At 38.2% G+C, this 63,447-nt stretch overlaps 1 protein-coding gene across 1 annotated transcript; it reads left to right on the top strand.

Annotated features, from left to right (window-relative positions):
- The first annotated feature begins 11,189 nt into the window (after positions 1 to 11,189).
- On the top strand, positions 11,190 to 58,753 carry LOC119815292 (sperm motility kinase X-like). The gene is made up of 2 exons (XM_038331434.2): positions 11,190 to 11,382; positions 56,940 to 58,753. The coding sequence occupies exons 1-2, from the start codon at positions 11,190 to 11,192 to the stop codon at positions 58,751 to 58,753; spliced, it is 2,007 nt and encodes a 668-aa protein (XP_038187362.2).
- The last annotated feature ends 4,694 nt before the right edge of the window (positions 58,754 to 63,447 follow it).

Genomic DNA, 63,447 nt, shown 5'->3' on the forward strand with positions numbered 1-63,447 from the left:
CTCCTTCAGCTCCTCATTTGGACCTTGGTAGCTCAGTCCAGTGCTTCATTGTGGGTCTCTGTCTCTATCTCCATCCAACACTAGATGATGGTTCTATGGTGATATGCAAGATAATCATCAGTGTGACTATAGTAAAGGGTCATCTCAGGCCCCCTATCCTCAGCTGCTCAAGGAGCAAGCTGGGGACATCTTGGACACCTGGGAACCCCTCTAGAGTCCAATCTCTTGCCTATCTTCAAATGGCTCCCTTAATTAAAGTATATACTTCCCTGATTCCATATCCACTCTTCCTCCATCCCAATTGTCCCATTCCCCCAAGCTCTCCCCATCCTCTCCTTCTCACTTTTCCCTCCTCATCTCCCCTTACTCCCATCCTATCCCCACCCCCAAGCTCTCAATTTTTTTTTTTTACAGATTTATGTATTTTAAGTATACAGTATTCTCAGTATTCTCTCTGCATGTATCCCTGCAGGCTAGAAGAGGGCACCAGATCTCATTACAGATGGTTGTGAGCCACCATGTGCTTGCTGGGAATTGAACTCTGGACCTTTGGAAAAGCAGGCAGTGCTCTTAACCACTGAGCCATCTCTCCAGCCCCCAAGCTCTCAATTTTTGCCTGGAAATCTTGTCTATTTCCAATATCCAGGAGGATAACTATATGTTTTTCTTTGTGTTCACCTTCCTATCTAGCTTCTCTAGGATCATGAAATATAGGCTCAATTCTATGGCTAGAATCCACTAATGAGTGAGTACATACCATATTCATCTTTTGAGGTCTGGGTTACCTCACTTAGGATGGTGTTTTCTATTTCTAAAAATATGCATAATGCATTTTAATGGTTCTGTTGAATTTTGAAGAAGATGATTTTATCATAAGTTGAGAATTTAACTCTTGATTTCCAAAATTAAGCACATAGAGGAGATAATTTTTTCTTCTTAATTCTCACACTCCCAAAGCAGTATTATTTGATGTGGGATGTTCCATGAAATATTTGTCTTAAATTTAGGTTTTAGTAGCCAATAGTAATTATATATATATTTGTAGAGCAGAATGAAATGTGTTTCTTGGAGTAAAAATGAAGTTAATTAACAAATTCATCACTAAACACACCAACCTGTTTTTTATTCAAGTTATCAAAAGATAGATGATCGATAAATACATAGAGATAGATAGATAGATGATAGATAGATAGATAGATAGATGATAGATAGATAGATGATAGATAGATAGATGATAGACAGACAGACAGGTAGATAGATGGAGATGTAGCTCTATTAATAGAGTGTTTGTCTAACAAGACAAAGCATCTGGTTTAATCCCTTATAACACAAAAATATTACATAAAGACAGTGTACAATGGATTTATTTATCAAAGACTCAACTCTGAAATGGATCAGAACAGCTAAATTAGAAAACGGAAATGTTGGGTGAAACAACACTATCTCCATTAGACCAGAGAATCAGCTCTACTGATCTATTGTTTGCACTGTACTGCTGTCACATACAAGTGATAAGATCAACTAATTGACCTTCACATATTGTTCTTAACTTTTATGAAGCCAGCAGTTATTTTATGTTAGGAAAAAAATAATGGCATCATGGTGAAAACTGACAGTAAAATTACCTCTGCTACTTCGCTTGAATCTACCCCCTACATTAATATAAAAAAATTATCAGTATCAAGTAAAGATAAAGAATCACTACACATTAAGCAAGGAGTATAATTTTATTTATTCTTTTCTAATACAATATATCCTCTTCTACCCCTCTTATCTTAGGTTTGGTCTTTTCTTGGTGTCCTAGATTTCCTGGATGCTTTATGTTAAGAATTTTTTAGATTTAATGTTTTCTTTGACTAATGTGTCTATTTCCTCTATAGTATCTTCAGCACCTGAGATTCTTTCTTTTGTGTCTTGTGTTCTGTTGTATTTATCTCTGTAGTTCCTGTTCATTTACCCAGATTTTCCATATCCAGAATTCCCTTGTTTTGTGTTTTCTTTATAACTCTATTTCAGTCTTATTTCAGTCTTCATGTCTTCCTTCACCTATTTGTTTTATTTTCTTTGGTTTCTTTGAGGTATTTATTAATTTCTTCCAATTTTTTTGTTTGTCTTCTCCTCCATTTCTTTTAGGGAGTTTTCATTTCCTCTTTAAGTGTCTCCATCATTTTCATAAGGTCTCGTTTAAAGTAGTTTTCTCTCACTTCTGGTTTAGGATGATCAAGTCTTCCTGTTGTGTGACCGCTGGGTTCTGGGGTTACCATATTACTTTTTAAGTTGTTGGAGAAATTCTTGCATTGGTGCCTACCTGTTTCTTCTTTCAAATGAGGCCAACAGTGTCTTTGCATCTTGGTCCAATCCTTGCAGTGGCTGTCTGAGTGTTTTGGAGTTTTTCTTGATATGTTTTGTCAATGTCTGTCTCAGAAAGCCTCTAAGGTCTTTAAAAGCCTGATTTTTTGGTTTCCTCTCCTGGTTTGCTCTCTTGGTGCACTCTCTTAACCCCTCAATGTATTAGCAAGCTCTTTTTCGATCCCCTCGGTATTATAGCAAGCTCTCAGCTCTTAGTTGGGGCTTGGCTAGTACTTTGGGTGGCAGCTGGATGTATTTGGGTTTTGGGGGAGCCTACCTGCAGGAAACTCCCTGCTGGCTTGCTAAAAGCCAAGGGAATTGGGGGAGGGGCTCAGGAGTTTTGTTCCGCTGTGGAGGTCCTAGAGAGTGGAGCATCCCTCTGTGTGACTGCTTGCTCACCTCTTAAGTACCCTAAGTATTGGAGCAAGCTCTGTTTCCGATGTCACTAATTTTTACAGCTGAATGATATGTCATTGTGTAAATGTACCACATTTTCCTTATCCATTCTTCAGCTGAGGGCTACCTAGTTTGTTTCCAGATTTTGGCTATTACAATAAGGCTGCTACAACATTGTTGAGAAAGTGTCCTTGTGGTATGATTTATTAACATTTTGGGTACACCCAAGAGTCATATCTCTGGGTCTTAAGGTAGATTGATTCTCAGCTTTCTGAGAAACTGCCTTACTGATTTTCAAAGTGGCTGTATAAGTTTGCAATCCAACCAGCAGTTAAGGATTGCTCCCCTGACTCCTCATCCTCTCCAACTTAACCTGTACTCATATTTTTGATCTTAGCCATTCTCAAAGGTGTAAGATGCTAACTTAAAGGTGTTTTGATCCCATTTCCCTGATGATTAAAGATGTTGAGCAGTTCCCTAAATGACTTCCTTTCTCAAGTTGCTGTTTCCAGGTATCAGGTGTTTTGTTTCAGCAATGAGAATAGCAATTACTATAAAACTAATATAATTAGTAATGCTTTAACTCTGCTGAATTAAGGCATTATTTTCTGAGTACTTACATAAATTATTGATATAAAATTTATAATTAGTTCTATTTAGTGTTTAGCAAGGGTTATTTTAATAAACATAATGCATTTTGAAATTTGAAAAAGCATTAAACTCATACAGATTTAAAGAAAATAGTTCTGTGGGGAGGGAGATTGCAGTAGTGAAAGTGCTGGAATTTTCTCAATTCTCTTTTCTGAACAAATGAACACAAACCTAGACACAGGTTAGTGACATTAAAACAATCAACAATCATTCTGTAATTAGTGCAATGAGAACAACACCTTATACTCTACTGTGCAAAGAGTATAATAGAACATATCAAACCCAGAAACATTAGCTACTACCCTTAGAAAAACTTGGCAATACTTGGTGTAAAATCATCTACATACTAACTAACCTGGGGATGTGGGCTAGACCATTCTAACGATATTTATTTAACTAAGCAAATCATAGGCATGTTGTGGAATAAAAACATTTAGAAATGATAAGTTGTTATGATTAATTATGTCAGCAATTCAGTTTGTTTACTAAAATTAATTCATGTTTTTCAATGCAAACGAAAAATAAAACCATTTTAATTTTATAATATAAGAGGCAAAGGTTTAAATATGAGACAAAATTAAGAAATGATGCAATTGATAGAGCTGAACATGTAGAGGTAATATAGAGTAATGGTAACAAATTAGTTTTGTTTCAATTGTAAATTTTATGGCCTGGGTGGTACATTTAAATTAAGTTTATTTTGGCAATGTGCACTAAATGGAATGGACCAAATTAGACTAATATATAAGATCTAAATGTGGTATTTAACATTTAACATGGTTTTATGTAAAGTTCATAACAGACAATTTGTAAACATCCATATTAAATCTATGTTCTGTGGACATACTGCCATATAACCCCAAATTTAGAGAAATAAACAAAAAGCAACCACATAACTAGGTATACTTGGCCTTTTGTAGATTTTCTTTCCCCCTTATAATACTGAAAGTTTCTTTTATGGATAAAAGTGCAGTTATATTGTGGAGGGAATGTTCAAAGTAACAAGACTAATCTGAGAATACATTACCCCAAGAAAATATAAGTCACCTTTTAGTATTATCTTTATCTTCAATAAAAGTAATATTAAAGATATACATCAAAATGTACTTTCTTTATACTGACTAAAGGGCTATACAGGTGCACTACAATTTACACGTGCTATCCACCCAGTGCTTAACATTTTCCTACAGATATTCATACTTATGTGATCATATTTCATCTGATCATAAGAACATTATACTTTGTTTAATGTATATTGCCAAGTTAAATTGATGTTGTATTACATTAAAATGTCTTTAAAATTGATTAGAATACAACCATTATTTTTTTTTCTCATTTTGTTTATTAAAGATTTCCATCTCCTCCCCCTTCCCTCCCCTCCCTTCCACCCATACCCCCACTCCACCCCTCTCCAAGACAAAGAGCCATCAGGGTTCCCTTCACTATGTTAAGTCCAAGGTCCTCCCAGCTCCCCCTAAGTCCAGGAAGGTGAGCAACCAAACTGACAAGGCTCACAGTGAGTCTGTCCATGCTGTAGAGTTCATGTTCATTGCCATTGTCCTTGGTTTCTCAGTCCTCCTCCACCGTCAGCCACATTCAGAGAGTCCGGTTTGGTCCCCTGTTCCATCAGTCCCATTCCAACTGGACTTGGTGGTCTCCCGTTAGATCTGTCCCACCGTCTCAATGGGTAAACGCACTCCTTACGGTCCTGTCTTCCTTGCTCATGATCTCCCTCCTTTTGTTCCTCATCGGGACCTTGGGATCTCAGTCCGGTGCTCCTATGTGGGGCTCATTTTTAAAGTGAGTATTCAAAAGACAAAAATGCTTATTTTATTACAAATAAGAAATTAAAAAGAGTGAATCTTATTCCTTTCTAAATGTATTTTCCAAGCACGTTGTCTCATATTTAACAAATTTGCATTCTTTCTCTTAATACAAGTTAAATTTTAAAGCCTCAGTGCCTAACTCTTTGATTAATATTTTACATTAAATTATTATTAATATCAGTGGCTGTTGACTGAATTTTTTGATGGTTCTCAAGTTATTCATCGGTGTTAGTAACTATAATAGAGATTTCCAAAGCACCAGTTTTCCAAATAATTATATACTTATAAAAAAATAAAAATCAAACAAAATAGCTATGGAGTTTTTTCTAAATTCTCTTCCATGTTTTCTGCATCTCTTACACTTTACAGAAGAATATAAAAGTTAAAACTGAGAACTTCCCATAATTTTATAACATTGGTCAAATATGCTCTATTTTATTATAAAATGATAATATATCTTCATATTCTAAATAACTTTTATAAAATTATTTTAAGAGAATTGAGAATTATTTCACATTTGTAATTAAAATAAAGAAAATAATAAACATAAAATGTAAAGAAACACAATGATATAAAAATAGCAAGCACAAATGTAGAGCTGATAGCATTAATGACCTGTTCCTTTAGGTTGTATAAGCAGTTATAAAAACAGAGAATCTCTGTGAAGTATACTGGGAATTTTCAATTTTATTTCAGATAAGACAGGCTTCTACTTCGAATTCTTGAATGATATAAAAACTATTCTTAAGGGAGAAGTGATTATTATTTCACAAATAGTAATAGCAGAAGTCAGAAGTTATCAAACAGGAATTGTGATGGATATTCTGAGTCAATCCACTAATAACTGGACATAAACTACACAGGCTCTTGGGTTAAATTTAAATTGGGGTTCAATGAAGCCTTTGCCAAGCCAGCACAATAAAGAAGCAATAATGGAGCAATGCACAGGAATAAGGCTGTGTCTCCATGTGAAATGTCACTTGCACAGTGTGCTAAACAATATAACACTGAAGACAAGAATCCCAAGGAAAAACCAGAAATGGTGGTGCATGGCTTCAACCCCAGCTTTTGAGAGGGAGACATAGGCCGGTCAGATCTCTGTGCTTTAGACCAGACAGGGGTATACAGAGAAACCCTGTCTCAAAAAAAAAAAAAAAAAAAAAAAAAAAAAAAAAAAAAAAAACAAAAAAAACCCAAACAATAAACAAAAAGAAACAGGAATGAGTTAGACTAAATTTCCTGGGGTTGAATTATACTAAATTTAAAAAAGCACACAATTTTAATGAAAGGCTAAGAGAATGTGTGTAATAGTGTATTATCGTGTATCGACTATGTTCTTGCTTAATAACTATTTACTTTGAGATCTATGGTTTCAACTATATTACACATTCAAAGGAAAACACATGCATAAGTTATTGAACATAACATCTCTATTTTACTGTTCATATTTAATATTATTCACCTGTGTGTATGTCATTGTAATTATTACCAATTTCTGTTACGTATCAATCTCTATCAATTTCATTTATCAATTATTTATCAATTTCATTTATTTAATTATCATTGCACACTTACTAAATTGGATATGGTTATAAGATTGAATATAAAAATGTCTACTCAAGAGTGTGTATTTATTTGAAAACTGGTTCCTATACTCTGATGGTGTACCAAAGTGTAATATACTAACTGTGTGAATAAACCATGTCCATTTATTTCTCATTATTCTAAGAAGTCAGAGAGGAAGGGACCAGGAGAATTTGTGCCCAGTGGGAATATAATGTCACAAGGCAGTAAGTCATTTTCTCCCTCTCTCTGCACATGAGGGCACTATGAGTTTTTGTCAGGAAAGATATTGGCCACACTCAATGCTATGATATCATTACCCAAGGTCAATAGCCAACCTCATTCATGATTAGGCCTATGTTTGCAAATTCTAGGAAAAGATAAAAAGATTTGAGTTTAAAATAACAAGAAAGAGACTGTAGTGGTTAACACCACTTACTGGTCTACAGAGGACCAGAGTTCAGTTCCAAGTACCCATTACATGGGGCTCACAAACAGATATGACTCCATGTCTAAGGAAATTGATGCTATGTTCTAGATTCCATAGACTCCTGCACACATGTGTACACCACACACACACACACACACACACACACGCACACACACACTTAAAATTTTGTAAAATAACACAAAAATGTCAAAAAGTCCTGAGGACTATTTATTGGTTCAGTGTGTGAACTGATGTATAACTTGAATTCACATCTCCTGAAATATTTAACAAGTGTGGGAAACATAAAACTTCAGGGCTCTATTTTATATAGGTATTGAGGCCTATTTGGAGCATGTTAATGTTTTATTGTAGAAGCACAAAGGAGGTTGATATAGTCTGAGCCCTGGAAGACCATGTCAGAAGAGCCAAAGTAAAACTTAGAGTGTATCAGTAATTATGTGTCTTCATTAGATTAAAATTATTTTCTATAAAGTAGCTAAAATTTCCATCCACAAGCAATGATTATTTTGCCACCGATTCAATTATTCTTGAAATTTTGAAATTGTCTTATCAATATACCATTTTGCTATTAAAATATTGCTAAGATTACACTCAAGTCATCTGCTTTACTTCCTGGGATGAACTGTTGGATTGATCTTGTGGTTTCTGCTATTTGGACTCTTTCTAAGGACAAGGCCATATTTGTATTTAGAAATATGCCTTTTATTTCCTTATATCACACTCAGGAAACATTTGAACAAATGTAACTTGTAGGCATGCATATAAAGCTTGAAAGTTTAGGAAACTTCTCATGTATTTGTTTTCAACCTTTGGTTATATAATCATTCATGTATATCCAAATAATGACACACTACCAAGGTCCTGATGAGGAGCAGAAGGAGCGAGAACATGAGGGAGAAAGTCAGGAACGAGAGGGGTGCGTTCACTCATGGAGACGGTGGGACAGAACTATTGGGAGATCACCAACTCCAGTTGGAATGGGACTGATAGATCATGCGACCAAACCCGTCTCTCTGAATGTGGCCAACAGCGGGGGCTGACTGAGAAGCAAAGGACAATGGCTCTGGGCTCTGATTCTTCTGCATGGACGGGCTCTGTGGGAGCCTTCTCAGCTTGGTCGATCACCTTCCTGGACCAGGGGGGAGTTGGGAGGACCCTGGTCTCAGCATAGAGTGGGGAACCCTGATGGCTCCTTGGCCTTGAGAGGGAGGGAGGGGAGGTATGGGTGGAGGGGAGAGGAGGGAAGGGGGAGAAGGAGGGGAGGGAAGAAAAAAAATGACACACTATCATTCATTTTGAGAAGTTGATCTTATTTCTTTGAACATAATTTATGCTATTATTTAAAATCCGAACTCATAATTATAAGTCAGATTTATTTTCTTCTAATTATACTAAGAACTACTATTTTACTCTGACAAAGTTAGAAAAAGCCCTATAGAATGCTCCTAATGCTTTGACGAAATCTCTCATTTCATGATGTCTGTTTGTGTAATCATCAGATCTCCAGAACTCATGTAGCATTTTCTTGCTCTCCATTCTGAGGGCTTTAGTGAAGGGTAGGAATGACTTCAATTACCATTATCAACCTTCCAGACCATTTTGTTTTCTGCTGATGACCTCTTAAACATCATATTCACCAAGAAATAATACTTGAGAATAAAAAGCAAATTGTCTTTTGGGCAGTGCTATTTTAGTTTGATGTTGACATTTCAAGCTAAATCTCTTTTACTGAAAATTGATGTTTTTTTCCTAGAAAAAAAGTGTTTTTAATAAACACTTTTCCAGATGCAATGTCCCAGACCCAAATAAGCCTCTTTACTGTTTGTGGACTTTGTTGCTTGGAAGTTAGTCATTTTCCCTGTTGCAAGTCCTCAGCATCAAGATTCTGGTATTAGGCGTGATACATGATTAGTTAACCCTCTTTGTTTTCCTGTGCAGGTTCCACATGCATTTCCCTGCAACAGGCACTACTCTGGTTAGTTTGTTTTGTCTTGTTTCATTATTATACTTTAGGTGCCTTTTGTTTTTTTGAGAGACAGAATGGAATCTCACTTTCTGTTCATTGTTTATTTTTGACTATCTGTGCTAAATAACATCTATTCCAAAATACTTCTCTGATACAGGTTGAGTGAGAAACTACCCTATGTATATAGCCATCGGTATCACCTAGGTCCCATGACTTGAACCTCTCAGGCTCTCGTTCACTTTGCAGTATCAGATATGGGGTTCATCTCATAGAGAAGTCCTTAAATCCAATACAAAAGTGTTGGTTACTCCCATACCCAACCTATTTTTGCCACTATGGTACAAATAAATCTTACAAATGGATAACTGCTGCAGGTTGTAGAGTTTGTGATTTGGTGTTGCTAAGATTAAATTTTTGTTCTGGTTGTATGTCTTGGAGCACAATGAATAACATTTAATATGGGTGAAACTTCCAGTTGGATAAAGGTTTGATTTTTCCATGTTTGATAACATAAGTGGTGTTTTTGTAACAGGCCTTCGTGTAAGGTTGTGAAGAGTAGTATCCAGTATCCTTGACAAAAATATCCTGTACGTTTTGTTGCAGTCTATGGAACCCTTTGTATAATGTATCCAGAAGAATATGCATAGTTACTTCACTGGAGGTTTTTCTTTCTGGGATAATATGATAAAATGTAATCTGAAATAGTGTCTGTGACTTTTCTTTCCAGTCCAATTTATTTGGTATTTGGTATGCTTCATGTACCTCTATAGGCATGTCCTTCTTGGGTTAGGGTGATTTTCTTCAGTGTTTTTGTTGAATAATTTTTGGACCTTTGAGTTGGGATTCTTCTCTTTCATCTTTTTCTATTATTTGTAGGTTTGGTCATTTTATGGATGTCTCACATTTTCTGGATGGTTTGTATCAGAAACTTTTAGATGTAACATTTTCTTTGACCAATATATTCATTTCTTCTTTCCTACCTTCAATGTCTGAAAGTCTCTCTTCCATTTCTTTCTTTTGGTGAAGCTTGCCTATGGAGTTCCTCTTCAAATTCCCGTTTTTCACCCCAAAAGTTCTCTCAGTTTGTGTTTTCTTTATTGATTCTATTTCCATTTTCGTGAGTTGTACATTTTCATTCCCATTTCCTCTGATCGTTTGGGCTTTCTGCATTTCTTTAAGGAAATTATAACTTTCCTCTTTAATGACCTTTGTCAGGGACATACAGGGAGGGTTGAAGGTAATTTTCTTGTGCTTCAGCTATGGTGGCATAGTCTAGGCCTGCTGTGGTAGGATAGCCAGGTTTGCATGGAAACATATTGTACTGTCTGTTATTTTTTTTTTTTTCATGCTGGCATCTAGGCATCAGGGTATGGGATGATTCTGAATTTGTGTTTGTTTGGTGTGTGCTTTGATTTGTGGGTTCTGTTTCCTCTCTGGATTTTTGGATTGAGTGATGATTGTGTGTTGCTTGTTTTACTGGACAGCTCACCTGATGTGTTCACAGGTTATGGAGGAGGGTCATATGTCTATGTGTTATTTTCATTGGTTAATAAAGAAACTGCCTTGGACCTTTGATAGGACAGAAAATTAGGTAGGTGGAGTAGACAGAACCGAATTGTGGGAGAAAGAAAGCAGAGTCAGGCAGATGCCTCAGGCAGACACCGTGACTCTCCTCTCCGAGATGGATGCAGGCTAAGATCCTTCCCAGTAAGCCACCACTTCATGGTGGTACATAGATTACTAAATATGGGTTTGTCAAGATGTGAGAGTTAGCCAATAAAAGGCTGAAACTAATGGGCCAAGCAGTGTTTAAATAAATACAATTTGTGTGTTGTTATTTTGGGTGTAAAGCTAACCATGAAGGATCCAGGTGGCCGGATGCAGCCCGCCACTCCTTCAACACACAGGGAATGTCTGTTGGCATTGCAAACTAAGATACAAGTGGGAGGACATTAACAGAAGATGGTCTGTGGTTTCCACAAGTAATATGGACAATGGTGAAGGGGGACTGCAGTTTGCTCTCTGTTGCAGTGATAGAGACTTAGGGATGAGGCTGAAGATTTGGGTCTGGGGAAGCAGAGAAAGAGGAGAAGGAGTGCAGGTCATTGACCTGGAATTCTGGCAGACCTGGACTGAGGGTGAGCAGGGATGCCAGCTTGAGTTGGTGGTTATGATTCTGGGTATGTTTAAAGCGCCTTTCTTTGAATTAGTTTTTGCTACCAAATTGATTACAACTTTAACTAACACATTAAATAATATGATTTATGTCTGTATCCATTTATAATTTATAATTATATAAAAGTTAGGGATTTACTTCATTAAAATGTTTGTAAGATGTGTGAATGAAAAGGGAAAGAAGGGGACCTTTTTGAAATAATACATACAACAAGAAAAAATTAAATAACATGTGATAATAACACATTTCTCTAATTGGATATCCTATGAATATTTATATTTGTTTATATTTTTAAGTGAAAGATATTTAGATAAACTTTCATAGATCTAAATACTTTTAACAGTTTTATAATATATCATTGATTTGTAGAATTAAAAATGAAATGATTGGTGTTGTGCTCATAAATGGAATTTCATATTCACATTGCAAAAATGTACTAAACTAAGATTTCAGATGTGTGCAATGCCTCTATCTAGAATATGTAATGCTATGAAATTGAGCACATTGGATTAAAGATATTAAAATTAGGATTGGATGGCTAGAGTTGAAATGTACTAAAGTTCAGTGATTTACAACAATGTCAGAAATATTATTTCTCTTGATCTTTGTTGCATTAAATATGCATTATGAATCCAACAGAATATTTAAAAGTGTATAATCTTTCTTACATTAGGGATGAACCTACTCGAAAGCATTCTATAATGAATCTAAACCAAATGGAATGAAACAGATTATACATGAATTAATTCAAACATAACATGATGAGTATGAAAGGTCAAAGATCATTAGAAATTGTTTTTAAATGGTCTCTGAAAATTGCCACTGCAGAATAAAAGCATAAAAGACCTTCATTCTGATTTCCAGCATGAAAGGGGTACAAATAATCAGACTCTTACTTGGAGAATATCAGCAGTGGAAATGATTCTCTTATTTCATGCAAACTCCTTTTTCCTCTATGCTAATAAGGCCCATTGCTACACAATTACGATATTTTAAATGTATATGTGTTTCCAGTAACAATTAAATTGTTTATAAGTAGTTCACACTTAGCTTGTGACCACTTCAACATTCTCAGCCCTGTACTCACAAGACTGAGAATTAATGCATCTCAGCTCTAAAAATTCTTCCTCAAGATGAGAGCATGATGAGCAGCATAATGTCATACTTCAGCATTGCAAAGTGAAAGTTACATTTCTGTCTTTGAATATCGGCTCTATTATCTAATAGATGCGTATCTTTTGAATGTGATTTAAAAATCTATGAGCAATAATATCTCCCACATAAAGTGATGTTAATATGGTTGATGTTAATATCTTAAAGAACTTAGAGAAATATGTAAATGTAGTATTTTACAATAAGTAGTTCCCATGAATATACATACATACTATGCTTTACATTTTACTTATGAGGCAGGCATGATATACAAAGAATTGTTAAATTCCTCATGTTTTCTAGCTCTAATATAATATGGAATATATTATATTGGACTCAATTTTCATTCTATAATCTTACCTATTTAATTCATGCCATATTAATAACTGTGTTTTGAAGCTTTCAACTGAACAAAATGTATATGACCAACATAACAAATAATTTCTCAGAACTTGATGTCAAGATTAATGAATCATGAGATCAATATAAAATACATTTTTGATCATAAACAAAATAGCACTGTATCCATTCTCTAAACAGAAGTAAAATCAAACAGATAGAAAAAAATAACTTATTTTCCTTTATTTTCAATGTTTTCAGTGTCATCAAAAGGGTTAATTTGAAAGTTCTATCTGTTGCAAACAAATGTGTGTACATCTACACTTCTCCCACATCATATCATATGCAACACTAAGAGATTATCAAAGAAACAGATTTCATAGTAGAATGCAGCAATTTTAATATTTTGAACTTTGCAATAAAGTGACATACAGTCTATAGAAAACATATTTGATATTACAGAGGAGTTATGTCTTAAGTGTAAGTCAGTTTTTGATAATGAAGAAGTCATACCCTTTATGTTGTGCATAAAGAGATGGATTTCACCCAGCATCATGAGGTTCACAAATACAGTGTAGGTAAGGGCAAATAAAAATGCTTTATCGTCTTTTGTTTGGTTGCAGCTGTAATAGTTTCCTTTGTCAAATATAGAAATAGGCCTGTGAAAAATTTAACACAGTGCTTTCAGCAAGCCATTGAAAATTTCATAAAATATTAGAACAAAATTCACTGTGCTATGATTTTTATTCAGCCTAAGCTAGAAAAATATAAATAATTGAATGACATTCTTACTGTTGTCAGATCGAGAGCCATTTAATATTTCTCTTTAGTTTTCTTAAAGCTGTTGGTTTTGAAGTGTAAACAGAGTTTATGTGCAAACCTAAAGCACAGCTTCATCTTGCAATCACTTTCTTTAATGCTGCAGGCTTCCATTTAGACTTATTCATTACAGCCCTAAAGCTTCTGCCTTCTAAATGTGTAGGTTAGAGAAAGTACCTTGGAGCTCACCTGCTCAAGATTAATAATATCACTACAGGAAGATTAGGGCTATTACTCTTCCTGCCCTGATCCAAATGGTACAAATGGGATTTTAAGGATGATGTCTGTTCCGAGATCCAATGGACTGATGAGGTGCAGGGATGGTTACCCCGAGGAATCAGGAAAGATAGACTGCAGGGTTGAACAGATGATACACCATTAGCTTTAGCTATTATCCAAAGAAAAGATTATGGCTATAAATAAATTCATCCAGACCTCTAATACAATGGACAGGCAGACCAAAGGATGAACAGACAGGGAACATAACCATTATTTAAAAGGAAAGTCTGAGCATGAAATCCTTTTTTAGTAACAGAATCACAGGGAATACCAAATTGAATAAAAATATCAACTAGTATTAGAAAATATAATTTGCAAGAAATTATATTCTCTTGTCCTTCTTTTAAACTCCCCTTGTTCACGTAAAGACTCTAATTAACACTCCTTTGTGACTAACTTAAAGGAACATCCCAGAAACTGAAAATACATGAGTCTATTTACTTTGCAGAATGACAAAAATTAATTTTATTAACAAAGTACACACAGATTATATTTATTTTATTTTTGAATTATGGTTTTCATGTATTTTAAGTGAATAAAATGATATTGTATTTGTTCAAAGAATTGTAGAATAGTATCATCCTTTGTCTAAAATACCCAAGAGAACATACTGAAAGCTTTTTCATGATAGACAGCAAGTCAATAAATGTATTTGATTATGCTCAGCTATAATTCTTCTTGTCCTAATTTTACTTCATCCTTCCCTCCATGAGGTAGTATTGTACACATTAGGGAAAGATTTGGTCTCCTTTAATAATATTCCCTTCTGTGTTTATGGGTTTATCTAGATGTGTATTTCACCAGTCTCTAAGGCGTCAACTTTAAAGTTAAGATTAATAGTCATTACAAATCCACACCCTTTTCAATTTAACACCAAAAATACTAAAACATATTACATTAATAATCATCCCTAGCCTCCCAAAATGGTTTATTTTCTTCTTATAATGAAAAAAATCTTAAATCTATTTCCATGAATCTCAAGAGACTTAACTGTTAACCAATTTCAAAGTTCCCTTCAAGGTTCAAACAAACCTTATATGTGAGCGCCTATAAAATGAAGGCCAAGTTACATATTTCTAACACATAATGGATCAAGGTAAACATTTCCATTCTAAGAGGAAGTAATGGGAGAATTGCAACAAATTCCTGACACAAATAAAGAATTAAGCAGAACAGGGGAAACACTTGTTCCAAAGCTGCATATCTTACTTTCTAGCCATGTTGTAAGCTTCAAGAATTTTGGCCATCTCTGTCTCTATAGCTTTGCCATTTGCTTCACAGGTGACCCCTATTCTGGATAGTACCAGGGGTTGGATATTGTTTTTATTGGGCAGATATTTCAGGACTTAGCATCCCAATATCATGATGTTTTCTGTACATCCCAAGGCTGTATCCTCACAGCTCCATGTATCACTGCATCTGGGGGGGGTCACTAAAAGAACTTCACTGTTATGCATAACTTGTCTTCTCTCTAGGAAGTATCAGCCACAGACTTCATGAAAATGGATCTACTGTGTTTTTAGGTTTGCTAAACTAGCTTTGTTAATAAGGATGACGCCAAAATATGCTGCCACTTTGGCCAGACTAATATGAGAGTCAACTGCATGATTCTATGTGATAAGGTTATCCTTTCCCCAGTAAGTTCTATTTAACAGAACTTCCCAGAAGTTCTGTCTATTCAAGGAAAAGGCATTGAATTGGGACAAAAGTTCTGTATCTTGGGGTTTATAGTAGTCAATGTTGTGCTGATCATTGAAATACTCTCCAAGCCTCTTTTCTACTTTCTTGGTGCAGAATGCATGAATGTATTTTTTTTTTTTTTGGTGCCAATTTTGACAATCATACCACCACACTCACAACTTTCAGTATGTTCCTTTTCTAGCCAAACTGCATGCTTCTCAAATTATTTTACTCTGTCTTTCTCTGAAGATTCTTACTAAGCCTTTACAAAACAATAGAAATGTTTATGTTACAGACAGAATGCAATGATCTCAGGATATTTTTCTGCCTATGTGAGTAGTCTTATTGCTTTAAAACTCAGCATCATTGAAAGCTTCAAAACAAAACAATTACAGACACATTTGTCATACTGGAAAGGGCTGCTACCTTGCTCATTCTCTGTGCATCTTTGCATTTTAACGTGAAACATCACCCCAGTACCATATTCGTGCAAGACACTATTCTAATCATATGATTTCCACAAGAATGACCTGCTAATTCCTACTTCAAGCATTCTAGAATTTCTCTAGGCCAGTTTCGGCAACTTTTGCAAATACTTCTGACATACCATCTCGAAATGTTTAAGAAGCACATAAGCAGATTTAATCAGAGGGATATCCCATATTAGGGCCATTTTCCTTCATGGTAGATTTTATCAGTAATGGGACCCAAATACTTTACAGAAACTACAAAATGGATGAATAATTTGCTTTTTCCCTGTTTCAGAGTGATAAATTGCATGTCTAAGAGAAGTTGGTGAGCATAAAACATCACAACGAAGGAGCCCTGATAACCCATATACAATTAACTAACATTATATGACTGAGCAGGTTATATTTAAGAATATATATGTACATGCACATACATATATATGTACAATAACACTTATTTTTTTTCATTCTCATGGTTTGTTTTTTTTATATTTAAAAATTTCCATCTCCTTCCCTCCTCCTCCCCCTCCCTCTGCTCCTCCTCCCACTTCCCGCCCCTCCTTCACCCCTTCCCTCCCCTTCCCTCCACCCATACCTCCCCTCCCTCCCTCTCAAGTCCAAGGAGCCATCAGGATTCCCCACTCTATGCTAAGTAGAAGGTCCTCCCAACTACCCCCAGGTCCAGGAAGGTGATCGACCAAGCTGAGAAGGCTCCCACAGAGCCCGTCCATGCAGAAGAATCAGAGCCCAGCGCCAATGTCCTTTGCTTCTCAGTCAGCCCCCGCTGTTGGCCACATTCAGAGAGACGGGTTTGGTCGCATGATCCATCAGTCCCATTCCAACTGGAGTTGGTGATCTCCCTTTAGTTCTGTCCCACCGTCTCCATGAGTGAACGCACCCCTCACGTTCCTGACTTTCTCCCTCATGTTCTCGCTCCTTCTGCTCCTCATCAGGACCTTGGGAGCTCAGTCCGGTGCTCCAATGTGGGGCTCTGTCATTTTCTTCATCTATCGTCAGGTGGAGGTTCTATGGTGATATGCAAGAAATTCATCAGTATGGCTATAGGAACTGGCCTTTTCAGGCTCCCTCTCCTCAGCTGCCCAAGGAACTAACTGGGGGTGTCTCCCTGGAAACCTGGGAACCCCTCTAGGGTCAAGTCTCTTGACAACCCTCAGGTAGCTCCTTAAATTAAGATATATGCTTCCCTGCTCCCATATCCACCCTTCCTATATCCCAAGCATTCCATTCCTCCGAGCTCCCCCCATTCTCCCCTTCACACTTTTCTCTCCCCATCTTCCCTTGGCCCAGTCTTGCCCAACCCTCAAGTTCCCAATTTTGCCTGGCGATCGTGTCTACTTCCAATATCCAGGAGGATAACTATTTCTTTTTTTGGGAGTTCACCTTCTTATTATCTTTTCAAGGATCCCAAATTTATAGGCTCGATGTCCTTTAATTATGGCTAGAAACCTATTATGAGTGAGTACATCCCATGTTCATCTTTTTGGGTCTGGGTTACCTCACTCAGAATAGTGTTTTCTATTTTCATCCATTTGCCTGCAAAATTCAAGATGTCATTGTTTTTTACCGCTGAGTAGTATTCTAGCATGTATATATTCCACAGTTTCTTCATCCATTCTTCCACTGAAGGGCATCTAGGTTGTTTCCAGGATCTGGCTATTACAAATAATGCTGCTATGAACATAGATGAGCATATGCTTTTGTTGTATGATTGGGCATCTCTTGGGTAGATTCCCAATAGTGGAATTGCTGGGTCCTGGGGTAGGTTGATTCCGAATTTCCTGAGAAACCGCCACACTGCTTTCCAAAGTGGTTGCACAAGTTTGCATTCCCACCAGCAATGGATGAGTGTACCCCTTACCCCACAACCTCTCCAGCAAAGGTTATTATTGGTGTTTTGGATTTTAGCCAATCTGACAGGTGTAAGATGATATCTCAAAGTTGTTTTGATTTGCATTTCCCTGATAGCTAGGGAGGTTGAGCATGACCTTAAGTGTCTTTTGGCCATTCGAACTTCTTCTGTTGAGAATTCTCTTTTCAGTTCCGCGCCCCAATTTTTAATTGGGTTAATAGGCATTTTACCGTCTAGTCTCTTGAGTTCCTTATATATTTTAGAGATCAGACCTTTGTCAGTTGCAAGGTTGGTGAAGATCTTTTCCCAGTCAGTAGGCTGCCTTTGTGTCTTTGTGACAATGTCCTTTGCTTTACAGAAGCTGCTCAACTTCAGGAGGTCCCATTTATTCAATGTTGCCCTTAATGTCTGTGCCCTTAATGTTATGCGCAGGAAACGGTTCCCTGTGCCCATTTGTTGTAGAGTACTTCCCACTTTCTCCTCTATCAAGCTCAATGTGTTCAGATTAATATTGAGGTCTTTAATCCATTTGGACTTGAGTTTTGTGCATGGTGATAGATATGAATCTACTTTCATTCTTCTACAGGTTGACATCCAGTTATGCCAGCACCATTTGTTGAAGATGCCCTCTTTCTTCCATTGTGTGCTTTTAGCTCCTTTATCAAAAATCAGGTGTTCATTGGTTTGTGGTTTAAGATCCGGGTCTTCTATACGATTCCATTGGTCAACTTCTCTATTTTTATGCCAATACCAAGCTGTTTTCAATACTGTAGCTTTGTAATAGAGTTTGAAGTCAGGGATGGTAATGCCTCCAGAAGTACCTTTATTGTATAAGATTTTTTTGGCTATCCTGGGTTTCTTGTTTTTCCATATAAAGTTGATTATTGTCCTCTCAATCTCTGTGAAGAATTTTAATGGGACCTTGATTGGGATTGCATTGAATCTATAGATTGCTTTTGGTAGAATTGCCATTTTTACTATGTTGATCCTCCCAATCCACGAGCAGGGGAGATCCTTCCATTTTCTGGTATCCTCTTCAATTTCTTTCTTCAAAGACTTAAAGTTCTTGTCAAATAAATCCTTCACTTCCTTGGTTAGAGATACTCCCAGATATCTTATGCTATTTGTGGCTATTGTGAAAGGTGATACTTCTCTGATTTCCCTCTCTGCTTCCTTATCCTTTGTGTATAGGAGGGCGACTGATTTTTTGGAGTTGATCTTGTAACCTGCCACGTTACTGAAGGAGTTTATCAGCTGTAGGAGTTCTTTGGTGGAGTTTTTGGGGTCGCTTATGTATACTATCATATCATCTGCAAATAATGAAAGTTTAACTTCTTCCTTTCCAAATTGAATCCCCTTGATTCCCTTATGTTGTCTTATTGCTATTGCTAGAACTTCAAGCACTATATTGAAGAGATAAGGAGAGAGTGGACAGCCTTGTCGTGTTCCTGAATTTAGTGGGATAGCCTTGAGTTTCTCTCCGTTTAATTTGATGTTAGCTGTCGGTTTGCTGTAAATAGCTTTTATTATATTTAGGAATGACCCTTGTATCCCTAATCTCTCCAAAACTTTTATCATAAAAGGGTGCTGAATTTTGTCAAATGCTTTTTCAGCATCTAATGAGATGACCATATGGTTTTTTTCATTCAGTTTATTTATATGATGGATTACATTGATAGATTTTCGTATGTTGAACCAGCCCTGCATCTCTGGGATGAAGCCTACCTGATCGTAATGGATAATTTTTCTAATGTGTTCTTGGATTCGGTTTGCCAGTATTTTATTGAGAATTTTTGCGTCAATGTTCATGAGTGAGATTGGCCTGTAATTCTCTTTCTTGGTTGAGTCTTTGTGTGGTTTAGGTATCAGGGTAACTGTAGCTTCATAGAAGGAATTTGGCAGTGACTCTTGTGTTTCTATATTATGAAATACCTTAAGGAGTATAGGTATTAGGTCTTCTTGGAAATTCTGTTAGAATTCCGTATTGAAACAATCTGGTCCTGGGCTCTTTTTGGTAGGGAGGTTTCTGATAACAGTTTCTAATTCTTCGCAACTTACAGGACGATTTAGAGCATTTACCTGGTCCTGGTTTAACTTTGGTATATGGTATTTATCTAAAAAACTGTCCATTTCTTTTACATTTTCCAATTTTGTGGCATACAGGCTTTTGTAGTAAGATCTAATGATTCTCTGAATTTCCTCTGTGTCTGTGGTTATGTCCCCCTTTTCATTTCTGATCTTGTTAATTTGCGTGTTCTCCCTCTGCCGTTTGATTAGTTTGGCTAAGGGTTTGTCAATCTTGTTGATTTTCTCCAAGAACCAGCTTCTTGTTTCATTGATTCTTTGGATTGTTTTCTGTGTTTCTATTTTGTTGATTTCTGCCCTCAGTTTGATTATTTCCAGTCTTCTACTTCTCCTAGGTGAGTCTGCTTCTTTTTTTTCCAGAGCTTTCAGGTGTGCTGTTAAGTCACCAATGAGTGCTTTCTCCGTTTTCTTTAAGTGGGCACTTAGTGCTATGAACTTTCCTCTTAGCACTGCTTTCATTGTGTCCCATAGGTTTGAGTATGTTGTGTGTTTGTTTTCATTAAATTCAAGAAAGACTTTAATTTCTTTATTTCTTCCTTGACCCAGGTGTGGGTCAGTAGTTGACTGTTCAGTTTCCATGAGTTTGTGGGCTTTCTGGGGGTAGCATTGTTGTTGAATTCTAATTTTAATCCATGGTGATCCGATAAGACACAGGTGGTTACTAATATTTTTTTGTAACTGTGGAAGTTTGCTTTGTTACCAAGTATATGGTCAATTTTCGAAAAGGTTCCATGAGCCGCAGGGAAGAAGGTATATTCTTTCCTATTTGGGTGGAATGTTCTATAGATGTCTGTTAAGTCCATTTGGTTCATTACCTCCATTAAGTCTTTCAATTCTCTGTTAGGTTTCTGTCTGATTGTCCTGTCCATTGGTGAGAGAGGAGTGTTGAAGTCTCCAACTATTAGTGTGTGTGGTCTGATGGCTGCCTTGAGTTCTAGAAGTGTTTCTTTTACATAAGTGGGAGCTTTTATATTAGGGGCATAGATATTCAGGATTGAGACTTCATTCTGATGGATTTTTCCTGTTATGAGTATAAAGTGTCCCTTTCCATCTCTTCTGATTGATTTTAGTTTGAAGTCAACTTTGTTGGAAATTAGTATGGCCACACCCGCTTGTTTCTTAGGGCCATTTGCTTGATAAACCTTTTCCCAACCCTTTACTCTGAGTAGGTGTCTGTCTTTGTGGTTGAGGTGTATTTCTTGTAAACAGCAAGATGTTGGATTCTGTTTTCGTATCCAGTCTCTTAGCCTGTGCCTTTTTATAGGTGAATTGATTCCATTGATATTAAGTGATATTAATGACCAGTGGTTGTTAACTTCAGTCATTTTTAGTAGTAGAGTTTGTGTGTTTCCCTTCTTCTAGTTGTGTTGGTGAAGGGTCGCTAGATGCCTGAGTTATTGTGGGCGTTGTTGGACTCCTTGGTTTGTGATTTTCCTTCTATTACTTTCTGCAAGGCTGGATTTGTGGCTGCGTATTGTTTAAATCTGTTTTTGTCCTGGAATATCTTGTTTTCTCCATCAATGGTGAATGCAAGCTTTGCTGGGTATAGTAGTCTAGGCTTGCATCCATGTTCCCTTAGTGTCTGTAGCGCATCTATCCAAGCTCTTCTGGCTTTCATGGTTTCCATTGAGAAATCAGGTGTAATTCTGATAGGTTTCCCTTTATATGTTACTTGACCTTTTTCCTTTGCAGCTCTTAATATCTGTTCTTTATTCTGTATGTTTTGTGTTTTGATTATTATATGGCGTGGGGATGCTTTCTTTTGATCCAGTCTATTTGGTGTTCTGTAGGCTTCTTGTACCTTCATAGGAACATCCTTCTTTAGGTTGGGGAAGTTTTCTTCTATAATTTTGTTGAATATGTTTTCTGGGCCTTTGAGTTGTAATTCTTCTCCTTCTTCTACCCCAATTATTCTTAGGTTTGGTCTTTTCATGGTGTCCCAGATTTCCTGAATGTTTTGTGTTAAGAATTTGTTAGATTTGTTTAGTTCTTTAATCTGTGAGTTTATTTCCTCTATAGTATCTTCAGAGTCCGAGATTCTTTCTTCCATCTCTTGTATTCGGTTGGAAATACTTGTCTCTGAAGTTTCTTTTCTTTTACTCAGAGTTTCCATTTCCAGTCGTCCCTCAGATTGTGTTTTCTTCAATACCTCCATTTCATTTATCAGGTCTTGTACTGTTTCCCTTACCTGTTTGATTGCTTTTTCTTGTTTTTCTTGTTTTTCTTGGGTATCTTTGAGAGATTTATTTATTTCGTCTACCTTTTTGTTTGTCAACTCCATTTCTTTATGGCAGCTTTTTACCTCCTGTTTAAGGCCCTCTATTATTTTCATAAAGTACTGTTTAAGGTCGGATTCTTCTATATCTTCTGGGGTAGGGTGTTCAATTCTTGTTGTTTCGGGATGTCTGGATTGTGGTGATGTCATGTTGCCTTTCATGTTGTTGGAAGAGCTCCTGCATTGGCGCCTGCCCATCTCTTCCTTCAAAAGGAGCCCGGAGGTGTTTGGTGTCCTAGAGGCCAGAGTCTGATTCCTCTGGGTGGATGGCCTTAGAACAGGATCAGGACACCAGTTCAGTTGGAACTGAACTGGTGGAATACCACACAGCGAACCTGGCAGCACAATCTGAAGGAGCCCGCACCCCTCCGCAGGAATCCTCAGACCTGCCTGGAGGCCAGAGTCTGACCCCTTTGGGTGGATGGCCTTAGAACAGGAGCAGGACACCTGAGAACACTAGGGAAAGCTTGGAAGACACAGGGACGGGAGAAACCGACACAAGCCTGCAGAGGGAAGTGGGGGTACGGGGTCTGTGCTCTCTTCCAGGGCAGGTTGCCCCAGGGTCCGCATTCACTCACCAGTTCAGATGGAATGTCAGTGCACAGGATCAGGGATTCCAGGCAGCCCAGGGTCGCAGCCCAGGAAAAAGGGCCAAGGTGGGGGCAGGGCGGGATGGAATACCACACAGCGAACCTGGCAGCACAATCTGAAGGAGCCCGCACCCCTCCGCAGGAATACTCAGACCTGCCTGGAGGCCAGAGTCTGACCCCTTTGGGTGGATGGCCTTAGAACTAGAGCAGGACACCTGAGAACAACTAAGAAAATATCACTGGTGCTACTGTGTTGAGAGGTCAGCGAGGTATGAAAGTGCATCTCCAGAAGTCGTCATCAGGACTGCAGTGTCCCAAAGAATGATGGATCCTCTGGCAGACTGTCAGGTCCCCTTGCAGGCCAAGCAGCTCTCAGACAAAGGCCTACCTTGCCCTGGGCAGTCAAATGAAGGAGGGGACCTCCCACCGGCCTGGGTGCACTCAATTCCAGGTCCCCAGAGCCCAAACAGGAATAACACTTATTTTAAAAAAATAAATAAATCTAAAGGAAAAATAGGAAGGACAGAAGTATAGGGGTTGAAAGGATTAAAGGCAATGGAGAATTGCTGCAATTACTTTATAATATAAAAAAATCAAAAAGAAAAAAAAAAGAAAAGCAGAAGGAAGGGATTTTTTCCATTTGGTTGAATTTCTCTTTATCTTCTTTCATTCTTTAGCACCATCACTCCATAGAATTGTATTATTTGTATTCAGGGTAGGTTTTCCCACCTTTCTGTTCTAGACATACATTTGCAGGTACAGTAGAGGTGTGCACCATGCGAGTACTTTTACTCAGCAATTCTAAATCTACTGAGTTTAATAACAAAAGTGAAATACCACAAACATTGATGACAAGTTAATATTCATACATATGACATAGTTTCTAATCAACTAATAGAAATTAATCATTTTATCCCTTCAACAATACTGTATTTATATCATCAGTTTTACAATGAAACACCTAGGTTGCAAAAATATATTATGATGATTCTGTTTATGTAAACAGATGTTTCATGTCCCAACTACCCAATCCAAAAATAATTGGCTCAGAGGCTGAATATGAATTATAAATGCATGGCTGATAACTCAGACTTGTAACTATTTAACTCTTACACTTAAATTGACCTGTATTTCTATTTATGCTACGCCACATGGCTTGGTACCTTTTCTCAGTACAATGTCTCCATCTTCCTCTCCCTGTATTTACTGGCAATTCCTAACTCTGCCCTTCTCATTCCCATCATTCTAAGTTTGATTTCCTTGCCTATACTTACTGCCTGGCAACTGGACCATCAAAATCATTACAGTGTGCAATAGGATTATTCCACAGTTTATTTACTTAAAAGTTTAGCTTGAACTCATCAACAACATGTTTAAATTTTTTGGATCATTTTTGAACCTTTTCTTTTCTTTAAGACAATTATTATCATCAATAAAAAGACAAATTCATCTTCACTATACCTTGCCCTTTATAAAACCATTACAGCTGATGTTCCCAACTAGGAATTGATAAAATTCTTAAGAATAATCTGTGAAAAAGAACTGGTGATATTTTATGGTCTTTAGCTATATCAATTATTTATTGCATTGTCTTATATGTTATACTCTAAAACAGAAGTTAATTATGCTATAACTCTACCACTTAGAACAGTATGGAAATTTATTATGTCATTGTTACATACATATTAGAATAATTAATGAGTGGAATAAATGAATATGAAATCAGTATCATGAAAAATGTTAAAAATACCTCACCATGGATATAATAAAGAATTATAGTTCAATGAATATTTCTGTTTTTAGGATCAATCAAATGGTTGAATGATGATACTATTAAAAACAGAACAAAGAGAGAAAAGGTCAATGTTAGAAAAGGAGAGTTTTAATGAGAATCTTTTACAATATACTGGCTTTAAGACACCTAAGAAATGTTTTATTGAGTGATTTCCACAGACTTTCAGAAAGTAATAGTTGAAACTATGTTATAAGTATCTGGGAAGAAGGATGAAACTTATAGGCTTTTAAAATGCAGTATTTGAAATTTAAGATGTGGTATAGTTTTAAGGGAAAAAGTTTATTTGTTAGCTACCTGTAGAAACTGAAAAGGCTATGTGAACACAAGCAAGGTGAATGAATAGTGAAATAGATGAAAGCCATAGATAGAATTCTGCAGATTCTCAGCACTGTAGAAGTTGCAAAATTGTAGGAAGGAGTCATATGCCAAGATACTATGATTCTGAATATGCAATCCCATATGTGTTTCTTTTGTTGAACTTATTTTTTCAACACCATTGTTTATTCTAGCTATAATAATGCTCATAAATACAACAGACATCCATTCTTTCTATCTACATGACTTAAAGAGTAGAGAAAGCCCATTGTGAGATCATCAATATTTCACTGACTAATTAATTGCTCTCAATATTTTAATTTTTTCCTGGGATTCAGGTTTTGCCTTAAACTTGATAGCCTCCAAATTTGAAAACGAAACAGCTTATACTACCTCTACATTGTTTAGCACCTAACAGACTAGATAGAGGAGCATGTAGATTCTAATGGATCAGAGATACTGTCTGGGATAGGTGACACAGGGCACAAGAAAAAGAAAAATTTAAACTGTGACCCAACCTGATAAAAGTGACATAAGGAGAAGAGTGAAGAATATTATGAAGTAACATCAATTCATTTACACAGTGGTGTATAAGTGTGGAGCAGGCATTATGGTAGATACTATATCAGTCAGGGTTCGCTAGAGGCATAGTACTAATCCATGTATATATATGCACTAAAATAGAATGTATTTGAGTTGTTTAAAAATTTTGGTCATGTTAGTAAAAAAAATGACTCTCTCCCAATAAAAAAGCCAAGAATCCCATAGTTGTTCAACACTGTGCATATCAAATGTTCTTCAGCATATTTTGGAATCCTGAATATGTACCTTTTAATACTAGCAAAGAGATTTTTTTTTGTCAGCAGAGTACATGGACTAGCGAGGGTGAATGAGAAAAACCAGGCAAAAATCAAGAGCTTCCTTCTTCCGTGCCAATTTATATAAACTGGCACCAGAAATTATGGCCCAGATTGACTGGAGGTCTTCCCAATGCAAATGATCCAATGGAGAAGAATCCCTCACAATTGTGCCCAAGTGCTTGGGTTTTATTGCATTAAAGATCCAATGAAGTTGATGACCATCATTAGCCAATACTGATACCAGGGAAAAACCTTGCGTTCACTCATGGAGATGGTGGGACAGAACTAATGGGAGATCACCAACTCCAGTTGGAATGGGACTGATGGACCATGCGACCAAACCCGTCTCTTTGAATGGGGCCAACAGTGGGGGCTGACTGAGAAGCAAAGGACAATGGCGCTGGGCTCTGATTCTTCTGCATGGACGCGCTCAGTGGGAGCCTTCTCAGCTTGGTCGATCACCTTCCTGGACCTGGGGGGAGTTGGGAGGACGTTGGTCTTAACATAGAGTAGGGAATCCTGATGGCTCCTTGGCCTTGAGAGGGAGGGAGGAGAGGTATGGGTGGACGGGAGGGGAGGGAAGGGAGAGAAGGAGGGGAGGGAAGTGGAGGAGGAGGGGAAGGAAGGGGGAGGAGGAGGGGAGGAGATGGAAATTTTAAATATAAAAAAAAACCATGAAAAAAAAATTTGTGTAGTGATATGCATGTAAGACAAAGAAGTTTATTCTGCAAGGTCACTCTCAGCAGGAAAGCAGGGCCAAACTACTCTATGATGCAGATTAGGCACATGGTACATATTGAAAAATATTACACATACTGTGGAAGTTTGTAATGTACTTTTTTCCCTTTTTTAAAATTTTTCTCTTGTGAGGAAAAGTGATATAACAGGTCAAATATAAGTAGGTAGTTCACTTAGAAATATATTGACTTAGTCTATTACAGCAGCTGCGGCTACATGTTATTGAATTGGTAGCTGTGGGAGGTATATTGTGTTATGCTTGCAGTTTAACAAGTTAGACTTCAGTTTCATATATATGTATATACTGGCAAAAGCTGCCATGAGCCTTCCTGGCATCTGAAGTTTATTACTTTCAGCAAATGCAGAAGCCACAGCAATATCATAGAGCTGATTCCTTGAGCGCAGTGCTTATAAGGTAGTACAATGAAAACTAGAGATTACCCAGCCAGTGCAGTGAGTTTCACCCCAGGTGATAATCCAAGAAGTTAGGAGGCTCGGGAGGTTATGAATAAGAGTTAGCATTTCTGCCCATTCTCAACTCTACAAAAAGACATTAATTACTAAATTCAACTCCAAAGAGCATGAAGAAGATGACACCTATTTATTTTCCCCAAATGCAAATTAGTGCTTCTCAGAGGAATGAAGGATTTTTTTTTTCATGGTTTGAGGTAGTCTTAAGAGTCACTCTGTCTTTGGGAAATATGCTAACTTTACCTTCAAAATTATTCTATTGCAGAGCCATGCAGAATTACAAAGAATTCTCTCCCTATAGCTTGTCACTAAAGATTATCTTCTACCAGAATGATACTTCTACCCTTAGCAAATCAGCTTCAGTGACTCCAAATAATTTAGTCCACAAAGAAACTTTCAAATACAAGCCAAAGTGTTTCATGTTGTATGATAATTTATCACAAATCATGATCATGGCTCAGATTACATTGTGTGTCTTCAAAAGGAAAAACTTTTTAGTTATTTTTTATAATACAGTTATCAAATGTTATCAAAACTATTGTCATGATACTTTTCTTGAATTTTTCTCTTATGGGTTTGGAAGGACTCATTGCTGGTTCCTGACCAATCTCCTTCAAGTAAATAAAGATTATGTAGTCACTGCTAAGATAGCTCTGCATTTGATGTGATGAACTCCTAGAGAAGCCTTGACTTCAATTCTTCTATGTTGTCTACTCCAACATGTTCATATGATTTTTTCATTATACAGTGTGGTTCTCTCAGTATAGGATGGCTCGACTCATCACTACACTCCTCTACTGGAGTCTTTTCACCAGTAAAAGTATTCTGTTGAGAATTCCTTAATGGTACTATCAGATTAAATGTGTGGCAACATTTAATTAGCTGCTAAAATGGATAATTATTTGAAATAATGCAAGAATGCTTGTTTTCATTGTAATATCATTATTTAAACTGACTGTACCTATATATTTTGGTTTAAGTTTCAAAGGTGTAGGAAGCACTTTTCAAATCTGTCCATCCTTTTGAAACAGATCATTCAATTATTTAAACTATTTTTTTATTTTATTTTATTTTTTTTTATTAAAAATTGCCATCTCCTCCCCTCCTCCTCCCCCTTCCCTCCCCTCCCCTCCACCCACACCCCCACTCCCTCCCTCTTGAGGCCAAACAGCCATCAGGGTACTCTACACTATGTTGAGACCAAGGTCCTCCCAACTCCCTCCAGGTCCAGGAAGGTGAGCAACCGAACTGACAAGGCTCACACAGAGCCCGTCCATGTCGTAGAGACCAAGCCCATCGCCATTGTCCTTGGCTCCTCGGTCAGCCTCCACCATCAGCCACCCTCAGAGAGTCCGATTTGGTCGCATGTTCCATCAGTCCCATTCCAAGTGGACTTGGTGGTCTCCCATTAGTTCTGTCCTGCCGTCTCAGTGGGTGAACGCGTCCCTCATGGTTCTGACTTTCTCATGATCTCTCTCCATCCGCTCCTCATCAGAACTTTGGGAGCTCAGTCCAGTGCTCCAAAAGCATCTGTTCAACTATGTTTATAGCAGCATTATTTGTAATAGCCAGAACCTGGAAACAACCTAGATGCCCTTCAGTGGAAGAATGGTTGAAGAAAGTGTGGAATATATACATGCTAGAATACTACTCAGCGGTAAAAAACAATGACATCTTGAATTTTGCATGCAAATGGAGGGAAATAGAAAACACCATCCTGAGTGAGGTAACCCAGGCCCAAAAAGATGAACATGGGATGTACTCACTCATAATTGGGTTCTAGCCATAAATAAAGGTCATCGAGCCTATAATTCGTAAAAATCCTAGAGAAGCTATATAAGAAGGTGAACCCAAAGAAAAACATATAGTTATCCTCCTGGATACTGGAAGTAGACAAGATTGCCGGACAAAAAATGGGAACATAGGGGTGGGGTGGGCTGGGGGGAGGGGGGAGGGGGCGAGAAAAGTGTGAAGTGGAGGATGGGAAGAGCTTGGGGGAATAGGATGGTTGGGATATTTAAACTATTTTTAAGTGTAATTATTCCTCCAGTTATTACTCTGTAACTTACCATTTTACCATCATCTGTAAGCACTACCTTAGGGAATTCATATAACTGCTTTAGGCAGGCCAGAAAGTTCAAATTGCTTTATTTTAAGTAAAATGATTAGTTATGTTTTGGGGTGTTATAGTGTTCCTAAAACATGTGTTTCCACCAAGGCTTCATCTTAAGACCATTTTTATAAATAGTTGTTATCAGGGATAGAATTTTGTGTCTTCTCTTAATATCAATATACCAAGTTGATAATATTCACAGAGGAATTCTGCCTATGTTTAGTTTTACACGTTGTCATCAGAATGAGTTAACCTAATACAATTAGGAAACTTTTTATGGAATAAAGAGATTTATAGATGTGTCTCTTTCCTTTATTTGAGATACTTAGGAGGCAATAGTCTGCAAGCTGTGGTATAGGGCATTTCTATATATAAATTTTTGTTTTAGGATGTTTCATCTTCTAGAATATAAAATAAATGTGGGTTATTTCAGGCAAATTCTCTCACTTTGTTATAGAAACCTTAAAATATTAAGACAGGATTCTTGAAATCAAATTAGCAGTTCAGAGGATGTCACAATGGATGTAAAGAACTCGAAACCCAATAGACAGATAAACAATATACAGTAAATACATGTAGAAACAAACCTAGAAATAAGGAGGTTCCAAGGAGCACATCAGGGTTTGAAGACAGGCAATTGTAAGCCAAAACACATTAAAAATTTTGAGAAGACAATGCAGTGTACAAATGTCCACTAGGACATTTATTCCCATGTATTATAGAGAAGCTACCTAACAAAGTATCATTGCACCTATGATTGTCCTGAGCATCATCATGTGAAATCCTAAGGGACAGAGGGCCAAATTCTGCCCAAATTCTTTGTCCTTGACCAATGATCTACAGAAACTCACATAAAATATTATTATTCCTAATATCTCAAAAATCATTTCAAAACATTAACAGCGATGCTGAAAAACACACCCTATTTCCATCTACCCAAAGTGCTACAGTCTTACTAACTTCTCATCAGTTCAGAAATCCTGTAGCTCATCACCTATGAGATACAAATCAATGAGGGGAGCTGCATTCAACCCTTCATGACTCCCCATTGTGTGTAGAACGATTTAACTAGTTGAATAGGTTGTCTGTTATAAAGTATCCATACATACAATGACAGAGAAGGTGTAAGGTCAAATGTATGGCCTCCTTACTCAAAGAAGGGACAAGAAAAGTCACAAACAAAACATTGGTCCAATGACATTTTGGAATGTTGCCAGAAAATCTCTGAACTCTCCAGCCTCCCACCCACCAGGAAGGACTCCATCTCTGTCCCTGAGCCCACTCCTCTGTTCTTTTGTCTTGCTTCTTCTTTCATAACTTTGGTACTGGTTATATAGTAAGCATAGTTTGATTAGTTTGCTTTCTATCTGTAGAAACTTAATAATCCACAAGTGTTTTCTTCACCTTCTTACATAAAATATTTCTTATTTTAAACACTTTTATCTATCATGCTGATACTAAGTTCTCAGGAAATGAGTGAGGTTTGCATGTATTCAACAGGGAAACTTCATTTTAAAAAAATGCTTAACCATAGATGTTCTGGACATAATTTTCCCCAACAATTTTTATGTTGGGTGGAAGTTTTGTTTTGTTGAGATGAGTAAATGGTACAGCCTTTCTATTCTAAGTACCTCTGACCCTCTGACTTGATTGCAGGAAGTGGGTAGGAGATGCATTTATGATTTAAAGCAGACTTATATGTGATTTGTACACTGAAAATTCATGTTTATGACATGCTGGCAAAGAATTTCTAAGCTAAATGCTCAGTTGGTCTATGTCAATCTCTAATTATTAGTCTTATTTTAACCATTAACTACACTGACTGAATCTTATGAAGAGGGAGACAAAGAATTGTAGGAGCTGGAGTGCTCAGAGACACCACAACTAGCCTGCCTGGGCAATTAGGAGCTCACAAAGACTTAGCAAACAGCGAGGGAGCCTGAATAGGACCAACTTAGCCTCTCTAAATGCATGTTACAGTTGTGTAGCTTGGCCCTCCTCTGGGACTCCTAACAGTGTGAACAGGGGCTGTCTCTGACTTTTTATGGACTTTTGTGACCCTACCCCTTATACTGTGTTACCTTGCCCAGTGTTAATATGTGGGATGATGCTTAGTCTTACTGCAACTTGATATGCCATGTTTTATTGATACTCAGGGAAACCTATCCTTTCCTACACACAAACAGAGGAGGAGTGTATTGGGGTGATGCAGACAGAAGTGTGGGTGTGGAGTGGAACTGGGAGGAAAAGAGGGATGAGTATCTGCAGTCAGGTTGTGAAATAAAAAAATATGAAAAAAGTAAAGACATTCTTCTCCCATACAATAAAATCTGACTACAACTTTCCTAATCTCCCTACTCCCCTGAATCCATTCCCTTTCTGTCACCCACAAGAAAATAGCAGATATTCAAGCCAAAACAAGCAAACACAACAACACAAAGTACAGTAAAATGGAGAAAACCCTTACACCAAGAAGGCAATCCAACAGCGAGAAAAGAGTCCACGATATACCTTCCCCTACAATTAGGAGTGCCACAAAACACCAAGCTAACAGCCACAAAGTATATGCAGAGGACCTAATGTATAACCATGTTTGCTACTTCAGTCTCTATGAGCTCATATGAGTCCTATTTAGTTGACTCAGTGGACCTTGTTCTTCTGGTATCCTCTATCCACTCTGTCCTTTACAAGGCTTGTTACCCTTTGCCAAGGGAATCATTCCCTGAGCTCCAGGGATAGATAACTAATGGAGACCTCAAAATGTAGTCTCCCAGCATATCAGACTATAGGTCTATGTATCCACTCCCATCTGTTGCTGGAGGAAGCTTCTCTGATGATGACTGGACATGGTACTGATCTATGATTATAGCAGAATACTGAGACCCACTCCATTGACTTTATTTATTTGTTGTGTTTTATTAAGGCCAGTTGTGTTTGGTTGTTCCCTATATACCCTATGTCTCTGGGCTATCTTGTTTCTGGTTCTGAGCCATCCTAGCAGGATGAGGTATGTGCTCCCACTCCTGGAGTGGGCCTCAAGTTAAATCATACCTGGTTGACTACTCCCCCAAGTTCTATTGCCTCAGCATATCTTTCTAGCAGAATAGATTGTAGGCCAAAGGTTTTTGTGCCTGCGTTTGTGCCCACATATCTATTTCTGTAGCCACATACTACCTTCCTGCACCAAAGCAACTAGAACATGGGGAAAGGGTTTCATGCAGGCATCACCTGATTTATATATGTTCAATGAGCTATGTGGATGTTGCCCATGGCAATGAGTCCCTGTTGTCAACTTGAGGTGAGCAATTCTAACATCAGTGTCTTGTTGTTTGGGAATCTCCAAAGGGCCACACCAACCAATAATTCAACAGAATAAAACCCAGTCCCACCAGTGGGAGCCTTGATGGGTTATAAGAGATGACTAGTTCAGACTCCATAACCCCATTACTTGGAGTCTTCACTAGGATAACCTTCAGAGATTCCAGTATATTTCCACAGCACTAGGATTCCATGTGGCCACCAAATACATCCCAATTCCAGCCACCGTCTCTTATCTTACTCTCTTCCTCCATCTCACTTCCTTCCCACCTGATTCCTCCTGCATGCATCCCCACCCACCCCCAGTCCACCTGCAAATTCTATCATATTTCCTCTTAGCTGATAAATAGATGCTTCCCAGCTAGAGCCTTTCTCTTTGCCTAAATTCATTGATTCTAAGTAATTAAGTTTATATCTTCATTATCATTTACTTAATGGCTATTATCCACTTTTAAGTAATTATGAACCACATATTCTTCTTTGATCTTGGTTACCTCACTCAGGATATTTTTTTCTAGTTCCAGGCATTGGCTCGCAAATTTCACAATGTCATTTTTTTTAACAGTTGTGTAATATTGCATTGCATAAATGTACCACATTTTGCTTATTCATTCTCCTTCCTTATGAGGGACATTTAGGTTTTTCCAAACTCTGGGTATTAAGAATAGTCACAGTAATTAAAGTGAAGAAAGTATCTTTGTGGCAGGATGGCATGTTTTTTGAGGATATACCCAAGAGAGGTAGAGCTGGGTAGGTAGATTGATTACAGGTTTTCTAAGGAAACACCATATTGAGTTTCACAATAGCTGTAGACGTTTGCACTCCTAACAGCAAAGAAAAGACCATTCCCCTTGATTTTTCTTGTCCGCAGGAGCTGTCATTTGTGTGATTGATCATAGCCTTTCTGACAGGTATAAGATGGAATCTCAAAGTAGTTTTGATTTAAATTTCCCTAATGGCTAAAGATGTTGAGAATTTCTTTGAGTGTTTCTCAGACATATAAGATTCCTCCACTGAGAATTCTGTTTAAATATGTACTCTATTTTTAAAATTTAATTATTTGGTTTTAATATCTAGTTTCTTGAGTTCTTTATATATTTTGGTTTTTAGACCTCTATCAGATCTAGAATTAGTAAAAATGTTTTCAATTCTGTAGGTTGCTGCTTTGTCTAACTAATTCTGTCCTTTGCCTTTTATGAGTTTTTCAGCTTCTTGAAATGACATTTATTAAATTTTGACCTTAGTGCCTATACTATTGATGTTCTGTCCAGAAAATATTTTTTATTAGTCAAAGCATTCAAGATTGTTTCCCAAATACTCTTCTGTCTGTTTCAGTGTGTCTGTTTTCTTTATTGATATCTTTTATTAATCTTGATTTGATTTTTGTATATGGTGATAAATATGCATCTATTTGTATTCTTCTGCATGCAGACATCTAGTTTGAACAGAACAATTTGTTGAACATGCTTATTCTCTTCCAGTGTGTATTTATGGCTTTTTTTAAATTGAAGATCAGGTGTCTATGGGTATGTGGAATTATGTCTAGGACCTAAATTTGAATCTATTGATCAGTATGTCTGTTTTTATGCCAATATCATGATGATTCTTATTACTATAGCTCTGTAGAACTGTCTGGAATCAGAAATGATGATAACACTAGCAGTTCAATATTGTTTTAGTTATGCTAGGATTTTTGTTTCTTCTTATGAAATTAAAAATAGCCCTTTCAAGGTTTGTGAAGAATTGTATTGGAATGTTAAAGGGATTGTTTTGAATCTGTAGAATGTTTTTGGTAGGATGGCCATTTTCATTGTTAATACTACTGATTAATGAACATGAGAGGTCCTTCCATTTTCAGGTAACTTCTTCACTTTCTTTCTTCGGAGACCTGAAGTTTCTGCCATACAAGTCTTTCATTTACTTGGTCAGACTTACCATAAGATATTTTATAGTATTTGAGACTATTGTGAATGGTGTTATTTTTCTGACTTCTTTATCAATAGGCTTGTCATTTGCATATACTAAGACTGTATTTTTGTTTTTCAGTTTATCTTCTATTTAGCCACTTGCCTGAATGTGTTTATAGGTTTGTAGGAGTACCAGGTGAACTTTTTAAAGGTAATTGTGTATATTATCATATCTACTGCAAATATAGATATTTTGAATTCTTCCTTTCCAGTTTATATCCCCTTGATCTCCCTTAGTTGTGTTACTGCTCTTCCTAAGGATTTAAGTACCAAAGTGAACAGATAGAGAGAGAGTGGACAACCATGACTTGTTCCCGATTTTAAAGGAATTGCTTTGCATATCTCACCATTTAAATTGATGTTGGTTGTAGGCTTTTTATAATTTGCCTTTATCATGTTGAGGTACATACCTTTTGTCCCTAATATCCCCAGGACATACATCATGAAGGAGTGGTATTGAATTTTCCCCAAATGTCTTCTGTATCTAATAAGTTGATCATATGATTTCATTAATACAGCGGATAACATTTGTGCATCTCTGGAAAGAAACATATAATATGTTTTAATAACATAGGTTTGTTTTTGACAGTAAGACACGTCTGCTCCTGACAGTTCTAATCTTTTTCAGAGAAAATGATGGGAATCAAAAATATTTCACTTTCTTTATGACAAAAGTTAATCACTGGATTAGAAAGCTGTTGCCTCAACAGCTGAAAGTATGCTGTAAAACGGAACACACAGGACACAAAAGAAAGTACTGCTGAACTCTGCCCAGACAAGGTAGGACAGCTCTTAGAATATTCTGCTTCACAGAAAAAGTTTATTAGATATGCTAGGCCTACAGGCCAAAGATGTGTGCACCAACACTGAAGAATCTTTGGTGACTGTCCAGGCAGCCAGATGTATCTGTCATTTCTCACGGTTTTTGGAAGTTGCCTGTTTGCAGTTCCAGCTTACTCATGTAATATTATTTCCTTCTTGGGTCTCTGATGGAGTTGAAAACTTTATCGTTATAGTTTTCCTTGTTACAGATTCAGAAAAAAATTCACTAAAAAATGTAAAGTGTACATAATGTTGAGAGAAATTAAAGGATAGTTTTGGTAATGTAAGTTAGATTAGAAAGTGAATTAGGTAAAACTTTTCACTCACCAAGATAGGACAGATATGGAGTACTTTCTCTGAATTTGTCAATTGTTAAGTGACTAGACATCGGTGATGTCCTTATTGACCTCAGGGCTGTGTTTGTGAATAGATGTCATTTAAATTTGACTTTGTTATAAAAAAAATCTACTCTCTCCATCTATGGTGATTCAAAGTTTGCTGGTGTAGTCTGGGCTGGCATCTGTGGATTTCTTTTTTTAGAGTTTGCAGCACATCTGTGAGGACCTTCTGGATTTTAAAGTCTCTGTTGAAAAGTCAGGTGTAAATCTGATAGTTCTGCCTTCGTATGTTACCTGACCTTTTTCCCACGCAGCCTTTTTTTTTTTCTGGTTATAAAATGGTTATTTACTTTTTTTAAAAAAAATATTGCTTTATAAATAATACCATTCAAAATTTCCACTTCCTCCCCTCCTCCCATTTCCCCCCCGTTCCCCCACTCCCCCTCCAGTCCTAAGAGAGGGCAGGGTACCCTGCCCTGTTGGAAGTCCAAGGTCCTCCCCCCTCCTTCCAGGCCTAGAAAAGTGTGCATCCAAACAGACTAGGATCCCAAAAAGCCAGTAAATGCAGTAGAAACAAATCCCAGTGCCATTATCATTGGCTTCTCAGTCAGCCCCCTTTGTCAGCCACATTCAGAGAGTCCGGTTTGATCACATGCTCCATCAGTCCCAGTCCAGCTGGCTTTGGTCAGCTCTCATTAGATCAGGCACACTGTGTCAGTGGGTGGACCAACACCTCACGGTCCTGACTTCCTTGCTCATCTTCTCCCTCCTTCTGCTCTTCAACTGGACCTTGGGAGCTCAGTCTAGTCCTCCGATGTGGGTCTCTGTCTCTATCTCCATCCGCCGCCACACGAAGGTTCTATGGTGATATTCAAGATACTCATCAGTGTGACTATGGGACAAGGCCAATTCAGGCACCTTCTCTTCTACTGCCCAAGGACCTAGCTGGGCACATCCCCGTGGACACCTGGGAACCCCTCTAGAGCCAAGGCTTTTGCCAACCATAAAATGGCTCCCTTAAGATATCTTCTTTCCTGTGCCAATATTTGCCCTTCCTCCATCTCAAGCCTCCCACTCCCCCAAGCTCTCCCCAATCCTCCCTTTTCCTTCACTCTCACCCTCTCCCTCCCCCACTTCACCCTCACCCACATCTCCATGCTCCCAACTTTTGCCCCGCGATCTTGTCTGCTTCCAATTTTCAGGAGGATTTATATGTCCTTTGTTTATGGCTAGAATCCACTAATGAGTGAGTACATACCATGCAGCCTTTAATATTCTTTCTTTATTCTGTATACTTATTGTGTTGATTATTATGCATCTTGGGGACTTTCTTTTTTAGCCAGTCTATTTGGTGTTCTGTAAACTTCTTGTACTTTTATAGGCATGTCTGTCTTTAGGTTGGGGAAATTATTTTCTATGATTTTCTTGACTATATTTTCTGGGTCTTTGAGCTAGGATTCTTCTCCTTTTTTTATTTTTTATTTTTTTTTTCTGAGACAGGGTTTCTCTGTAACTTTTGGTGCCTGTCCTGGAACTAGCTCTTGTAGACCAGGCTGGCCTCGAACTCACATTTCATCCCGCCTTATTCTTTCTCTTCTATCTTAAAACCAGTTTGCTATGGCTTCTTACTAATATCCTGACCTCTATGGGTATTCTAAATGGATCACACGTATCAGGAGATTTGAAGCTAACATGCTCAAAGAAGGAAAACATGTAGTTTTTGTGTTTCTATATCTGTGTTACTTTATTCAGAATGTTTGTTTCCAGATCTGTCCATTAACCTGTGAAGGCAGAAATGATCGGACGCTTAACAGAAAAGGAATCTCACACTAGCTCAGAACTAAGAAAACAGATACGTGTTTATTAAGGGGTAGACCTACAAGGTCAGGATGTTCTGCTTGAACAATGGACAAAGATCTGATCCAAAGCAAGCCGAACAGCCAAAATGGGGCCCAGAGGCAAGCAGAGAGTGGAAGGAAGGGGCCTGACAAGCTTCCACAACCAGGTAAATGAGACCCATGAGACCACGCCCCAGTAGGCGGGTGGGTATTAGCTTCCTGCCTCTTACCTGTAAAATCCAAAGGCTTTTCTTTTGTCTAAAAAAACTAAATACAATTCCATTGTGTAAATATAAAACCTCTTCCATAATAAGGGTTTTCTTTCCCTATATGCATGCCAGCATTTGACATCATTTGTTTGTGCATCATACCTACTATAAACAAGTTAAGATAAAATATCAAAGAAGTCTTAATTTTCAGTTTTCAGATAGGGAAGGTAGATAATTATAAATGTTTCTCAAAAATTGTATTTTAACTTTTAATAACTCTCTGGCTCCAAGACAAATTTTTAGTTGCTTTCATTGTTCATTATTATTCTTTTATTTCTTTTTAATTGGGATGCACATTTTTGATCCATTATAATTCTAAGAATATATACATTTTATAATTGTGATTAGTCAATTTTAATTAATAATTTCAGTGACAAATTTTTTACCTGGATGTTTTTATTGTTGCTGTTGTTTTTATACTTTTTTTAGAATTAGTTAATGGTCTATATGACCATTAATATCATGTTAAAAACTTTAATATTATATATATATCACATAAACTTTTAGATAATATTTATGCCTCAAGAAAAGCTTCTAACAGTCAAAATAGAACCAAAGGATGATGAACTTAGTGGCAAGAAAATAGTCCTTATATATTTGTTTTTTCTTCTGCCCCACATCAAGTGGCTCTTCTGACATGAGACAGAGATCTTGGATTTAGTTTAACAGATTTCCTCGGGTTTAGAGGAGAGAGCCACACTCTTACTCCAAAGCCAGCTTTAATTTTTAACTGGGCTGGGACTACAAAAAGACCATTTGCATTATATATCTTAGAGAATAGCAGAAACAAACATTATGGAACATTTATGAAATTTTATCATGTTGGAAATGTGATATAGCAGTAGGCCAATTTATTATTTTTCTTGGTGAATTTTTTTCTGATGATTTATCCTTTCTCTTCAGATATATCATTTGTCCAACAGTCTTCAGATTCATTATCTGGATGCCTTTATTCTACAGAAAAGACAAAAATAAATTCATTCCTCAACCATAATTTTGGGGAGATTCCCTCATGGCAAGTTCTATCTGATCAAATGAAAACCATTTGTTAGTTTTAAAGTTAATCTAGACTAGACGACCATAATATTTAATTGAATACTACCTCTTTTAATCAAGGAGTGTCTCTTGTTCAAATCAAATCTTTATCAATTCAATTTTGATGGTACCCATAATTTTTCTTCTCCTGTGGAAAAAAAGCAAAACCTTTTTCACAATGTAACGCATGTCCTGCTGTCTATTCAGAGCTCAGTACATCTTTAAAGATTATCGTCTGATTTAATTCCATAGATTTTTTTCTACTACCCAATGTCTCTCCTCAGCTGTTGTTCCTTTCTCATTAATATTTAGAAAATTCAAAGATAATAAAGCATTATGTACTCTATTTCTGGAAGTCTTATTATCCCTTCTTTTTAATTTAATGTATCAATTAGAGTTCAATTTGATCCTTCTAAAACTTCCTGACCTAAAAGATTGTGTGGTATACCTTTAATATTCTTGGAGCATTGCATGCCTTCTTTTGTTCAGGTATACCCATGATAGTCATAACTTCTAGCAAATGTGTGATTACCCAATCAGATTTTTCTAAACTCAAAGCAGTTTCCTATTGAAAATCAAATTAGTTATCAATGGTTTGGTGTACATATTTTAGTATTCCAAATTCTACAAAATGGAGCACATCTTTCTACCAGATTTCATTCTTTTGAGTGCTCTTTCAGTTGCTTCAGTAGGCCGTTTCCTTATAAATTCATTGACTTGTTGCCAAGTGATGAAAGAGTCTTTTTAAAGTTTAATCGGAAGAAGTAAGATTCATTTCCTTTTTATTGTTTTTTTTTTTGAGCTATACATTTTCTCTGCTGTGCAAGATATTTTCTTCATAAAAGACACTTTTCACCTACAGCAGTACACTAGATACACAAACACATAAACACAGACACTCACACACACATACAGATACACACATTAGATATCCCCTCCCTTATAGCTGAAGCAGCACTGTGAGGTCCATTTCAGGTCCTGCTGGCATCCCCTCCTTTAAACAGACCGCACTCGCTGGATTAGGTCTCAAGTCATGATAGGTCCCTACTTCCATTATCTAACGGTTCAAAAATGGGTACTTGTTCAATACTGTTGGTACCCCAAAATCAGTGACAAAATTCTATACACACACACACACACACACACACACACACACACATGTCTAGGCCTTACAGCCAAAGCATCACAAATATTTGCATGTCTATGGGTCTGACTCTTAATGCCATTTCCTCCTTATAGGCAAACATCCCCCAAATTAGGTTACTTGTGTGATCTACTAGGTGCAAACTGACCCACAACTCCTGCCTAACCCCACAGCTTGAAGTGAATTTCTGTTAGTTGATGTGGGATTCCCCTCTGTATGCTGTGAATATCACTGGTTAATACAGGAACTGCTTTGGGCCTATAGCAGAGCTATAGGGGAACAGAGCTACATGGGAAAAACTAAAGGGAATGCTGGGAGAAAGGAGGCAAATTCAGAGAGAAGTTGTGGAGCCCTGCCAGAAACAGACACCAAGAACTTTGCCTGGTAAATCACAATCACATGGCAATACACAGATTAATAGAAATGGGTTAAATTAAGATATAAGAGTTTGCCAATAAGAAGCTAGAGCAAATGGAGCAAGCAGTGTTTTAAATAATGTAGTTTCTGTTTGATTATTTTGGTGCTAAGTAGCCGGGAACAACCAAGTGGACCTCCCTCTACAGCTAGCTATCCTCCATTCTAACCCGAGTCCCACACAGGAATTCAGATACAGGTCCTTCTAAGTGTCTCCTCTCCTATAGCCAAAACCTCATATATAAACATGACTGCATCAGGATCTATCTCATATGTCCTCCCACACATAAAAAGCCCCACAAATACATTCAGAGTTAAGTTTCAGCTTCTGCTACATACCACCTACCCTACATAAAAACCTCACTTACACATACAGATCAATGTATCCAGCCATCCAAGGTAGCTTCTGCCCTATCTGTTCTTCTTGTTTTATACTCACACCCGAAGAATAGAAGTTAAGAACAAAATAGTCAAAGAACTTTCAGCATTTGTTTTTCTGGATCTGGGATCACTCACACGTATAATCTATTATTTATCTATCCATTTTCCTAGGAAGATGGTTCATTATCAAAAAGAATTAATGTACTGAGCATCTGAAATTAGGTTTGCATCTTTGCAGTTGGTGACCAGTTACAGGACACATTTTCCTGTTCAATCAATCATGTAGAAAATACCAACCCATTGTGGGTGACTTCACCCCTTCAAGTTAGTCCTGAGGTGTATAATAACATTGAAGCAAACCATAAAGAGCAAACCAGTTGCCAACTTTTTCCATATTTTCTGCCTCAGCTCCTGCTTGCGGTCCTGTTCTGACTTTCCTTAACAACCCAAGACTGTCCTCAAACTTAGGATCTAACTGCCTCCACCTCCTGAGTGCTGGGATAAAGGTATGTACTACAACACTAAGTAGATGAATAGAACTTTAAGGATGAGATAAATGTGTTGTAGAAAATAAATTAGTGTATAGGCAAATAAAATTCTAGTGTCAGAATATTATTAAGGAAGCTGATCAGAGAAAGTATCTTCAAGAAAAGGGACTTGGGAGATTTTGTAGATAACAAGGGTAGAAAACAAAGAAATATGACACCTGTAGAACACAGGTCTGGCGGAGTAATTTGACTTTATTTTTAGTATGTTGAGAATCAAGTTTTCTACTTGCCCAAAAGACTAGGTTTCAATAGCTGCTGAGAGAGGGAGAATCAGTCTCCTTCAGGGACAATCTCCCACATAAGTTTTCAGTCCCCAGTGGTCTGTGCTAGACACATGAAAAATTAACATAGCTAAATGGACTCTTTAGGTTGGAAGTAAATGTGTCTATGTAAGTGGGAGGGTCACATGGGATAAACTGAGACACAAAGGGGAAGGGAGGTAGCAGGAGAGATCTAGATGCAGTCTTTCTGTGTGAAGTTCTCAAAACGTACATGGCATCCAAAAGATCTTAAAAGAACTAGTTGGTCAGGAATACTGAGAAAATATAAAAATTGAATCCAGGTTTGAAGACTAGTTCTCCAAGTGATTTAACAGTGTTTTTCCAAAGTACAAGAAAACACAGGAATGGAATAAATTTTGGAAATTGCTACTGCTGTGATAAAGAGGTTTTTTTGTTTTTTGTTTTTTTGTTTTTTTTAGAATAAAATGATCGACCACAAAAGCAGTGCAGGGAATGGGGAAAGTCGGTGAGGAAAGCAGTGGTTTGGTTTGATTATGTTTTGTACTGTTTTACTTTTAGGCTATCGATGACCAGTGTAGGTATAAGAAGCCATGAATTCTTGATGATATAACATTCAAGTTCACAAAATAAATGTTTTTACATAGACTTAAGCAGTGTTATTAAGGTAGAGGGGGGCTCTCAGGGTAAGGTCAGCACACATTTAAGGCAAGGATGCTGGAGTTATTAAGAAAGTGTCACTTTTCATTTCAGAGTATTAGTTCTTCCAAGACACAAATTGCTGGAGGTCTGTTCATGGTCCATTTATGGGCGATCAAAGTCAACAGTGCACAGATATTGCCTGATGACCCTTTCACTCAGAACAGACTAGAAACAGACCAAACACAAATCTGATTTTTAGAAACCAAGTCACGACTTCAATCTGACCAATGAGGGCTTCCTGATTGGCTATCAAATCTGATTGGCTCATTTCTGTATATGTCACCAATCAGGCAACAGATCAGGATGCAGAGTGGAAGTTGGTGTGCTGAGAGACAGTTGGTGCCAGTACTGGGAGGTTGAAGGCAGAGCTTTCACTTCAAGGACACCACTGACAGACACAGTGTTCATAGACAGTACCCGAAGCCTGGAATTTGGAGGAGTTTCTGATCTACTCAGACAACACCAGGTACACACTGAGTGGCTACTGTCTTCCAAGACTGTTTTCCTTTCATGGGACCCAAAATATTCTCTCTGTTTGTAAAAACCACTTTTGAGTAGGGATTAGGATACAGGGCTCATGTTCCTACTGGCTGAGCAATCAGGAGACCAAGCCTGGATTATGAGCTACCTAGGATGTGTGTATCAATCTCTCATCTAGAGTCTGTGCTGGCATAGACACTGTGGACAGTTCCAGGGAGACTGCTGTCCTCCTCTGCCATATCCTTAGTGTCCTGTCTTATATTCCCTCAGAATTTACATTTTGAGACTGTCACATCATACATGACAAAGTCATCTTTTTTTTTGCAACTGTTTTCTGGAAAATGATTATATTTCTTTATTGGGCTTTTTACCTTGTATCATCTTTATATGTTATATTTGTCAAATTTATATTAGAATTATCTTTCTGTTCCTCAGTAATGAACTCAGCTTAACCATGGACATGACCTTCTCTTTATGTTGTTCAACTTGATGGAAAATTTGGATTACTTTCAAAATGATTGTCAAATCTTGGTACATAAAGTAATGGTTTATAATATCTGTTTATATTACATTTAAGGTTATTTTGTCCTATTTATCTATTCTGCTGTTTGATTTATCTGTCTCAACCACAAAACCCATATGGAAGTCAGAAGAAACTTGTGGGTGCAAGTCAGTGCTGTTTTTCTAACATGTAGGGTCAAGAGGGAAAATTCATGTCACCATGTCTGATAGTATGTGCCTGTAGGCTATGTAGAACATGTTAGAAAGTGTTTTTTTCTTCTCCCTTATTGAATATTGGATATTAGTTTTAATTTTTTAAATATCATGTAGAACCATACATGAATTTATTCATACTAGTATTTCATTTTTTGACATTTCATAATTAAAAGTCTCTTATACAATGTATTTCAATCATTTTCACCATTTCTCAATTTCTCCCAGAACCTTCTAATCTAACTTCCTGTATATCATTATGGCCTCCCTCTCTTTCTATAAAAAAGAAAAATCAAAATATGCAATTAATACCTATAAAATACCCACCAAAAATTAGCCCAAAAGTTAGCCACATTTCTTTTTTTTCCTCATTTTTTTATTAAAGATTTCATCTCCTTCCCTCCTCCTCCCCCTTCCCTCCCCTCCCTTCCACCCATACCCCTACTCCACCCCCCTCCAAGACAAAGAAGATTGCCAATGATTTCAGGGCATGGATCCCACCAATAGGAGTGGTTAAGATATCCAGTGAGAATCTATTGGAGGATATTGATTCTTCCTATGCCATCAGGAAACAATTATAGATGTGGCCTTGGTTAGGGATGGAATCAAGTTTCCACTTCCTCTTTCAAATGACAACCAAATTCCACTTGACCCTTTGTATGCTTCTGTGTACTTCTACAGTCTCTGCAAGCTCATGGGTTCATCGGCCCTGTTGTACCTGGAATACACTACTTCTTATAGCCCCTCAGACACACATGCTAGACTCTGATGTCAGGTTCTGCTACATTTTCCATTTCCCTAAACCAAAGCTTTACACACAGGACTAGGTGTTCTGTCCTGAAAATTCTCCCACCCTTACAGACACAGCCACCTATTGTTTGGTTGGGTGTCAAGTACTTCTCAGAATCTCCTTCTATAGCCACTGACACAAATACACACATGGGTGGTGATAAATCCCATGGTATGTTTTCTCCCTAATAATTAAAACACATAAAGACACACACACACTAGAGTGCATGCATACATGCCTCACACACACATGCATGAATGCCATAGTATGTATCAGGTTCTGTATGTTATCGCCTCACAGACAAAGCTTACATAAACATAAATTGTAATTATGTAAATTATGTAAGCCTTCATGTGATTCTGCCTATGTAGGAGAAAAAGTTAGGAACTGACAACATGTGCCCATATATCACTGTAGCTACACATACTATGAAATGTATTAAGACTCTCTTATGCTCAACATTCAGTGTTAGATAAAAGAACATTCTACACATATATAGATACACACTTTGAGACACTCATATATTCACACATAATTACACAGTCACACAGGCATGCAATCATGAACACACAAGAGTAGGTGCCAGGTCCTGCTAAGTATCTATTTCTTTACATCAAAAGCTCCACACACAAGGCTAGGACTCTTGTCTGGCTCAGTACTATGATTTCTATAGTAACAGCTGCACATACACACTCACTCACACACAAGCACACATATACACACACACACATATATGACTAGGCAACATTTCCAAAGGACCCATACTACTCCAACAAACTGTCAGAATTGTAAGAAATGAATTCCTATTGTCAAAGGCGCCAACATGTCTATGTGTCAGTTCATCCATAGTAACACCTCCTGCTAAAGCAAAGGTACACAAACAAATGCATAACTAGGGGTTACATTATACTGGGTAGACCCTTTGCTACAGAAAAATGCTACACTTACAGCCGGGGATGGTGTTAGGTCATCTTAGGTGTCCACAGTCTGTCAACCAACACTGATGAAGACACACACACACACACACACACACACACACACACACACTAGTATATGCTATATCAGTTCCTGACTTTTCCTATCCAGAGCATACAAAACATCCATACACATGTTGCAAAGGACAAATCGTTTGTTCCCAGATGCTTAGCTGCAAAATAACCACACAGTAACTGTATTGATTAAAACACTGCTTGGCCCGGCCCATTAGCTCTAGCTTCTTATTGGCTAACACATCTTAATTTAATCCATCTCCATTAATCTGTGCATCATCATGAAGTCATGGCCTACCCAGCAAAGTTTTAGCACTCTGTCTCTGGTGGTGGCTCCATGACTTCTCCCTGACTCTGAATTCTTGCTCCCAGAATTCAGTCCAGTTTTCTCCACCAACCAAAGTTCTGCCCTATCAACAGTCCAAGGCAATTTCATTATTCATTAATGGTAATCACAACATACAGACACACAGACACACACACACACACACACACACACACACACACTAGTATATGCTATATCAGTTCCTGACATTTTCCTATTCAGAGGCAAAACCTCACAAAATACATGGAAAGAAATCAGATTCAGATAGTTATAGCCTACCTTACAGCCAAATAAAAACACACAGACAAACAGACACACACACACACACACACACACACACAAATAGATGTCAGAGATTTCTGAGTTTCCAATCTGAATTTGAATCATCATATCATCATATTATATGCACACAAACACACCTAGGAAAGAGAGAGAGAGAGAGAAGGAAAGAGAGAAGGAAAGAGAGAGAGAGAGAGAGAGAGAGAGAGAGAGAGAGAGAGAGAGAGAGAGTAGGATAGAAACAAAAGAACATGAGACGACCATGAAATAGGAAGATAGGTATCAAGTTCAATATGAATCCCTCCCCCATAGTCACACTATATCCTGGTGCCAGATTCTGATACATTTCCCATTTCCTTACAACCAAAGCCTTACAAAGTCTAGGTGTCATTTTTATACAATGTCTCCCCAACCTTACAGCCACAACACACTATGCATGGTTTGGTGTGATATACAGCACAGAACCCACTATTCTATAGCCACACATGGGTAGTGAGTGATAGGTCATTTGAGGGGTACCCTGCCTAACAGGTAAATCACCCATAAATACACACTCTCTCTCTCTCTCTCTCACACACACACACACACACACACACATACACACACACCCCACAAGTCTAGGCCTTACTACCAAAACATCACAAATATCTGCATGTCTGTGTGTCTGGCTCTTCATGTCAATTTCTCTCTGTAGGTAAAAATTCAAAAAATGTGGCTACTATTTGAGTGGCCAGCTAAGCACAATCTCACCCACAACTCACATCCCTACCACACAACTTGGTGTGAAATATTACTAGCTGTCCCCTCTCCTGTAGCCAAAGCCTTGTACACAAACATGGATGTGTCATGATCACCACATATTTCCTTTCACATATTCAAAGCTCCCAAACCACATCCAGTTAGGTTTCCCCTACTTCTAAATACCCCTCCACTAGAGCAAAAGTCCCACTTACACATACAGATCAAATTATCCAGACTTGCGAGGTAGCTCCTCACCTCCATGTTTATACTCGCATCTGAAGAATGGAAGCTAAGAGCATTCTATGTAAAGAACTTTCAGCATTTCCCTTTCTTGATCTGGACTCACTCACCCAACATAAACTGCTCCTAATCCATGCATTTTCCTAGGAAGATGGTTCACTAACAAAGAGGGTTAATGTGCTGAGCATCTGAAAGTAGGTTTGTGACTTTGCAGTTGATGACCAGTTAAAGGACACATTTTCTTTTCTGCTGTGGGAGATCCCAGCCCACTGTGAGAGACTACACTCCTTCAAGATAGTCCTTAGTTGTATAAGAAAGCTGAGCAAGCTCTAAAGAGCAAGGCAGTAGCCAAATTTGCTGTTTGCAGCCTCAGCTCCTGTTTGAGTTCTGCCCAAACTTCCCTGAGTGACAGACGTTGACCAGAACATGTAAGCCAAATAAACTCTTCTTCCCCACATTGTTTTGTCATGATGTCTATCAACAACAGAACACATAGTAGGTCAGTATCCCAAGAGAATCCTCAATGGTAGGATCTTACTGCTACCTCCTCCTAAGTGTTGGGATGAAGGTATGCACTACAGCACTAACTACATGAATAGAACTTTAAAGATGAGGTAGATATCATGGAGACAATAAATCAGTCTCTAGGCAAATAGAATTCTAGTATCAGGATATTATAAGGAAATTGATCATAGAAAGTATCTACAAGAAGATGAACTTGTAGAAAACAAGAAATATGGCACTTGAAGAATACGGACCTGGTGGCGGGAGATTGGACTTTATTATTAATATATCGAGAAGTCAAGTTTTGTCTTTGCCAACAAGGCTAGGTTTCAATGCCTGCTTAGACAAGGAGAACCAGTCTTCTCCAGAAACAAGTGCCCACATAAGTCATTTAATACCTAGTTTTCATGCTAGATACATGGACAATTTTTAAAAAAGCTAAATCGACTCAATAGTTTATAAATAAATATGTCTATATATGAACACAAAACCATACATATACATGCATGCAACTCATAAAAGAATTCATATTAGAGGGAGGGTTACATGGGATAAGTTGAGGCAAAAAAGGAAGGGATTTGGAAGGAGAGAATTAGATACAGACTTTTTGTGTGGTATTCTAAAAATAAACCCAACAGATCTTAAAAGAACTAGTTGCAGGTTGCACAGGAATACTGAGGAAATGTACAAAATGCATCCATGTTGAGGACTAGTTCACTCCGTGTATGAGGCTGTGAATTTTAGGAGGCATATTCGATCTACTCAGACAATCCAGGTACAGCCTGATTGACTGTTCTCTTTCAGGACCATTGTGCTTTTATGGGACCCAAAACATTCTCTCTGTTTGTCAAAACCTTTTTTCAAGTGGGAAATAGGCCACGTGACTTTTTTTCTACTACCAGGCTAATCAGGAGCCCAAGTCTGGTTTCTGAGCCACCTAGTACTCTGTTCATCACTCTTTTGTCTAGAGTCTGTGCTTTCTGTGACATGCAGGCCTCTTCCCAGAACACTGTGGACCATTCTAGGTTGACCAAACTCCTCTTCCATGTCCTCAGTGGCCTGTCTTATGTTCCCTCAAAATTTACATTTTGAGAGTCGCATGTCACACATAATAAAGTCATCTTTATTTCCAGCTGTTTTCTGGAAAACAAATAAATTTCATTATTGAAGCTATGGGCTTTTTAACCTGTATCTTCGTCATATGATTTATTTGTCAACTTTTTTGTTAGAATTGATTCTCTGTTCTTCAGTAATAAACTCAGCTTGAACATTGAACATGTGGTGTTGAACTTGCTGGAAAATTTGGATTTCTTTAAATAAGAATTGTTGTATCTAGGTACATAAACTGTTGATTTGTAAATTCTGTTTATTTTAAATAAAGATATTTTGTTCTCTTTATATATTTTGATATTTGTGTATTAATCTTTCTGTGCCACAGCACACACACACATATGTAAGAGGAAAACTTGTGGGTGAAAGTCAGTGCTGTTTTTTTGAATATGTGAGATCAAGGGAGGAAAGCTCAAGTCATCAGGTCTGTTGTAGGCTCCTGTAGGTTATGTAGAACATGTTGGAAAGGGTTTCTTTCTTCCCTCCTTTTTGAATAATTGCATAAACATTAGTGTTAACTCTTTTTTAAAAGTCAGGTAGACTCCATACATGAATACATTCATGCTATTTGTTCATTTTATTGACAGTTCATCATTGAAAATCTCTTATACAATGTATTTTGATCATATTTCCCCTTACACAATTCCCCCGAACCCTCCCTACTTCCCCTCCCATGTAGAGTTATACTAGAGTCATATACTTTTTCTATTAAAAAAACAAAACGCTCCCCCACAAGGTAAAAGAACCCACAGTCTGCCCCATTTTTATTGAGTTTATTTTATATTTTCAGTGTTTCCAGTACATGGTGTTATCAAAAGGAGTGGTTAGGATACATAGTGAGAATCCATTGGAAGAAACTACTTCTTCCTTTGACATCAGGAAATGATTACAGAGGTGTCCTTGGCTGGAGATGGAGCCCTATTTTCACTTACCCTTTTCTATGACTGAACACCCATCTGACTTGAACCTGTGTGTGCTTGTATGCATTGCTGCAGTCTCTGTGGGTTCATGTTCATCAGTTTCCTTGGAATCATTTATACCCCTGGCCCTTAGTATCTTTCTGCATCCTCTTCTGACCATCTCCCTGAAACTTGAGGGAAAGTTTTCATGAAGCTTTCATACATGGCTCTACACTTCCTACATTCCCTCTACATTGTTGTGAATGTCTGGGTTAATTCCGTCTCCCGCAGAAACAGGGTTCACTGCTGTGGGTTGTTTGAGACATTGATCACTTTGTATAGCAGTCTGTCATCAAAAGTAATTTTGTTCACTGTATTCCTGTAGCAGAATAATAGTCTCAGGTTTTCTCCTAACCCATGACCTATCCACAGAGTTTCTTGTTCATGTAGGCAGTGTCAGTAATGGTGTCTATCTCCTGGAGTGGCCTTAAATCCAATCAAAAGTGGCAGATTCCTGCCACAGTGCTGTAGCACTATTTCAAGTCCATTTTGCAAGTGGGACCCTCTTGTCCTTGGGTTACAGCTGGGTTGTTGATGACTATCTTTCTCCTTCAGGAAAATGCAGAGTACATTTCTATATCATGAATGTCAGTCAGTAGGGGTGAAGCTTCATGAATGTATGACAGCAATAGTATATGACAATAAAGTTGCATATTAGCAATAAACTTGGCAGTAGAGGTAAGAATTGGGGCTTTCATAGGGGCCCATTCTCTGCTATGAAAATGATAGAACCCAATTCTGTCACTGTACCCAAAATTATTTCTTGCAATTTTTAAATGAATACTGAACTATGATTCTCATTATTGATCTGCTTAGGTTTGGTAGATTACACATATTTAGAAATTTGCCATTTCCTAATAGTCAGATAGGGCAATCATTGATTCTTTTGTCTACTTAAGGTAGCATTTTCATTTTTCTTGATATCTGAGTTCAGTTTTAAGTTGATAGCATATACACAGTTTATAGAATCATATTATACTGTGTGTCATTGATATGCCTGGGAGGCCTGCCTTTCCTGAGGAGAGATGGTGGAAGGAAAATCTGGGAGACAGAGGTGAGAGCATGGGGGGGGCGTAGAGAGGGAAAATTAGGGTCAGACGGAATATGTGAGATAAGAATAAAAAACTTGTTTTGAAGGAGTAAGAATAGGAAGTGATTCAAAGGGGAATTCTGTTGCTCACATGACCATAATCAAAGATTGTAAATATTTTTCTCAACTGATCTTCTTTTTGCCTTTGATCATTGTTTGACGTTTGACTTTTTTGTTTTTTATTAGTGTGTGTTAATTATGCATAAGAATGGGTTCCAAGCCGGGCGGTGGTGGCGCACGCCTTTAATCCCAGCACTCGGGAGGCAGAGGCAGGTGGATCTCTGTGAGTTCGAGACCAGCCTGGTCTACAAGAGCTAGTTCCAGGACAGGCTCTAAAGCCACAGAGAAACCCTGTCTCGAAAAACCAAAAAAAAAAAAAAAAAAAAAAAAATAAAAAGTTTACCTGACTATTAAGAAAAGAAAGACAAAAGTACTAGTAAACTTAAGGAATTTGAATTATCAATGTGTTGATACTATTAACTCCTTAATAGCCTTTTTGTTTTATCTCTGCATAGAGAACAGTGAAACCTTGGGACATTGGCTTAAAACATTTCATGTTAACAGGAAACATCACACCTGTTGCACCTGCCCTAAAAGAACAAGGGTACTTGGTGGGGAGGGGCAGTATAAAATAATGTAAATTGAATAATCATGTATGAAATTGATAAAGATAAAAGATGAAAAATTAAAAATTTAAAGCAAGTGGTAAATGGACACATGGTTTAAATTATATCATTGATACCATAGATAAATGAAAAATACTTTATCAATTGAGTTTGCATGAAAGCAAGTGGCTAACACAGAATGATATTCCGAATTATTTAAAGACCACTTTTCAGTATCGAAAAGAATGATATCATCATATTCACCAAAGAATCTCAGAGAAAATATAAAATCTTGTAACTGAAAACTAGACAAAGTTGATGGCACACATTGTAAAAGAATTTTTGGTAATGGAAATATTTTTATAGGAAATTTCATTTCTTTCCCTCAGCATAAAATAGCATTTGCAAATTACACATCATAATTCATACTGTTCACTCTGATTTAGTTATTTCTTCAGGGATGTTGTTCCTCAGTTACTATTTGTAGTCTATAATTTCACTAAGAAAGTTTCCCAAGTGACTCTGATTCTCTAATTTCCATTGTTCCGGTTAATGAAAAGATAGTAGTGCTTGAAATTCTTCCCAAGAATTGTAAGATAATGGTTTTATTTTCATAAAAATATTAATAAATTTTGCCTTCAGAAAAGTTTACAAAATAGATATGTTATTATGTAGATAGCAAAATAAAATCTCTGATTAGTGAACAATAAAAATGCTTTCAAATGATTCTTTAGTCGTAGCCATTTTATTTTATTTTATTTTTATGATTTTTATAGAGCTCAACATTTTTCTCTGCTTCCCTCCCCCCTTCAGCCTTCCCCCAGGGTCCAAAGTGAAGAAAACTAGCCTACAAACAACAATCCCAAAGAACTTTGACAACAATGAGGACACTAAGAGAGACTTACATAGATCTAATCTACATGGAAAGTAGAAAGTAGGGAAAGACAAGATCTCATGAGTAAATTGGGAGCAGTTGTAGCCATTTTTGCTGTAACAGCACCGAACATGGCTAAAGACTTCAACAATATTTTCTCATACTTGATCAGTTTTGGTAAGGTTGCATAAAAAAGGGAGTAAAAGAAACGAGGAAAGTCAGTAAAGAAACAAGTGGTTTGATATAGTTGTGTTTAGTGTTGCTTTAATTTTAGGCTATTAATGACCAGTGTCAGTATAACAGGACATGAATAGCTGACGATGTAACTTTAGAGTTTATAAAGTAAAGGCTTTTACATAGACCGAAACACTGGAATTAAGGAAGGGAGGAACCTCTTAGGGAAAGATCTGCATGCACTCAAGACATTGATGCTGGATTTTGAAAAGAGCCTGACTTTTCGTTATAGATTATTATTTATTTGAAGACAAAAATTCATGGGGTCCTGTTGATGTTGTATTTATGGGTAATCACAAGACAACAGTGCACAAATATAGCCTGATGATCCTTTCACTAAGGAAAGGCAAAAAAAAGCACAAATCCCACCTTCAGAAACCAAGTCCATTTTCTCAACTGAAAGGGAATCCTGGAAAGGAAGAAGTGTGGGGGTGATGCTGACTAGCATCACACAAAAGACACAACCAAACAAAGCCTTCTGCTCTAATCTGGTTCTCACAGGACTCCACATGCAATCAAAGCATTCTCATGCAGACATGAGTCACATGATTTCAACCTGGCCAATGAGAGACTCCCGATTGTCTACCCAATTTGATTGGCTCAGCTCTGTATATGTCACCAATCAGGTTACAGATCAAGATGCATATCACGAGCTGGGTGACTAACAGGCAGTTGGTTCTAGTCCCAGAAGGTTGAAGGCAGAGCTTTCACTTCAAGGACACCAGGGGAAGAGGCAGTACATACAGAGAGTGTATGAAGCCACCAGACTTGGAGGAAGCCTTTCTGATCTACCCCAACAACACCTGGTACAGCCTGATTGACCATTGTCTTCCAAGACTTTTGCTTTCATGAGACCCACACTGTTCTCTTTGTTTGTCAAAATAACTTTGGAGTGTGGGTTTGGCCACTGGCCCTTGTTCCTACTGGTTGTTAATGAGGATCCCAAGCCTGGATTCTGAGCTACTTAGGACTTTGATCAACACTGCTTTGTCTAAAGAGTCTGTGCCAGCTGAGATACCCAGGTCCCAAGACCATGAACTGCCCCCAACTAACCACTGTCCTCTTATGGGTACTCAGTGGCATGTTTTAGGTTCCAAAAAAATTTACATTTTGAGATTATCCCATCACAATAACAAAGTAATCTGCATTTGCAGCAGTTTTCTGAAAAATGATTAAATTTAATTATTGGAGCTATGGGTATTGTAAACTGTATCCTCTTCATATGTTGATTTGTCATCTTTTATGTTATAATTGTCTTTCTGTTCTTCAGTAATGAACTGAGCTTGAGCATGAACATAGCCGTTTTCATGTGCTGTTGAACTTGTGGGAAAATTTCATGTACTTTTAATATGAATTCTCATGTCTAAGTTTATACACTGTTAGATTATATTTTTTTTATTTTACATTTAGCATTATTTTCTTCTATTTATTCATTTAGATACATGTGTATTAATCTGTCTGTGCCACAACACACACTTTTGGAAGTTAGTGTATTATTACAGCATGTTGTTTCAAGGGAGGAAAGCTCAAATCTCCTGGTCTTGTAGTAGGCTCCTGTAGGCTATGTAGAGCATATTAGAAAGTGTCTTTTTCTTCCTCATAATTGAATAGTTGAACAAATATTAGTGTTAATTCTTTTTGAAGTCATGTAGAATGCATACAAGAGAGCATTCATACCAGTCTTTCTTTCTTGACATTTTATCATTGAATGTCTTCTATGCAATGTATTTTGATCATTTTCCCATTCCCAATTTCCTCCAACACCATCCTATCTTCCCATAACACCTATGGTTATGGTCTTATAAACTGTCTATTATATAAAAAACACAAAAACAAAAGAAAAATTAAAATAAGGAATTAAGACCTATAAAATTTACCCGCCAAAGAGCAATGAGTCTAAAAGTCTACCACACTTCTATTGAGTTGATTTTGTGTTTCCCATCAATTCCAGGGTATGGGTCCTACCAAGAGGTTATGTTATCCAGTGAGAGTCCATAGGAGGAAACTGGTTCTTCTTGCCATCAGGAAACAAATGCTGATGTTTTTCTGGTTTGGAATGGAACCCTGTTTCCCCTCTTCAATGACAGAGCCCCCATCTGACTTGAACCTGTGTATGCTTATATGTATTGCTGCAGTCTCTGTGGGTTCATGTGTTCATCAGTTTCATTGCTTTTTGGAATCATCTATTACCTCTGGCCCTCAGTATCTTTCTTCCAGTCTTCTGACTAGCTCTCTGAAACTTGAGGGAAAATTAGTGTCATCTCCCATAAGAAAGGGCTTTACTGCTGTGGGCTGTTTGAGACATCTTTGGGTAACAATCTGTCATCAAAAGTAATTTTGCTCACTGTGTTCCTGTAGCTGAAAAATAGTAGCAGGATTTCCTGTAGCCCATGAACTATCACCTCAGTATCCACTCTTCTCCACATGAGCAATGTCCGTAAGGATGTTCATCTCCTGGAGGGATATTAAATCCAATTAAAAAGTGACTGGTTACTGCCATTATACTCATGCCATTAGTGCATCAGTCCATAGTGCTAGTGGGTCACTGTTGTCCTAGGGTTTGTAGCTGTGTGATGTTGATGATTATCTTTCTCGTTCTGTAGAATACAGAATACATTTCTTTATCATGAGTATCAGTGGGAGAGCCTTCTAACTGTTGAAGCACCTGCTCTACTACTCCATGTCTGCTGACATACATGAGTGTTGTATTCAGCAATAGGACACAACAGGAATGTTGCATCATAGCAACGGGCTTGGCAGTAGGTGTGAAGATTGGGGTTTTCATGGGGCTGACTTTCTGCTATGAAGAAGAACCCAGTCATGTCACTGACCTCAAACGTTTTCCTTGCAATTTTTTCAAGACTAGTGAACTATATTCTCATTATTAATCTTCATAGGTTTTTATATGCCATCTTTTGCATTCTAAGAGATTACATATGCTTAGAAATTTGTCATTTGCTCCAGTTTCACAATTCATGGGACCATTGGTTTCCAAAATGCTTCCAAAGGAAGGATCAGAGCACCAGGGGAGTCAGGGATACCATGGATCCCCAGCCTACAAAATCAATTGACTGGTACTCATAGTGGCTCAAAGAGATCAGGGAGCCTGTGGGAGGAGGATCTTTCCTAGATCCTGTGCACATATGTTGTTTTCCATATGCTTGATGTCACTGTGGGATTTCTAACAGTGGGAGAATGTGGCTGCAAATCCTTAGGCCTAGCTATGGTGCCTTTTCCTCCTTCTAGGTTTCTGAGTTCAGCCTTGATATGATAATATATACACAATTTAATAGAAGAATATTATTCCATGTTTAGTTGATGTCCCTGGGAGGCCTGCCCTGTTTTGTGGGGAGATGAAGGGAGAGAAAACCTGAGGGAAGAGGCGGGAGAGCCTGGGGCAGGGAAGAGTGCAAAACCCGGGTCAGTGTATAATATATTAGAAAAGAATAAAAACATCACATTACTGTTAAATAATGGAAAGATAATATTACTAGGAAAGTTGAGAAATTTGAATGAGAAATGTGTTGACATTACTGACTCCTAAGTAGCCTATTTTTATATCTCTACATAGAGAATAAAGAAACCTTAGAACATTGGCTCCATCATTATGTTTTTAGAAAACATCATACTTGTTACACCTGCCCTCAGAGTAACATTGTCAGATCTTTAAAAAGGAGAGAAATACAATGTAAATTCAATAATCATATATGAAATCATCAAAATTATAGAAAGATTAAAAATTAAAATCTCAAAACCAGTTGTAAATGTACAAATAATTTAAAAGGTATGATTGATGCCATAGATTTCTGGAAAATGTTCTATCAATTATGTTTGCATGATAGCAAGTGACTAACACAGAATGATATTCCACCTTATTTAAAGACCACTTTCCATTATTGTGTTGACACGTGTGATATCATTATATTCACCAAACTATCTCAGAGCAAAATATACAATTTGAGAACAGTAAAATAGGTAAATTTGATGTCATAGACTGATAGGGATTATGTAAGACTCTGGAAATGTAAAATATTTTTCTTAGAAATGGCATTCCTTTCTCTCAGCATAGGAGAAGATCTGCAATTGTGCCTCACAATTCTTTCTACTCCCTCCGATTTCGTTATTTCTGCAGGAATGTTGATTCTCTGCTGTCACTTGTACTCTATAATTTCACTAAGAATGTTTCTCAAGTGTATATGATTCCATGATTTCATTGTTTAGGTTATAGAGAACTTAGCAGTGAAAAAAGACTCAAAATTTCTTCTAAAGACTGATTCAGAAATGATTCAGTTTGCATAGAATTTTTAATTCATTTTGTCTTCAGATATGTTTACAGAATAAATAGGATACCATTTCCATACAAAATAAAACCCCTTGTTAGTTGCCAAAAAATGTCTTCCAAATGATGTTTTAGAAGTAGCCATATGTACTGTAACAAGATCAAAGTTGACTATAAATTTAAACTGAACTTTCTCCTCTTTGATCACTTTTGGTGAAGTTGTATCTGTTTTGCTTGTTCTTTTCAATAATCAAGCATTTATGCCATTGCAATGTTCACGCTGGTCTATTTCCTTAGGTTTAGTTCTCATCTTATGTATGTTTCTCAGAATTTCTTTAGAGTTTGGCTTTTTCTTATTTTCTGTGACCCAGAAGTTCACTGTAAGGTTGTTCTCATCTGTCACACTTGTTCATTAAGAAAAAGAAAGCTAAAAACTTTACCCCTTGACTTACTTCTCATTGTTTTTAATCTGATTTTCTCAGTTGGCATTGGCATGGAAATTATCAAGAACATTTCTAGCAAGACCAGAGAGAAGGAGAACATGCAGCTGGCCCTAAATGCCAGCGCCTATGAAGAGGAGACCATTACAGATCACTACATCATACTAAGTAACCTCGGCAAAGGGGCCTTTGCTGAAGTGAAGTTAACTTGCCATCTCCTCACAAATATGAAAGTCGCAGTTAAAATCCTTGCGAATGGTGAGGAGAGTGACAGTAACAATAGGAAAGAGCTCAACATCATGAAAGAACTAGACCACCCGTATATAATAAAGCTCTTCCACGTCATCGACAGCAAAGACCACACCTATATGGTGTTGGAGTTTGCTGCTCAGGGCGATCTAGTCACGCTCATTGAGGAGGGTGGCCCTCTTCAGCAGAAAGAGGCCCAACACATCTTCTGCCAGATTGTGTGTGCAGTGCACTACTGCCACGATAATGACATCGCACACAGGGACATCAAGCTAGATAACATCCTGCTTGATGGCAAAGGAAACATCAAACTGTGTGACTTTGGCCTGGCCATCAGAGTCAGCTCTGGGCAGAGGTGCAAGGGATTCTGTGGCACAGTTGAGTATTGTGCTCCAGAGCTATTCGATGACACAGAGTATGATGCAAGGGCACTTGACATCTGGAGCATGGCAGTGGTTCTGTATGTAATGGTGACAGCAAGGTTCCCATTCAAAGCAAGGACCTATCCAGACATGAAGGAAGAAATGCTGAATCCCATGTACTACATTCCTTACACACTTTCTCAAAACCTTGTGCTTGTACACCTCATTGTGCACTTGTTCACTGTGAACCCTGAGCAGAGGCCCACGATATGTGACATTAGGCAGCACCAGTGGATCAGAGACAGGCAAGAATTTTGGAAACTCCCATCATCCTCAGAATCATTCTGTAACAAACCAAATCCCAGCATTGTGCTGGCTATGTGGGGTATGGGCTACCATCCCAAGGCTATTAGTGACTCTCTACGTGAGAAAAAATTCAATAACATCATGGCCACATACCTAATTTTAAGCCACGAGTCACCCCAGGACCACATTAAATCTGCCAGTAAGTCTTTGCAGGCCTGTTTTGCTGTGTCATCAACAGATGCTCTCAAGTCCCTTCCTCCTAAGAGGAGAGTGAGTGAGCCTGCCATTCCCACCTTCGCCCTGCTGACTGAACATCAGGGACAGGATGAGAAGTGTTCAAGCAAGCAAGGGAGCAGAAACCTGAGCATGCCTGCCACCTTGTGCTGCCTGCTGGAGGAGGACATCCCTTCCCAACCAGTACCCACGTGTGCTCGTGAGGTTACTCCTCTCCTGAGCAGAAGTTTGGAAGTAGGTAGCATGGTTTGCAATGAGTTGTCCTCACAATGCCCATTGTCTGAGTGCATTTCTTCTGCAAAGTATTTGTCCTGCGAGGCACCCCAGGAAGTGAGCACCCTGAAGAATAGCTTAGATGCTCAGAGTACACCCTCTGTAAGGAAGGAAAGGGAGACACCTGAGGGTATGAGCAGTACTGAAACCCTTGGAACTCGGAGATCTTCCCTTCAGACAACATCCAAGAACAACTTAAAAGGTGTCCTTCCTGAAGATGTAAGTGCAGCCTCTGCCAGCAGTCTGTCCAAAGGCTGGAAGAGGGTTAAGAAGAGAATTGGGAATTGTGTGAGATTTCTGTGCTGCTGTATTCCGCTCTCACGAAAAAGCCATGTTTCTCAGAAGGAAGAGGTACCACTGAAAGGAGAGAGCATTGCAGGTGCACACACACAGCTAAATGCGGTGCCCAAGATGCACATCAATATTTATTAATCTGTATGTTTTCTAATGTCCTTTGTGACCATTACATGATAATTAGGGTAGGTAAATTAGGAATTCTTATTTCAAAAGGGTTGCTCCAAAACTCCATCACAACCTTTAAAATGAAATGTTTAAGCTAAAGTAGACAGTATTGTATGAGAAGTAGAAGCTTTAGAAGCAGCCAGAAGTAGTGTTGTCTAAAGGAAGAAAGAATTATAGAGCATCAAAGGCTTTGAGGGAAGAAAACTAAAAAGATCAGGAAGAATATAAGAAGAGCCAATGGCAAACAGATGATCCAGAAGAATATAAGAAACAAGAGTCTGAAGTGTATATTTCAAAGTTCTTAAGACTGTGCCTTCCATAGGTCATTATTGTCTTATGTACTGAGTCATTGTAGAAGATAATGTTAGCAGTTCTATTGACTGAGATAGCCAAATTGGGAGCAAATTGGGAGCCATGCAGGAAGTCCAGATGACAGAGTGTCGTGTACTCCAACAGAGAAGTCCAGCACCTACCACAGGCTTTTCCACAGACAACCATTATTAACAGGAGGTATGTCCAATAGCTGGCCTTCAATAGCATCCTTCTCAGAGAGCAGCCCTGTGCCAAAATTCTCCCCAAAGATACTCTTGAATTAGAAGTCCCAATGTGCAGGGGCCCTTACTTTGGGGTACTTGTCAGAACTATATTTGTCTCCTAACAGGAAAGGGACACCAAGCAGGAAGGAAATGGTTACCACTATAGAAGGAATTCTGGAATATTGCTCCAGTTTGCAAGGTGGGTATTGCTTGATTGTCCTGATACTGGAGTACAGAGGACCCATGACTTAGTCTGCAGTCTTGGAACTACTTTTTGGTTAGATCCCACATCAGGGGTCAGAGGGTCAGACCTAGACAGAATCTTGTGACTGTAGATTAGAAGCATTCTCCTGGGATCCCCTTTTGAAAGTTGCATTGGTGTTGTCGTGGACATGCTCCATGCAGAACCAATGATGTAATGAAGAGTGACCACTCAGAAGGGACTGAATGTCAGGGCTTATCTGTGGGTCTCATGGCTGAAGGCAGCACTGAGAACACGAATTTATTTTTATTTTGTTGTATCGGAGAGGTTTCTCTGATGTGTTTTATCCTTGACACTGATCCACAGAGAGATAAGCATGAGGCTGCCAAAGTCAACTGTTTTCAACTCCAAGGAACTTGGTCATTAAGCTCATGATGCAGAGGAACAAAGGTAAGAAGACAAACAACAGAGCAATGGATTCAGAGTGGTTTTGAGATAAATTGTGGCAAGTAGCTCATCTTTCCCCTCTGCTCCTAGCTGTTATGGAGGAACAGTTTGGGTATAACCGGTGTACACCATCTTACCCCTGTATGGAAGAACAATCACTGCAACTGGCAAGATGCTTTGTCTGTACTGTGTTGAAGAACCATGAGAATGAGAGTGCACACAGCCTTGCAAGGAAAATCAGACTGGAGTGGCAGACCTTCTTGTTTATGCGGCCATACCTGCTCTGCATCAGTGGGGGATTACTAAGGGAAGTATCATTCGTGATATACCTTACTGAATGCAGTGCTTGGGAAAGGGAGACTTGGGTGCTGTAGCCAGGTCAGTGAAACCCAGGAGATACAACCAATGAGAATCATGGGCTCCAGACTCACATGACAGACTCTACAAAGGCTAATCTCAGTATGAACAGTTGTGGTGTTTATTTTGACATTTGTCTTGGGACTAATGAGGACTTTCCCTGATACTAAAGCAAGTATCTATCTTTAGCTTTTTATCTGAGAGAACATAAGTCAGCTGAGTTTCAGACTCCCACATCCATCACTTCCCTCCTTTACTGCCTCCCTGCTGGATGGAGCAGGGGCAGTGTCCATGACTACCAGATATTTGTAGGAGGAACTTCACACTTCATCCCAAAGCTGTCCACAGGTGTCCTCCTCACAGAGCACAAACCTGAGTCCTTAGATGCTCTTCTGGACATAACATATTTGGTTGACACAATGATTAAGTACAGCCCCAGGCCACTTGACACAGCCACAATGAGCAGTTTGGTACAGGTGGATCACATGAAGTTCCCCTAGTCAACTCCAGATGTCTTATTGGTCGCCCTTTCTCTCCTATTATCTGCAAGTTCTTTGGGACACGATCTTTTGTGGAAGCTCATTTTCACCAAGTATGTATCCTGTATAATGTAGACAAGAGGACGTGAGATGAGGTGCAGGAAGCAGAGTGCCTATGATAAGACATGTTGTTGGGAAAATGCTTTTACTCCTTTGTTCCCAGAGCCTGATGCATGAAAAGTTGCAGGCCTGTCATGAGGAAGCATTCCCTGCCTTCTGCTGTCCCTGATGCACTCTAATGCTGTTGGCCTAGGGAAGGTCACCTTGGATGACAATGAGCATTATACCTGCCTCTTTAGTCCCCGAATTTCCTAAAGTAAACCTGCCATTATCTCCCAAGACCACAGATCTTGTACCTGTGGATGTTTAACTCTCAGCCAGTTTTCTCACTGATCTACAATATTCCTTCTCTTATAGGTGCCTGGCAACATCTGAGATTGTGTCCCTGGAGGATTCCTAACCTGAGGACTTGCACACTCAACACTGGTGTCAGCGATGAAAAAGGTCATCTCTGAGTTCGGGAAAGGTCAGAAGATCTACACACCTTCAGGGGGACATCCTGTACAGGCCATTGAGATGGCTCATGTTCCAGCATCCAGCTACAGAACCTTCTCCAATTGTCATCAAGATCTGAGGATAACAGAAGGATCCCATAGGAAAGCTGTCCAATGTATGTTACCTTTAAATTTCTGGCATAGATTCATGCTGTGTGTTTTTCGATAGTGTAAAAATGTCACCTATGACTCTCTTTTTTCAGAGATGACCCTGAAAAATTACCTGAGCAGAGAAAGAACGTGCTACTACAGAGCCTTGGGACACACGGGTGCATGTGTCCACAGCCTCTAAACTGGAGTTCCTGAAAAGGACAGTGTCCTTGGACCTTCTCTCTCAGGCCACCAATCACATGATGATGGTGCACTTGACGTCTGTCACTTATGTCACTTATATGGTTTCCTACCAGTATTGGATAGAGACAATACACAAACAACAAATACCAAAGTACCAAAGTAGGTTTCCTGCTGAATTTACACCAATTGGCAAATAGAACATTTATTTTTTATCCAAAAGACTCTAAACTCTCAGAGTCCTCTTTTCTCCACTCTTGTCACTGTTGTTAAGATGACAGATCTTTTCTCAGATAGACTCAAAATTGAAAATCTGGTCCCCAAGCACTGAAACATCCAAACTGAGTCTAGTCCTAAAAGTGATGGCAGAGGACAGGGGTGACTTATCCAGACTCTGCACTTGTGGTTCCAGCCCTTCACAAAGTCTCAGAGATCCACAGAATTGAACAGGCAAGAAACAGAAATGGAAACATGGATTCAAACACAAATCCCAGCCAGAGACCCACCTACATCGCATCAGCTGATTTTGTCAGGGCCACCTTTGGAAATCAAGGCAGAGAAAATGATCTGTCCACAAAAGTCTGCAAGTATGCCAAAGTAAACAATAAGGAACCCATTAGAAAACTGAACACAAATTTAATTATTGCAGCTGACCCCAATGTAAACACTACAAAATTCATGTAATAGATGCAGAAGCGATCTACGTAAGTTTCAGCCTCTTAAGGAAGAAGACAGACACAGCACACACGAGACACATGAGCTTTAATGATATTAGCCAAAAAATACAAAATCTGAAGCATAGCTGGGGGGAGACTGTATGGTATGACATCGAAAGAAAGCCTGGACACCGTTTTCATAACCCAGCAGACAACAAATACCTGTTCTAAGACAAGATGGTTCAGTGCTATGCAGCAGGAAGGAGTGTCCAGGCTGACAACCAGATGTGTTCTGCTCACCACACTTACACCTGTGTGACTCTCAACGTTACTTCATGAAGATATGGTAAAGAAGCAGAATGAAGACTCGCCAAAGCTGGGGACTCATTTCCACCTCTGATAGTCAGCTATACTCTTGATTCTCAAACACCCCAGCCCAGGAGAAGAGGGATGCTGACCACAGCACAGATGTAAGACTTCCTTGAGCACATGAGTCTCCATGCTGCTGCTGGAGCCCCGAGAGCCTAGCAGTGCACACTCCCCAGCACTGATGCACATTCAGTGCTAGATGTCAACCCATGCAGACCACATCACCCTTGCTTCCTCACAATGAATACATGTAGCCAGGCTGTGTTGACACCCCACATATATCCCCAAAGAGCTAGGTGTCAGACCCTGATGGACATCCACAGCCCACAATCCACATATCCATTTAGATATCAGCCCTTACCTGACACTGTTCTTACCTGTACACTCATATATTGTCATCCATATACATTACTATGGCAGTTCAGGATGTTCCTTCCCCTTTCAACTCCCACACCAGTAGTAGTAAAGATCCTACACAAATGTCTCCTCCCATCTGCTGTGCTAAACAGCATTGCTAGTAATTGGCACTATTTGACATTGCATGCCTGACACTGTTCATTGTGTGGTTTTATAACCAGCTGAGTACCAGCTCCTGAACTGCCCTATGTGATTTCTTCCATATCAGGCCTTGTAGGACCCCAAACGTGAATCCCTAAAATTTCTGTGTATCAAATTCAACTAGAACATGCCACCACCACACCTATAAGTGACTT

The sequence above is a fragment of the Arvicola amphibius genome, chromosome 5 (genome assembly GCF_903992535.2).
Source record: "Arvicola amphibius chromosome 5, mArvAmp1.2, whole genome shotgun sequence".
In the NCBI taxonomy this organism is placed as follows: domain Eukaryota; kingdom Metazoa; phylum Chordata; class Mammalia; order Rodentia; family Cricetidae; genus Arvicola; species Arvicola amphibius.

Bases quoted from the DNA above. Each gene is read 5' to 3' on its own strand.
- LOC119815292 (XM_038331434.2), top strand. From the start codon at position 11,190: ATGGACAATGGTGAAGGGGGACTGCAGTTTGCTCTCTGTTGCAGTGAT. The intron at 11,383-56,939 runs GTATGTTTAAAG...TGATTTTCTCAG, and splicing joins GTTGGTGGTTATGATTCTGG to TTGGCATTGGCATGGAAATT.